General features: G+C 42.6%; 2 protein-coding genes and 2 long non-coding RNA genes across 4 annotated transcripts; all 4 read left to right on the top strand.

Moving 5' to 3' along the window:
* The first annotated feature begins 12,366 nt into the window (after positions 1 to 12,366).
* On the top strand, positions 12,367 to 30,883 carry LOC134437036 (C-type lectin domain family 4 member M-like). Its single transcript, XM_063186464.1, has 12 exons — positions 12,367 to 12,412; positions 12,745 to 12,936; positions 14,106 to 14,132; positions 15,089 to 15,172; positions 15,566 to 15,649; positions 19,693 to 19,776; positions 19,974 to 20,057; positions 21,563 to 21,646; positions 22,574 to 22,642; positions 28,245 to 28,393; positions 28,768 to 28,883; positions 29,792 to 30,883. Exons 2-12 carry the CDS (start codon positions 12,831 to 12,833, stop codon positions 29,946 to 29,948), a joined length of 1,044 nt encoding a protein of 347 aa, XP_063042534.1. The 5' UTR covers positions 12,367 to 12,412; positions 12,745 to 12,830; the 3' UTR covers positions 29,949 to 30,883.
* Positions 30,884 to 34,487: 3,604 nt separating this feature from the next.
* LOC134437268 (uncharacterized) lies at positions 34,488 to 36,516 on the top strand. Its single transcript, XR_010032376.1, has 3 exons — positions 34,488 to 34,714; positions 34,992 to 35,075; positions 36,439 to 36,516. It is a non-coding gene; the product is annotated as an uncharacterized LOC134437268 (long non-coding RNA).
* A 2,017-nt stretch (positions 36,517 to 38,533) lies between these two features.
* Positions 38,534 to 41,645, top strand: LOC134437857 (uncharacterized). The gene is made up of 4 exons (XR_010032495.1): positions 38,534 to 38,731; positions 39,004 to 39,087; positions 39,591 to 39,632; positions 41,583 to 41,645. It is a non-coding gene; the product is annotated as an uncharacterized LOC134437857 (long non-coding RNA).
* A 468-nt stretch (positions 41,646 to 42,113) lies between these two features.
* On the top strand, positions 42,114 to 59,605 carry LOC134437741 (CD209 antigen-like protein E). Its single transcript, XM_063187265.1, has 3 exons — positions 42,114 to 42,257; positions 45,427 to 45,530; positions 58,938 to 59,605. The coding sequence occupies exons 1-3, from the start codon at positions 42,180 to 42,182 to the stop codon at positions 59,074 to 59,076; spliced, it is 321 nt and encodes a 106-aa protein (XP_063043335.1). The 5' UTR covers positions 42,114 to 42,179; the 3' UTR covers positions 59,077 to 59,605.
* Positions 59,606 to 72,089: the final 12,484 nt, after the last annotated feature.

Here is a 72,089-nt window from a genome sequence, read left to right as displayed (position 1 = left end):
TAGGCCCAGGACAACTGACCCCTTTGTCCCCAACTGTTGGCTTTCCTACCGTCATCCCTGGGTCTATGTAGGCTACTGTATAGTCAGAGTCTGTGTCATCTGTCACCTCTGTAACACATAGGCCTATATTACTAGAAAAATGCAATGTTTGTGCCCATAATTAATGATCAAATAAATTGATTATTTGCGTTGGTAGGCTACTGGAAATAATTTGCTTGACAAATGATCTACCGTCCATTACATGCATGGTAATAGAGCAGACAAACTTATCTGGCAAACATCACACATATCAATATTAACCACACTCAGCGCTTTGAATTTACAACAAAATGTCGATAGTTTCCCTTACCTGCTAAAATGAAGTGTGCAGAGTGGACTTTGGATCCGTTCGAAACAGGGAAGGCAGCTGTCCTTCCAGTGAACTAACTGGACATCGAGTCATGAAGTGTGGATCGAAACGAAAAATTGCTTTATTTCCTCCCTCGGCAGTTGACTGCATTTGTGGGCGTAACGGGGATATTTGAGGTCAGCATCAGATGCTGAATTCGCTGCCTTGGTACCCAACATGCTGTGCGCCACCTCCCTCTCAACAGGAAACCTGAAAAACAAACATGGCTACTACCCAAGCTAATACCTTATCATACTCTTTATTCTGACACTTATGTATGTAGATATTGACAATCGAATGGATAAACCAACATTGTAGTATCTAAATATGCTGTCGCTAGATCTATTTATAGCCTATTTTACGATTCCGCCGTCTGACGATCATTCACCGTTCAAATAGCATGCGTAAGCTAAGCGCTACCGTGATGAACGTAACTCCCGCCATAGAATCGCCGTAACATCAAATGCGCAAGGCAGCGCACTCGTTAGTGCCGTTCGTAACGGCTGCCTCATCAGCTAACTTCACCTATCTGATCAGTGACCTGTTTATGTAGGAGGAGAGTCATCGAGTCACTGCCTCCCGTTTCGAATTGAGCCTTTGCCTTCCTGTCCTCTCCCTCTTCTGGTTTCAGTGCATGAGGAGGGGCCAAGAGTGTTTTGTAGTTCCATCAAACATGAAGATTCATCAGAGAAAGGGAGAGAGATACACACACGTTTTATATATGAGGAGAATTACCTTGAATTCTGTGCTTGCCATAGGCCCAATAATATGTCAGAAAACACAGTACCGTACAGTAAATACCATAGAAAGAAATAGCAGAAGCACTCTTAGATTCTACAAAAATATGAAGGGCCTCCAATAAATCATCACAAAAGTGTTTCAATGTCTTATTTTAGTTCAATCTCGGACTGCCGCGCTATCTTTCTGTTTTGGGTGTTGACCAGAGTATGTACATTATCCATGAATCTTTTCAAACATATAACAATTGAAATAGCTTCATCAGTTAATTCATGTACACTCAGTGACTATTTCATAATGTTCAAAATTCATACAAACATGACATGAAAAAGATGGATACCTGTAAGTGATGTATATAGTACAATGTAACTTAACTTGTCTCTCCTGAGGCCGTGGCTAGCTAGTTAGCTCACAAGAATGGCTTGATGATAATAATGAAATTTATGAAAATGAAAACATTACATGGGCTACTTGAACAACAAAGTATTAGCGGAGAGCAACGACAGAGTAATAATTGCTCTCAAAAACTATTGACGCCGCTTGATGAATTAAGTTTGAAGTTAGTCAAGCTTCGTGCTAGCCTTATGCTACTTAGTTATGCTTCGAAAATTAGCTGCTGCTGTCAAACTTGGATTAAGTTTGTACAGTCTCTATTGCCATCAGTAACTCTGATGTTAGACTATATGCTGTGAAAACGACGTGTGGATGTAATTTATGTCGATGTAGGGACACTTTGCCTCGGTTACTAAGTTATTACTGCTGCTATGGTCCTTGTCCTGCGATTGACATCTGACTAAAACTATAGCTCGGATTATGAAATTTACCAGCGGCTAATGTTATGGTCCTTTTTGCAATTGACATTCAACTAAACATAAACATCCTACGCTTGCCATCAGTAACTCAAGATGCTATAGAGCTCTTCAGCGTTGACGTCAACTTGTATGCGGCGTTTGGACTACCGGTTCCATGGCGATTTTTTACATTGCAAAACGCCATAGAGATTCAGGTTTGGCAAAAATATAAGTTGCACGGCAACAACGAACATTAGCGTGTCCCCGCATCCCTTTCTCATTAGTGGAACGGATCGTATCATCATGTTGGTGTATTCACATGTTAAATCATGACGATTATAATTCAATATTGCTAACCCCTTTCTGATCATTAAAACTTCCGAACTACATACTTTCCTTTCGCACGTACATGCCGTTAGATACAGGCGCCGCTTCTGTAGTCGCCAAAAGCTTCCGGGTTTAGCATATGGACGCAACATCGTATTTATGTCGAAGTTTGACACAAAATGATCAACCATGTCATACCTACAGCCTATTTTTAACACCCTCGACAGTTTGCGGGGGTTCGCTAAGCGCGTGCTTGCACTCGGAGCTTATTTGAAATTTACCCCTATTCATTCCCAATGGAGGCCGGAAGCCGATAGGAACCAGGACGACCTTAAATGCTAACATGAAAGACTACAATCTACTACATGCTTCCGCTTCCGCTGAAGAACTCTATAGAGCTTGAAAGTCCCGCCCCTTAGTTCCGCATTTCACGGGACCTAAGCTGACAATCTAACAACATGGTAGGGAGTAAATATCTTCCGATCTCAGTCATTAAATGCGCTGGGCTACAAATATGCTGTTTAAGAGGCTAGATAAAGATTATTCATGCAGAAGTATCAATGTTTTGTTCCGAGGCCGTCTGCATGAAAAATGTGAAGAAACACAGCTTTCTAAAAATTGTAGGGGCTCGAACGAAAAATTAAACAAAAATATCGGAAACAACATATGTGGAGCTCGTGGGACAACTCGAAGGGGATCGAAATATCATTTTAATGTCCAATTAAAAATGTCCACAGCAGGACATAACTTGTGTCCTGTCAAATCGTATTTGCCATGTGTAACTCAGATGCTGAAGAAACACAACAAAAAACCTTTGTGAAGAATTTAGAAGTTAGGTATGAAAATTTTGGATGTATTGGATTTGGATGTAGGCTATCAGATGTAGCCTATCATGAACATTTGGTTGTGTTAACTTGTGTGTATATGGCAAATTTTTTAATGAAGTTTGATTCATGCATGTTGTAGCGAAGGGGAGTAGAGTTGCCCAGCTGGGACTTGAACCCAGACCTTCTGGAGTAGTAAACTGGGGCTCTGACCGCTACACCAAAGAGCCTAGGTCTTTGGCATGTTAGTCAGAACACACCCAGAACCCTAGTGATGGTCACTCCATCACACATGTGCTTGTGAAATAACATATGTCTGGTCAAGAATACCAGATAGCTTATTGGTAGCTTTTGTAAGTAAATTTGTGCCTACAATTTATTCCATTAATAACGTAGTTATTGCCATTTTCCTTTTAGAGCCACTTTGATGAAGCACAGTATGAGAGTGACGGAGCTGATGGCCTGAGGCGACTCCAAATGCAGCCCCAACAAAGTTTATCTTCACACCACCAAGTTGCCCTGAGAGACCCACCAAGCGCAGTAAGGACAGAAGATGAAGTGTGTCTGGTGCCATTCCTATTGTTCTACAGAAAGCCATGCATCTCCTCAAGTTCAAATAGGACCGGTAATTACGTTCAAGGGCAAGTAAGAACTGATTGAGGTTAGTCCATTTGAAAATGAGGTATCTCCATGAGGACTGGAGTGAAAAATGCAGCTGAAAAGTTGATGTAAGATGCACATAACATGCACATGCACAATTTCTTGAATTATATTAATTCTTGCTTTATTTTATATATAGGTATTTATTTCCACTAAAAGTGGCAATGCTTTAGGCCAGCGCTATTCAAGTGGAGGCTCTGGGGCCGGATGCTGCCCTTGGATGACAAGGTTCTGGCACCCCATTAGGTCATAACAAAATGAAATCAATTATGTTTGCTATATGTGGCCGTGCATAATTTGCAATCACTAACACTTCAGGTTGGGGATATCTCTACTATGCATCCACATGAGATTGAAATCTTTTACATTACATTACCATTTAGCAGAAGGCTTTTTGTCAAAGTGACTTACAAGGAGCAATTTAAACAAGAACAGGGTAATAATAAGGTACAGTGTGCAGTTGCATCACTGATAACATTGTCCTACACACAGTAAAGAAGAGGACGATCCATTAAAAAGTAGCAGAAAGTAAACAAAGACATCAAGGTGCAGTGTGCAGTTGCAACACTGACCGCATTGTCCAACACAAGGTAACATAAGCAGCAAACAAATCTGTTCTAAAACAGTGTCATAAACACCATTGACACCATTATTATTCTATTTGGTAATGTTTACTCATGTTTACAACACATGCAACACCACCTTCAGCCATATCTAGATGTCCCTGTGACCTGACACATGTGAGGTGCACTTCCAGAACACTTCGCGTTAGGATAAGTAACATAGAAGCAACATCAGGTGCTGTGATGAGCGCAACCCAGTGGCGGCGCATTTTTTAAAAAGTCGGGCATAACCTATGCTTTTTTCAGTGTTGCTGACATTTATCATTTACTTCAGCTATTTTGTTTTGTCCAGCACCTGTTCCACTGATGTGCGCGCATTCTCTGCTTCCATGACTGGTATTATACCATCAAATATTTCTCACTCTCTGTGAAGTCAGAAATCAATATTGAACTGATAGTCTAATTCAAATGTCTAGTTAGCTTGCATACATCTTTCCACATGTGCCCTTTTCTTTTCATTCTTTTTCAGATATTCAAGTTGACCATGACCAGTTTGATCTGATGGACAAGGCATGCACTGATAAGGCTGTAAGTGGGGAGGCAGTGAGGTGGTCAGCAGGGAGACAGCGGGCAGGGAGAATGTCAGCGAGGAGGCTACAATCTTGGACAAACAGGACCCTTCATCTCACCACTAACCATGGTAAGTAATCAATAAAACAACATCCCATGAATTGATTGATCCCTAACTCAAATGCCTGATTTTGCACCTGGAAGGCGTTTTAACAATTTACATCTCACAGCACAGAGACAGTCATGCCTTACAGAACTTGCCATATGCATGCCACTTCACCTGCACTGTCTTCCTCAACCCCTCTAACAATCCATTTCTGATATTATCTGACATCAACATAAAATTGTATGTCACATTTTAAAGACATGCATACAGGTGTTCAAAGTCATACATTTTACAACATACAACATACATTGCATAATTCTCACATGAACACAGAGTTTGATGACATTGTTAACAAGTAATGGGAGGTAGATATAGACAGAGATTATCTTATCCAGTCTCTGTATAGCCTATAGCATATTTTCAGATGTGTGTTCATTGGAGGACTTCATACATTTAAAGCGGCCCTTTGAATGAAAAAGGTTCCTCACCCCTGGTATAGAGTACATTGTGCAGTACCACTTTTGTTTTTTTTTTGTTTTTTTGCAATTTTCTACTAATGCCTGCTTCCATTTTTTGCTTCACAGTCATCAAGAATTTACTCCATTCAGTTGGATGGCGTTGACGTTTGCTTGTGGCTCTACTCATCACATTTTCAGGCCAACTCAACTGTTGGTCCCTGTCCTGTGAGGAGGTGATGCAGTGGGTCACTGCTTCAGATGTGGATTGGCACCTTCTCTTCAGCCCTCTCCACTGCGAGTAATGCAGAGGGTCATCAAGGCCCTAGGTCAGGGGTTCCAAAACTTTACCCTGACAAGTAGTAGTGTGTAAATGGGGCTATTTCAAAGAGACTAGAAGTCGTGACAAGTAGGAATGTTGTTAGGCTTGTTTTTTGTTTATTTTGGTTTAGTTAAGTTCATTTATTAATTTTACCCGCTGCAGTCCCCCTAGTACCCCCTTGCTGCCCCCACTTTGAAAATCACAGATGATTCACTCGGTACTCTGATGTGAATGCCACCACCTCCGCCTGTCCAGCCACCATCACTAGTTGGTCCTCGTCTTGTGATGAGGGGTAGGCTATCACCCTCCCCCCTTCCTCTCTAATGTACCCCCTCTAATGGAATTATTCATAGCAGGTGGGGCCTGCGGAAAAGAGATTCACCAGTGCCTACTTCAGTGTTGTCAATGATATCTTGCATCAGCAGAAGAGTTGGTAGAGCACTACTAGTATCCCTGAAAACCAACTGGTGCTCTTGGAAGGGGTTTAATGTAAAAAAAAAAAAAGACAGGAGGGAAAAAATCATTGATCCAGGCACTTCAGTTAATTAATGTGGTTAAAAAAAAACTAATTTTATTTAACGGGCAAATACATTAAAACGCGCAACGGCTCTGCGACCTTCATCAGAGTGTCATCAGTCACTATCTTGCATCTCCATCATGTCGTTTGAGAACTAAAACTGAGCTGTCTGGCCAGAAAGGACAACTGGTTGCTGTTCCACAATATACTGTACATATGTATTAGACTGTCTCCGACCAGAAGTTCGCCATGTTTTCTCACTGAAACAAAGAGCACGGGGTCTTGGCGCCATCGTGTGGCCAACGAGCATGCGTGGAACGACTAACCTGGTTCTAATGTTGCAGTGCCAGACTATGGGCCTATTAATTCATATCTGGTTTGCCAGGCAGGCTATACACACTGATTTCATCTTAACATTTAATGTACAATATGGACATGCTGTGGAACAGCAACCCCACCCTCGCCTCTTTGTATATCTTTACACCAAAGCTTACCATATTATTAAAAGGCATGTAATAGTAGAATAATAACTTCACCAATGACCTGCAGAAGCTGCAGAGTACAGCCACATTTACAGTAATACAATGTATTGCAAAAGACTGTGGATACAATTATTAAATAACTTGGTAGACAACACACTCCATCAGTAGTTAAACGCTCATTTGTAAATATGGCTTCCAAACATTGTACTCCTAATTTTTTTGTGTGGTGACCTATAACCTTAGTACAATAATGACACTCTCTGGTAAAAAAGTGGTATGACAATACTTTACAATCATAGCTGAGAAGGCAAGAAATTGTGGCTCAACAGGGCAAAATTGTTTGAACTTCTCATTTTAAGTCAACCAAGTTGATATAACTATGAACATAGTGTTAATAATTCATCTCTATGCTACATATATTGTGTATTATAATATATTACATTGTTAGCCTATAATGTCTTCATATGCCATTGATTTAGCAGTATATATCTTGGTGTGTGAGAAGTAAGTACGGTCCGTGAGTAAGTGTACTTGGAGTGTGAGAAGTAAGTACTTGTTGAGTTGCCAAAATATTAATTTTAAAACACATTGGAAGAGACCTGTGGGGTAATTAGGTTATCTCACCTCACCTGTCTCATGCCTTATCAGAGATTTAATTCTTTCTGCTTATTCATCATTACAGAATTATCGTAACTCCTCTGCTTACTCCATTACGTGTTACCTGTTTCATCCTGTTTGATCTCTGCTCAAATCATTTGAACACTAAGGCCAGCTACCCACGCTCCGCCCTCGCAGTGACGCAACACCTTCGGATTTGAACGTCATGATAATCAGGCTAAAGGCCAGCTGCCAAGTAGAGACATTTCTGGGGTCAGTTTGGGTCCCAAGCAAAAATTCAATGAAATCAATGTTCAAAACAAAATGCCATTACTGTAGTTTGAAGTATGAGCTGCTCTTGGCCATCTACAGCTTGGAGTCAGGACTTGGATCCAGGCTTGCTGGTTTACCAAACTGGGTCTCTCTGACCCAGCCGCTTGGTACCCCAACAGGCCTAGGTATGAGTCCTAGCCGCTGAGTTTCTATCTCAATTTGTCGCTCTGTGTTTTTCCATTTTTGTTAATTCTAGAATTGGTTGTAACACTTTACGAAAAATAAATGAAGCTATAGTTATTTGTGTAAGAACTATTGTGAGAGTCGTGATGTTTTGGCTTTTACACAGGTAAACTGGAGCACTCCACTGTAGAAGTTGCAGGGATTATCAAAGCAGAACGATGTGCAAATCTGCAGTTCTTGTGCTAATTTTGCATAGTGCAAAAAAGAGGAAGTTTCCAGGAAAGGCTAGATCAGGTGTGACCCTCAATCACACCACATTTGAGGCATCATTTCACTGAAAACAAATACCAGAAGATGTCTGCCAGTGATGTGTACTCCAATGTGAACCTAAAAGCAAAGAAAAAGAGCAAGCCTGCATTGACTGGAGGTGAGTAGCCCTAGACTATGTGAGGTGAATGTGTGTTCAAAGTGTGTCATGCATGGATGCGGCATCTACACAGTAAAATTTGCAGTGTTAATTCAACACTGCCCTGATAATTTAGTGTCCCACTGGATTTAGTGTTAATTCAACTCTTTGAGTGTTTAATTAACACTTAGAGTGTTATATTTAGCAGTACTTTAGTGTGTGTAGGGCTTAACAGTGTTCAACACTCAAAGCGTTCAAACTTAACACTTAAATCAAGTGGGGCCATATTTGCTCAGAATAGTGTAACATTTACTGTGTACTTCTAAAGGTAGCTTTATTATTACCATGCCAAAACAATGGTCTGCTATGTTCAATGGAGATGGCAAGAGTTCTAATGCCAGTATGGTGCTTTTCTTTCCAAAAGAGGATGACAGTGACTATGTTGACTACTCCTTGATTGACTTCACCACATCAGGAAACAACCGACCAAGGTCAAAGGGTAAGTTTGGACTCTGCAAATGCTGCTGCTACTACTACTACTGCTACTACTACTACTACTACTACTACTACTATACTAACAGTAACAACAATAACAATAATAATGATGAAATGTGAATAATAATGACAGCAACACCAACAATAATACATAGTTGTTGATTATGTCTTTGATGTTTATGATTGTCAATGTCAATGTTCATTTCATTGTCAGCATGCGGTGGCACTGGTTATTGCTAGTCTGGTGTTGGTGTGTTTTGTGTTTGCTGGTCCAAGTGACAGTGATTGTTGACAGGACTAGTAAACGGTACTATAGTTTATTTCATAAGGATATCCAAGTCCTACATTGCTCACAAAATAATTCACTAACACAAGTTTGGGTTTCTCGTCAGGTTCTACCTACTGTACAGTATGAGGTGTACTGTGTATGTGTGTGTGTGTGTGTGTGTGTGTGTGTGTGTGTGTGTGTGTGTGTGTGTGTGTGTGTGTGTGTGTGTGTGTGTGTGTGTGTGTGTGTGTGTGTGTGTGTGCGTGTGTATGAGAGAGAGAGAGAGAGAGAGAGAGAGAGAGAGAGAGAGAGAGAGAGAGAGAGAGAGAGAGAGAGAGAGAGAGAGAGAGAGAGAGAGAGAGAGAGAGAGAGAGAGAGAGAGAGAGCATATGTGAGAGCATATGTGAGAGCATATGTGAGAGCATATATGAGAGAGAGTGCTTTTGTGTTGGTTCTCAAGAGTGTGCTATACTTTTACTGTGATGTACAATTATTTGAATAAGGTATTTGTGTATTTATGTAAGCTGTCAGACACCTTCATTTTGTGATTAATAAAAGTACTCTACTATACAAATGAGTGCCATATTGTGACCACTATACAAAAGCCACCTTTACCAGTTGATATAAACAGCCATGTAGTGGGAGTAAACTATACTATAGCAACAAAAACACAAATGTGGAGCGGCTCAGAGGACCAAGACACCAGGGCTCTTTGATGTGTTAAAAATGGGACTGTAGCATTTTGGTACAGGTTCTATCGACGGTGGTGAGGCAACACCCTGTTTGCTGAATACATGTCAACTGTCATAATATCATTTCTACAACAGAGTTTTGTTTTTAATAATATGTTTATAAGGCAAACCATCAAAGTAATACAGCCAGATATATCACAATTATACCATCGTTTTTTTTTCATTTTACAAACAACTTAACCTATACCCCCAACACACCCACCCAGCCTCCCCCCCAACTCACCCATGTAATGAAAGTAACTTAAAACATTATATGAGAAGGACAAGGCGGCCTGTTCATTACTACAACAGAGTTTTAATCTGTTAACATTGCCTCTGTTTTCATCTGCTAAAAACTGTTAAAACATGATCTCTGTTAGAAATGTGCTGGTACCAACCACATCGGTAATGACCAAGTCTTAATAAATTACTAAAAGGTGGATACGGTGGGAAAGTTGAACAATGTGTATAAAGAGAGGCTATGTACGTAAGAGATTAAGGGGTGATTACAATTTTACCATTACCATTGTAACAACAAGCTTACTGGCTTCATAGAGTTTCTCCATGAAAAAGGTAATTACAAACCTGTTCTACCCCAATTTACTCAGCCTGCAGTAGTGAAGCTGTCACATACTCTGCGGTGAGGGTCCCCCAACCGGGGCCCAGCAAGCAACAAGAGAGAAAACATGGTGAGAGGAGCATAATTTCTTCATTACAGTACATTTACAGGTTAACAGATGTTTTAGTAGTCATTTTAGGCAGGAACACAGTCCTTGCTGCAATGTGGGGTTTGATGTCTTGCTCAAGGCCCCTTCAAACATACCGTATGTTAAGGAGGCCACCCAGTCTTCTTTTACTGAGATGGGATTGGAATCTGCCAACTTCTCAAGACCAACTTCCGTAGCCTCTTAGTGCAGATGGGGTCGCCGGCGGGCCTATTCACTATTTGCTAAGAATACTCACTACATCATAACAACATTGCAATGACATTACAGAGAGCCTTCAGTAACATATTAAGACATAGCTATTATAATTTTGGTGACAGTAAGGTTATAACATAGGCTCTGCGCTAAGGGGTTAAAAATACTGTAGGCCACAGCCTAAATAGACGTTGACATTTTATCTGACATTTTATTGACACTTTTTCCTTTTCTTTCCCAAATAGATGGTGACAGTGATGACAGTGACTACTCTTTGTTTGACTTCACTCCATCAGCCAATGATCAGGGAACGGCTAAGGGTGAGACTGAGAGCTTGTTATCATTTTAGACATGTTTATGTGTTGAGGAAAACTATTCGGCCATCTTGTTTCGATCTAGCACCGGTTCTGAAAGCCGGTCTAGAAAACTCTCGGCCATTATGACACAGCACTCTACAGCACACAGAACAGAAGAACAAAATTGCATTTATACCTCACCCATGCAACGGGAAAGCCCCAAACAGTGCGCCAAGGGAGCAGTATAGCTGCTTCAATCTTTGAGGATGATGGGGGAGAGCACTGGTTAATTACTCCCCTGACCAATCTGTGACCTTTGGACTACAAGCCCAACACGCTAATGTTGATCAAAATATGTCAGTTGCCCAAATAACTGGCTTTGTAAAGTTCCTGGGCCCAGAGTCGGTCAAAGTCGGTGTAGTCAAATCAAGAAAATGTTTTGCGATCCCAGATGCGCCAAATTGTTTTAATTATAACAGACCACCATATATATAATAAGTAGAATAACATTTCATAACATTTGTATTACACACCTCTGACTGTCATTGTAATTTGTGTACCTTATCAGCTGCCAGCAGTAAAACAGTGACATACTCCAGAATTAAGACCCCCAAACCAGACACCAGTCAACAGCCTGAGAACAGAAATGGTGAGTGACGGACGGTTGTTCAAAAAAGATCCTATTAGTTTCGCACAGCTCAGTTATTTGTTGGATCTCAAATGGTGCACTTTTGCACTTCAGGGTTCATGTTCTGGTGTGCATGGCATATTAATTAGAACAGTGGTTCTTAACCTGGGGTGCGCCAGAGATTCCAGGGGGTGCACAGAATTTTGTTTGTGTAGAGGTTGTGACCAAAATTATACTTGCAAACATTATAATTAGGCCAAATTAAGTCCAAATTAAACAAGTTTTGGTTCTCATTTAAAGTCATTCAGGTATTGATTCATGTCTCAAGCGAGAATCATTGTAATTAATCACTCATTTATCATTTTGTAGTGCATATACACATGTACTGTAGAAGTTTGGGATGGGGGTACGCAGCTAGTCTTCGGCACAGGTAAGGGGGTGCGCTAAGAAAAAAAGGTTAAGAACCACTGAATTAGAATTACGCATTAAACCATAGTGCCCAAAGTGCACAAGTGCACCCATCTGAGACACAGCAATTGTCTCAGCAGCCTGGCTGGTGTCATGCTTGTAAATATTTTTAGACGTCACTTTTACTTTTCCTTGCAAATGCAAAACCGTTGTTAGGGAACAGAACACAACGATTAATTCATTCATTCAAATGTTGAATATTAATTCAACTTTTAGGATACTCAGGGACCATACACACTCTAGAAGATGTTAAATTGACTCTCATGTACTGTACGTATACGGTGTGACGTGTAAAAATATTTTCCCACATGACCAGTTGGTAATTTCACTAATTACTTTCTAATTTCTTCAAGGGGCAAACAGTGACGATACAGTCTACTACAAGATCACCCTGCCACAGAGAGGTTTGCTTTCTTGAGTGGTTTGCACACTCCTTGCAGTTAGTTTTCCTGGTACCAAGTGCAGCAGTGTTATATCTTTGTTCTTTGTTTTTGAACCTTACATTTATGTTCCCATTATGTTATTTTCAGATGAGAACATGATGTGGACATGTATCATAGTGTCACTTTAAATAGGCTACTATTTATTCTATGTCAGTGTAGAGTGCCATTCATTCAGCTGTGTGTGTGTGTGTGTGTGCATGTGCGTGTGTGTGTGCGTGTGTGTGTGTGTGTGTGTGTGCATGTGCGTGTGTGTGTGCGTGTGTGTGTGTGTGCGTGCTTGACCTATGCAATAGAAGCAGCACAGGTCGACGAGTTTGCGCCACAGCAAAGTGTGCATACGCCTGTGGCCTTCACGTCCCAGAGGGAGTTTGCCGCGCCGATGAGCCCAGTGAGGGAAATCAAACAAAGACTCTTCCTGTCGGCCAAATTCCTGATCTCTCTCAATCTGCTCTTTTTGCTATTTGTCATCATTCTGGGAATACTCTGTAAGTTCCGACAACTGGCAGCTGACTACTAAATTTACACTGTTGATTACACAACGTATCTACTGTCATATCATCATCATCTACTGTCTATATCATATCGATCCATCTATCTATCCATCTATCTATCTATCTATCTATCTATCTATCTATCTATCTATCTATCTATCTATCTATCTATCTATCTATCTATCTATCTATCTATCTATCTATCTATCTATCTATCTATCTATCTATCTATCTATCTATCTAGCGTTTGGTATTTTAGGACAGTCGTTTTCAAAGTGGGGGGCGGGGACCCCTGGGGGGCTGCGGCACAAAGAACTGTATTAGTAATCTTTTGCATCTTTTACAGTTTTTCTCAATTGGTTTTGTACATTTCTCACAACAGAATAATCATTCTCAAAACTTCTTGTTCAATTGTGACTTCCTGCTGTTACCTGTGCACATGGTAAAATACATTTCTCGTAGTTTTCAGCATTTAGCAAATGCTTTCATCACCATGCAAATGGTTGTGTACAATTCTCAGTGTTTTTGTACATTATCAATTGATTTTGTCGTGTTCTGCAAGATGCATTGTTATGATAATCCATGAAAGATCTCACTCCCCAACACATTTACACAGTGACATAACATTTTGATGGCTCTGACACGTTCACAGACACAAAAACCTGGTTTTGAGAGATTGGCCAAGGGTTTTGAGCAAGAGATTGGGTTTTGCAGGTCATCCATGGTGTTTTGCCACTTGTTAAATCTTTTTTTTTAAATGAATGTGATGTTTTGCAAAATGCGAGTAAGATTCGAGAAATGTACAAAACTAATTGAGAAATACTGTAACATTGCAACTATTATCGCTGTTGTTTTCTATATCCCAGTGGGGCACTGACTCACAGACATAGAATATGTTTGCGAAATAGGGAGCACAGAAATAAAATGTGGTACAACTCATGGAAGGGGGCCTTGGCTCTAACTGCCGGTAGCCTATAGAGGGCCTTGTCATGGTAAAGTTTGGGAACCCCTGTTTTAGGACGTGGTTGTGATGGTACACTGTTCTATGAAGAACATACGTATGGATAAAATACAGAGGGACAGTGCAATAATGGAGAGTATACGATGTGATATTAATATCATTTTATTTTCCATTTACTTCCTTTTTCACATATTTTTATCAGTTTCATCAGAGAAGAAGGCACATCAAGGTAAGAGCCCAGTAACGTATCACTCACATCATTGTTTTTCTTTTCTTTTCTAAAAACACATACATTTAAAACATGCACTGTACAACATGATCAGTGCTTTCAGTGTGAGTCTTAAATACCTTTATTTTACTAAGATACAATGGGGAGATACGAATATCTTCAGTCTACACACAAGACTCTTAATGATGAACTGTCCCACAGCCATGCGAGTCAATCAGGCCAGTCTGCTTTTATTTTTTTGATCAAATTTGTGCCCTTTTACTGTAAACACAATGATGACTCAATATACAAGGAAGATACAAACACTAGCCTAACAAACATCAGAGGATCTGGAGTGGGCAAATTGTAAAAACCCTACTACATGTTTGCTTCCGCCAGTTCAGTGAACCTGCCAATGCTTATGACTTTACCCCTTCAACCACGTAATGTAGTAAGTAGCTAAATAGTGAAGTCACCTGTGTGTTACTGTAACACTGTGGATATTTTCAAAAACGGATATACGTTCACACATTTTGATGCAGTTTACAAAAAAAACAAATCACCATTGTGACAGCTGCATATTAAAAAAACTGGTTTTAAAAATATCCATTTAGGGAGCTTAAATTCTGTTTACAGTGTGTAGGCTAAATAAAAGACCCAAGCGTATTTACCCAGTTGGCATCTCTGGATCCGTCCATGAAATTGCTTGTTTTCCTCTCTGAATGCTCCACCCGCTGTATGTAATGGCTAATTAATACGCCTAATGACTGGCAGTGATTGGCACTGCACGACCACGGGTGGAGCGTTCAGAGGGGAAATCATGCAGTTTTATGGGCGGGCCAGATGTGCCGCCTGGGTCAATGCATTTACAAAAATGTCCATTGATGTGTAAACAGGGTCTTGATTTTTCAGTCCAGTTTATCTGCCCCTGTGCCTCCACTGTACCCATTACCTTTACAATCTCCCCCTCTACACAGTGACCAGTCAGAGTCTGAGAGACCTTAACATCAGCTATGTGAAGGTACAAGGGGAAAAGACATCTTTGGAGAAAGACCTGAATGGTAAGAGAGAGCATGAATAGTCAAATAAGCAAAATAAAATGAAGTCAAAACCCCTATGAAAACATTACAAAAATCTGTTTTAAAATAGTTTGTTATATGCTGCTAGGCCTATTTGTTGTATATTCCCCAAGTAAATCTTAGTCAAAAGCCACTGAGGCCTAAATGTTCCTATCAAAGTACATGTTAAACGCAAACATGAGAAATGTATAGAAATACACCCTCTTTTTGTACACTCATCATCACACATGCACTTACTTAGAAGCCTTTCTTTCTGAACCCCTGCATATGCTGCACTTTGACACTTTCAATATTCTACACAATTTACTGCCCCCTGACTATCCAATATAAATGCTAAGAGGGTGTTATCACATTTTCACTTCTCCTTTTCAACAGTGTCCCGTGGGGAAGCGAAAGCACTTACTACCAAATATAACTCACTCAGTCAAGAGAAGACATCCCTTCAAGCTGAACTGAAAAGTGAGTGTTAAGTTTGGATTTCAAGGCTGTTGGTACTGAACAGTGTGTGTGTGTGTGTGTGTGTGTGTGTGTGTGTGTGTGTGTGTGTGTGTGTGTGTGTGTGTGTGTGTGTGTGTGTGTGTGTGTGTGTGTGTGTGTGTGTGTGTGTGTGTGTGTGTGTGTGTGCGCGTGCGTGCGTGCGTGTGTGTGTGTGTGTGTGTGTGTTCAATTCTGGCCTGCATTTGCCAACCCCTCCCCGTCTCTCTCCCCATTCGCTTCCAGTCTACCTCTTCTACTGTCCTGTCCCCAATAAAGTAAAAAGGTTTTTTTAAAAACGACAAAAAAACATTTCGGCTTCTCTGTGCATGTTTGTATGTGCGTGTGTTCATGGATGTATGCATCTGTGTGTGTTTTGATGTTTGTGAGCACACTAGTAAATGACAACAGACTGCATCAATTATCATGGAGGCATAGTGGCTACAGGAGCTGCCACCTAGTGGGTAAAGAAAGAATCAGTTGTTTTCTTCTGGGGCCGGGTCACCATTTTTTATGACTTCTGGGGTCCGTATCTCGAAAGCGTCTTTGCTAACGACGGTAGCAACGTCCTTCGTAAGAGCGACTCAACTCTCTCTCGACAGCGACGCTCACCATTAAATCCAAGGGAACGGTAAGACGGTCTTAAGACGGTCTTAAGACAGTTAGCAACGACAATAATCGAGAAACGGACCCCTGGCTTTGAACCTTGTTGTCCTTGTCAGCCAAGTAGATGGTGGGCCCAGTCTCATATCTTGTCAGTTCGTTGGTGTTAACGAGTGGCAACTTTATTTTTGCTTATATAACCCCCTGACAACCCATTAATCAATATTCTGGCTGTTGCCATCCTCAAAACTTGCACATTGATTTATAAAAATGACAACAAAAACTAGCCGACCGAGTGACGTCACGTCAATGCAAAGTCAACGAGGCAGAATACAGCTAGCGCGTGCATGCTACCCGGAACCGTCAGATTTCATGGCAAAAAGTGACAAGTTGGGGGGTAAGTGGGCTCACTTGTTGTGTACATGCAAAAAAAAAAAATTTTCCTCAAACTTTCAGGAGTGCTCTTTTTCGCTGTTAGTGTTCGACTGTCTGACCATCATTGGGCAACGAGAGATAAATGTCAAAAAGAGGACAGCTCTGTTCCCTCCAAGCAATAGAGCAATGAGGTGACGGGGGTAGATCAATTCGCCAAAAAACTATGTGTCAGTAAAGAAATGCAAGCTGTGTTATTTTTTCCAGTAACAGGAAAATGGTCAGGAATGAAATGCCTACGTTGTTTCAATGATTAGGTGAATTATCTGCCTATGAAAAAAGCCCGATATGCGGATAAATATTCCCTTTTCAACTTTGAGGGGCGGAGACTTCCCATTGACTGTGCATTATGTGACGTCACCCCCAGTCTTTTTTATTTTCGTTATTTTTTAAGATCAACGTGCAACTTTTCAGCGTGGCAACAGCCAGAATATTGCTTTACATATTGTCAGGAGGTCATATTAGAAAAATCAAGTTGCCACTCGAGAGTGAGAACGAAACTCATTTTCTAAAGGAGCTACGAAATCTAGCCCACCGTCTAAAGTATTTGCTTACCTGAAGAGAGGTGTAGACACCATTTTATGTAATGGCTACTAGAGGCGAAGGGTCATGACCGTGTGCAAAAGGACATAGCACAGGAAACACAGTTGTCATTCTTACCCAGTAGCCTCTGAATGCTGCATGGACATGTTTAACCCCTTAGGGGGTTGTGTCTGTTATAACATTATTGCCAAGCCTTTTTATGGTCCAGCCTCAATCCGTTACGTAACACTGGGCGCAATGTTATGTTAATGTCACAATGTAGTTGAGTGGGGGGTTTTTTCAGCAAAAAGTGAATGGGCCCAGGACAATTTACCTGTTTGCCCATTTTCGATTATTTAGAAAATGATCCACTTGTTTTTGTTGTGTTTACAAAAAAAGAAAAAGTAGTTCCCCTTGTGCTGTTACCTTGTCGTGGTGGGGAACCTTGCGTGTCTCAGTGACCCGGATAGCTATACCGACGGGGGCTCTGCCCCCAGCAGGTCCAACCAAGTCGGGCAGGTATTCCAGGTAGAGTCCAGACAAAAAACAGCACCTGGCCCTCCAACAACCCCACCCCATAAAAAGACATTACTGTTACGGAAACTTCTACGAATTATACCACTACGGACCTCACCGTTTTAAGCCTTATGTCCCACCAGGGACGAAGAGGATTAAGTAAGTAGCACAAAAAAAGAAACCATAATAAAACGAAGAAGCACACAAAGACAAGAACCCTCCAACATAAGATATTTACAAAAAACCATCCCACTTGCCACATCTTCACGGTCCTCTAATGGGCACAATCCCTGACTGTGCGACCCTTGGCTGTGCCAGTTTCCCACAGAAATTCACGCTGCGTAAATGCAAACCGACAAAACAATGAGTAAAGTATGACATTGGCGCATGGAGAAACTATAGGCCTACATTTCAGCCATTTATGTTTTGAGAAATTACATAAGATTTTACCCATGACATGTATAGTAGTACGGCCTACATTGTCATTTATATTTAAAAAAATGCAGTACAGTGAATAATTTCTGTTTGCAACACACTTCTCATTCGTACACCATGCAGGCGTCTATGCAATGAAAAAACAAGAAAACAAAATAGGAGCACAGATAAGAATTTAGGAGCACTGTGAAATTATTAACGCACAGACAAAAAGGGTCTAAGAGAGTAGGCTATGCCTTTTTCCACACACACATAGGCGTACACATTGAGAGGTGCTGGTCACAGGGTCAGTTTTTTAAAAATTCCTCCCTGTAAAAGGGCTGAACAACATATTACACATTTATGTCTATATTCACATTCGTTCATTACACATTCATTTCTATATGCAGCCCGATGTCTCCTCTGCTGTGTCAATGACAGACTGTGACAAGGCCTGTCGCCTAACTCATTATCATACAACTGTAAAACAAAGCCTGGGGACTGTCAGTAAACTCATCCCAACTGTCCCTTCTCTGAAGTTTTTTTTATTGCTCCCAAACCCAAGTTAACTACAACAACTTGACTAGGCTTTTGATCCCTCTGTCTTTCAAGCACTCATTGTTTCCTCTATAGCAGGTGTGACGGAGGTCATCTTGCACCTGTTCACCCCCCTCGGGGATTGAACGTGCGACCTCGTCAACTACAACGGTCCGGCAATGGGAAAAACAGTACGATACCGCTGGGCCAAGAGACTAGTCTCTCGGCCCAACGGCACGAGACTGTATGAGGCTATCGGAGGGAGGTTTACCAACGTTCCACGCCAACTCTGTGCTAGTTAGCCTCCGTTACACAGGCATCACCAACGCGGTGCCCGTGGGCACCAGGTAGCCCTCCAGGAGCTTCTGAGGTGCCCACCAAGGATGTTAATAAACAGTCACGACTACAAGATTTTAGTCACAGTTAATGCTTTTCTTAATTTAAATATGAGATTAATTCTTTATAGCCTGTGAAGAATATTTCCTTATAACTTATAAGCAAATTTTCATTCAACTTAGTGTGATTTGGGAATGATGGCAAGACATCAGTAGAGGATTTTGAACAAAAGTAGCCCTCGGGTAGCTCTCAGTAGCCCTCGGGTAGCCCTTGGTAGCCCTCTGACCCAGAAAGGTAGGGGACCCCTGCTCTATAGGATGTATTTACTCCAGGAGGAAAATGCGAAGGAAATCGTTTTTCAAATAGTTTTTCAAAAAACGGAAATCGTTTAAAAAAAATAAAAATAAATGTTTATTTATTTATTAACATTTTCGTAAACTATGGCGGCCATATTTAAACTATGGCGGTGCAACATAGTTTCCTCAATGTATGGGAAACACTACTGTGCTCAACCTCTGATTGTTGGAAACTGTAGGTCAAAAAATGAGCTCACATGGTTGCCTGCTTAGCGCCTTGCCCCTCCTCACAATACGAATGTATGTAAACGTAAAACCTATGTATACAGCACGCCACAACACCCCTGTATGACCCTGTTGATTTTTTGGCAGGTGTGTGGTCCAGCTGGCGAGTTGAAATAACTAAAACCGAACGGCTTACCAGGGAAAAAAATAGCAAAGTTGAAGAACTTGACAGTGAGAAAAGTTTTGTTTTCTATCTATCTATCTATCTATCTATCTATCTATCTATCTATCTATCTATCTATCTATCTATCTATCTATCTATCTATCTATCTATCTATCTCTATCTATCTCTATCTATGCCAGCCTGCAATGTCTCCATGATGAGATGTAATATGGTCTGTTTTGAATTTGTTTGATGTTTTTTTAAGGAAAACGGACAGAACTTATTAAGCGAGATGAAACAATAACACAGTTAAGGCAGAGTAACACAAAGATAAGCCAGGACCTTGAAGGTAAGTGTCATTACTGATTCTGTCATTAGCTGTCTCTATTTACGTTGCCATAAAACAATGTGTACTATGGCTGGATTGTATTATAGTGCAGGCATGAAAACGGGTCAGGGGTGAAAAAGGTGAGAAAGGTGCAGCATGGCGCGGTGGCACGTAGAGGCGCGTGTGCTGCAGCGGTGTGCGCGCATGTGTGGTGTGCAGTGGCGTTTTGGGGGGATAGTGGTGTATACAGTCATACTAGGGGGGTCTGGGGGCATGGTATCCCATGGGAGAAAATTTAGCTAAAACCGTCTTTAAATGATGAATTTTGAGCATACTGTAGCGACCCAGGGACAGTGAACATAAGAAGAACTGCCAACCATCTTCGTTACTTCATGATTGTCATGCTGTCATGTCTGATGAGGGGGGCAGGCAGATAGATAGATTGACCGTGTTACACTAAATATAAATCGGTAGATTTTTAATATGCAATTTAGATGTAGGGCCTAGGCTACCAAGGATTACAAAAAGCATGATTCCTATAACAATTTGTCCCGTATCAAACGATTGACTAAGTTAGGCTTCGCTCTTTCTCCCTCTCCCTCTCTCTCGTGCGTGCTATAAGAAGTCGCAGCATATGATTCGAAGCATGATGTAAGATGCCTCGCGTAGCCTACATGCGCTTCTTCCCCGTAACACCTACTAGATACTTTCACCATTTTGTAGCGCACAGACCCGTTAAAATAGCCGTCAGGAAAACGTGCCGTAGGCCTACCCAAGCTTTCATTAACAGAGCTCTTTTGAGAATAAATACTTTTTCAAGTGGGCAGGGCAAATGCGGTTTCAAATTATTAGGAAAAACAGCTTAACCACTGTGGCTAACTACATCCACTCACTTCTCATCGAAATGCTTGCGTCCTGATGTTCTCATAACAAGAATCATGATGAATAGCTTCCTCTCTGGGAAACGTGTAGAGTATTTGTGACAGATCGTCTGGACATTTTTTTTATAATCAGAGATGTCCTATAACTATAAAGAAAGAAATTTGATGCAACCACGCCAGCCTCGCAGACCAAAGCGGCACCTGTTTTAAATTGCGCTTTCAAAGAGTATGAAGGGCGGGACTTAGATTGAGCTCGTTCACGTTATTGGCTGTGCAGACAGCAACAAATGCTGTGATTGGTCAAACGTCATTGTCAGTTGTGGAATCTTTCCTGAAACTGTATGAAGTTTTCGCGGTAGAGCGCTACACAATGATACAGTAATTTGGCGCTACACTTTTCTCCTCGCTCGACACCCCCCCCCCCCCCTAAAATTTTCTCCTCGGATCTACACAATTCACAGAAATGACCCATTTTGATTTCAAAACGGCGAATTTCGCGGAAAGGTGAGGGATTTTCATGCCTGATAGTGGGGTTTTTTTGTCGAGGATATTACAGAATTTCCAGTAATAGTTTGAACATCTCTATTCTAATGGCAAACAAAGAAATATGCCTGTTATTTATAACCATCTCTCTTTGATGAACAGAAACCAATAAGAACCTCAATGAACAGAAACGGAATAATACACTCTGGTCACATCTCAAGGAAAGCATTGAAAAAGAGATGAAAGGTAAGTGCATTTGAGTGTTGTCTCTCTGAGTGTTATCTGGTCAAATTGTCATGCTTTTCCAGAGGTGGACACTGACAAGTTAGGGTTAGGGATGGCTTTTGGTCCAGGCACAAACATTCTCTGGTGATCACAAGTACGCTTTCTTCAATCACCAGTTAGGGTTAGGCAGTTTGACATTGATCTCACATACAAAAACCCATAAGCTGAGGAAATGTTTGACAATTTCATGTGCAGAGTTTTGTTTGGCCTTCGCAAATGTGATGAACGGAGATTAGTCTGGTGGAGATTAGTCCGACATTCCCTTATTCATAGTAGAGACAGACCAATATAGGATGGTCAGTGTAATACAATAGTCCTATGCACGGTCATGGTTGTTGTGATATCGTGATAGTATTGACTGTTTTTGAAGGCCGATAGGAGCTGCCATGAGTAATACAGATAAAAGAAAACCATATGGACCTGACATTGCCAATGCCCTTCTAAGGAAAGGTAGTCATTACAACTTCAGGAAAACACTTCTGCATGGCTTCATGCTTGTAGAGTCGGCCTAGATACAGTATATGTGCATCTTTAAAAGTCGACCTGATATTGTGCAGATGTTGGCCAGTAGTATATTGTGTTATTGTGCGATATTGTGAAATGTACAAGCCCTTGTGGGCGTCATGTGTATTTATGTCAGCTACTTTCCCCCCAGGATCAATAAAGTTACTCTACTCTACTCTACTCTACCGATAAAAAAAAAAAAATCAAGTTGGTCAGTCTATCTATAGGCTACTTTCAAGTTACAGGTCCCTCTTGCTCATACATGTGCTGATGTAGTACAGCATGTCAAAAGCAAAAAAAACTGAAGATGCTCGATAGAATTAGACAGAAGTGTCCTCAACATACTACAGAACCACTCCTCACAGTGTAAATATTTTTCCACAGAATATAAAGACAAACAACCGTCCCAAATCAGAGATCAAGAAAAAACATTTTTGGACAGTCTACTACAAGGTATGTCATTTAACAAGCCGCTTTTACTGCATATGCATGTAGTGTCTGAAGTGGAATGCATGTGTCAAATCAAGTCAATCTGTTGTGTAAGGAATAATGGACGACGAGGTGTCCCGATATCAAGGGAAATAATGGACGAGGCGGTCTATCGGAGACGTGCGTAGAACATTGGGGCGACTTCACAACCAAATGCGATAGAATGAATGACAGGGTTTTACACTGACGACCAAATGCGATAGAATTACATAACGACTGGCTATTGGCTTGACGACTACATGCGATAGAATTAACGACGGGGTCTTGGCCATAGCAACCTGCAGTTTAGAATTAGTAATGGCAGTTCGCCAGAAAGTTAGGAAAAGAAACAACTTAGACGCACGCACGCCCGCATGACATCGTAGGTGTCCTGCTCTCGTGGAATAATGGACACCTGCTCAGCCGATCAGAAGACGTTCCGTCTGCTCACCGGGTGATAAAGGGAGAAGAGCAGGGCAGAGCAGATGTTCCACAGATAACTTAGAAATTGATGTTGGTAACATTTGTTCATTAAAAAATTACCCACTACCTTTAACTATTTTTAAAAAATATATATTTTACCTTTATTTAACCAGGGAAATAAAATCACATTGAGAATAAAATTCTCTTTTACAAGTGAGCCCTGGCCAAGGCGGCAGCACACATTACATTTACATTTACAGACAGGACACAGACAAAACAGAACAGATTAATATGGATGAAGAGATAAAATTACACAATAAAAACCATAAAATAATAAACATAAAACAAGATGATTAAAAGGAGATTACTAGATTAAAAGCAAGTGTAGACAGATTTAAAAGTGTAATTAAGACATGCTTTAAACTCAGCTAGACATAAAAACTGCAAGCTTAAGAGAATTCTGAAGCTCATTCCAGTGAGTTGGGGCACAATGAATAAAAGCTACCACTACCTCTAAAACAACACTAAGTATTGATTGTGCTTTGGAAATGTATACTATTCCCAAACATGAATAGGTGGATCTTCTCCATGTGTATTTAAATGTTCATGAAAATGTTCAAAGTAGTGAATGGACAACATACATTTTGGAAATAAACTACTATAAGTACACACTCAGTGGTGTAGTCTACTTTTTTATGGTGGGTATACTGTATATTTGAGCATTTTTTGAAGTGGGTATACTGTATATATTTGTGCTATTCAAAACAATGGATCAATACATTTTAAGTGGGTATACTGATATCCCTGAAATATAGAAGTGGGTTCTACGTAGACTACACCACTGTACGCACTGGAGTTTTAACTAAGGCTAGGGTTGTCGATGAGGCTCTTGGAATAAGTGTTGTAGTAGAGCGGCTACAAGGCCAATTTGGCTTGAATCGTGCAAATTATGATACAAGCATGAAACTTGGCAGGTATGTGCTTAAGACCAATACAATCAAATCTACCTGATTGGCCACTTGAAATGGCGGCCATTTTCCAAGATGGCCGTCAAAAATGGCTCCAGAAATAGGTTTATTGCTTAGAATTGACCTAGAAATTTATGATCAACGCATGAAAATCAACATGTATGTGTTTAAGACATATACGATCAAATCTACCTGATTGGCCACTTGAAATGGCAGCCATTTTCCAAGATGGCTGCCAAAAAAGACCCCAATAATGGATTTATTGCATAGAATTGACCTAGAAAATTATGATACAAGCATGAAATTCAACATGTATGTGCTCAAGACCAATATGATCAAATCTACCTGATAGGCCACTTGAAATGGCGGCCATTTTCCAAGATGGCTGCCAAAAAGACACCAGAAATTGATTTATTGCATAGAATTGACCTAGAAAATTATGATACAAGCATGAAATTCAGCATGTATGTGCTTAAGATCAATACGATCAAATCTACCAGATTGGCCACTTGAAATGGTGGCCATTTTCCAAGATGGCCGCCAAAAGGACCCCAGACATTGATTTATTGCATAGAATTGACCTAGCAAATTATGATACAAGCATGAAATTCAACATGTATGTGCTTAAGACCAGTGCAATCAAATTTACCCAATTACTCACTTGAAATGGCGGCCATTTTCTAAGATGGCTGCCAAAAAACTAAAAGACCCTAGAAAATAATTTATTGCACAGAATTGTCCAAGCAATTTATGATGAAACTCGGCTTGTATGCGATTAAGACCAATAGGCCTACAATCAAGTCTACTTTATTTGCTACTTAAAATGCTGGCCATTTTCCAAGATGGCGGTCAAAAAGACTCTAGAAATTTGCAAATGTCATATGTGCATATTGCAAATTTGGTGGAAATAATTGTTCACTCTCCTTAAATATGTTAGCATGGATGATGAAGTGATACAGATATTAAAAATATTCTGCAATGACACATAAGCCACTCACAGTATGACACACAAATAGCATGGTGATGACATGCTAATGCCAGTTCTTAATTTAATATCAATGGAGGCAGTGCATCCCCCCCCAAACAAAAAAACACACACACACACCCCAAAGGTTATGAGGTGCTGTGCTAATAATACGATGACACTGCGGTAATAATATGTCAATAACGGCAATTTGTGGTTCTCTCGATATTGCTGTTAAACAAAAGGTACACCAAAAACAAGCATTGTCATGAATTTAGTTTATTTGCTCTTGAACATTAACATGTTTGATTTAGCTATCACATAATGGCTTTGGCTTGTCAGCCTGGAACATTCAAAGATAAGAGCCTCCTCCCAGAGGCTGTGGAACGTTCTGTGGAATGCGACTTCTCTAGTCAGTTGCGCCCTCTACCCGAGGGTGAGAAGGCTGATCGTGTCAAGACCACCAGGATCCTCGCCTCTCCTAATAGGACGCATTACACGTATCTCCCTTGGGTCGGTCACCCCTTACTGTGTGTGTCTCATTCGCTCAGCAGGAGCGCGAGTGTCAATTGTGCTGCCTGGAGTGCTGTCCCTGGATAGGGCGACCGTGGTTAGCTAGACCATACTTCTCCAATGAAGTATCTCAGGCCCCTGCTCGACCAGGATGCATGATCGAGGGGAAGTGTATCTTTGATGTCCCCCTTGGACTTCAGGAACCATAGTGTGTGCCCTCAAACGGGTATCTATCGGGGCTGGCTTGGCCAGCTTGCTGTGGTGGTGGTTGCTACTAGGTTCTCCGTCCGCAACTTGGACCTACGGCCCTGATAGAGAATGGTCTTTTCTGCCAGCACGGTTGCACCTTCAGATGTTGTGTACTGAACATGCTGGAAATTCCCCCTTGTGCCAAGACCTGGTTTGCTATTGGGGAATACCACTTGGTATTGGGGGCCTCGCTACACCTCTGTGGGCTCCACCTGCACATCGGTTACACCCAGACGGGTAGTTTCCGTGCCCTGGGTTCCCTCCACTGCGTGCTCTCCGTGGTATTGGATGTCCGGACGCTGCCTTTGTGCGCCTGGTGCCTAGCCTCTCTTCTTCAGGTTCGGAACTAAGACCCTGGGCCCTTGGGCGGCTGTTGCGTCTCGGGCTGCGCGTTGGGTGAGCATGATGCTTATCACTGCTGATGGACGCTGCCTCTTCGCCTTCAACAGCTCTGGGCATCGGCAGGAGAATGGTCTGTGCCCCGGCCAAGCTTTTGTTTGCGCATTCTAGGTAAAGGCAACTCAATCGGGAGTTTTTCAATACCCATAGTGGGATGTCGAGTAACTCTGGTTCTCTGAGGGAGATGAACGAGACATCTCACTAGATTGCTACACTCACCCACAAGCTCAAAGGTTAGTTGCCTCAGATTGAAGCTCAGAGCCCAGCACACCTGGGATTTGTCCCCGAGGGGGCGGGATCCCCAGCTGTGCAGCTCATTGGCATGACGGCAAGATTGAAATCAAGTTTTGGCAAATGGTCGCGGGCGTTACCCATAGTGAGATGTCTGGTTCATATGCCTCAGAGAGCCGGGGTTACCCTTGGTAGCCTATATTTATGTGCCATTTTGCTTGATTGTGTTTCCTTCTATGATGAAATCATTGGAAATTCAAACAGTGAATGTTAACATTGATTTGGGCCACATCTGCTAGATTAATTGCAATTAATGAAGTTCTAGTGTCTTCTTTGATGGCCATCTTTAAAAATGGCTACCATACATTCTCAAGTTGCAAATGAGTGGATTTGATTATAGGCCTATTGCTCTTAAGCACAAACACACAAAATTACATACTTGTATCATCATTTTTTTCTCACCTTTGGGCTAAATTCAGCCTTTTTGTGGCCATATTATAAAATGGCTTCCATTTCAAGTGGCGAGTCAGGAAGATTTGATTGTATTTTTTTTTTTGCACATTCATGCCAAAATTGATGCTTGTATAATAACTTGCTTGATCAATCCTGTGCAACAAATCCATTTCTATGGTATTTTTGGCGGCCATCTTGGAAAATCGCCGTCATTTAAACTGGAAAATTACTTAGAATGTATTGTGTTGGTCTTAAGCACATAACTGCCAAATTTCTTGGTTGTGCTTGAATCATAATTTCCTTTCTCAATTCTGTGCAACAAATCCATTTTTAGATTTTTTCATGGTGGCCATTTTGGAAAATGGCCACCATTGCAAATGGCAAATCAGACAGATTTGATCGTATTGGTCTTAAGCACATACATGTTGAATTTCATGCTTGTATCATACTTTTGTAGGTCAATTTTATGCAATAAATCACTTTCTGGGGTCTTTTTTGGCGGCCATCTTGGAAAATGGCCACCATTTCAAGTGGCCAATCAGGTAGATTTGACCGTATTGGTCTTAAGCACATATATGTTGAATTTCATACTTGTATCATAATTTACAAGGTCAATTACATGCAATAAATCAATTTCTGGTGTCTTTTTTGGCGGCCATCTTGGAAAATGGCCGCCATTTCAAGTGGCCGATCAGGTAGATCTGATCATATTGTTCTTGAGCACATACATGTTGAATTTCATGCTTGTATCATCATTTTCTAGGTCAATTCTATGCAATAAATCCATTTCTGGGGTCTTTTTTGGCGGCCATCTTGGAAAATGGCCGCCATTTCAAGTGGCCAATCGGGTAGATTTGATCGTATGGGTCTTGAGCACATACTTGCCGAATTTCACGCTTGTATCATAATTTGCACGATTTTTCCTGTAGCCGCTCTACTATTGGGGGGGTTAGCAAGATTGAAGTAAGAAACATAATTTCAATTTCTCTAAGAAATTGACAATAAAGTTGACTTGACTTGACTTGATTGTCTGTGAAAAGATTTCTTCTTCCACAGTTCTACATTTCCCACCAATGAGTCTGGAGGTCCCCCTTGTGGTATAGTTTGTATCTGACACTATTTATGCTCAACCATCTGTTAGCTTGTGTCCATCATTTTTCAAATCAATTGTGTGCGTGTTCAATTCAGTCATTCTGAATACTGAACTGATAACAGCGATATGTAGTCTAAGATCAGTTGTGTGTTATTTAAAACAGTTCCGTTTCTGATATTTAGTGTGTGAGTGCTTTATTGATTTTGAAGGGAACTGAACAGCAGGATGACCATTCATCATTTCTCACATTTCCATGTATCTACATAACTTACTTTCAGTCTTTTTTAACCACAGTTTTAGAGACCGGCTGTGACTTTACTTGGGAACTTGCTGGAGGGAAATGTTTCTTCTTCTCATCTGAGAAACACACCTGGGAACAGAGCAGAGACGATTGTCAAGCAAAGAAAGGAGAGCTGGCCTTCACACCAACGGAGACGGAATGGGTATGACAATTTCACAGATAAGCAGAGATATAGAGAACACTAGGCCTACTATTAATAAATAGATATTTTAAAATATTTAAATATCTATTTATTTATTCATTTACATAATTAAGACAAAAAGACATCCCAGGGTTGTAATATTTGTAATAACAGTTTCAACTGACAAAATCAACTGAGGCACATCTGCAGTCACACAAACTAATCACTTAAAATGAAGGCATAAAAATATAGACTACAATTAAGCAATAAGTGATTAATTATACATTCATTAATAATTCATGTGGCAGGAACTGTAGATTCCAATGACAGCTATGGCTATTTCTCTGTTATAACTACAATGTCGACTACTATGAACAAGGATGCTCTTGCTTTAGGAAATCTTGAAGAAAGCCATTCCAGGAAACAGCAAAGACTTCTACTGGATTGGTCTGACTGATTCAGACACAGAGGGAAGCTGGCGTTGGGTGGACAACAAAACCATTACAATAAAGTAAAGATTTTCCATCATATTATATAAGAAAACAATATTGTCAATTCATGCATGTAGCCTACAGTAAATGTATACATGTCTTCACTTATTGTATTAATTTATGTAATTTTACGATATGCTACGTCATGTTAGATAATGCAGATATGCATGTTAGATGTGTAGGCCTACTTCCTTCAGAGTACACATACAGTAGGCTACTTGCTTCAGAACGATCAGAGTCCAACAGACTTGTATGGGCCAGATGGCCAAAGGTGTCTCTGATTAATATTTCCCATCATTGTTGAAATGTACCACAACCTCAATATGGAAGTTTGGAAGATCACCCTTCGCGGCTCTGTCAATATTCCACTGTACAAAGCAAAAGCAGCATAAAATTTGCATGGCAACGCTTTCATGCAGGAAAATTGCACGCGTATCCTGCAGCAAGCATGTCCCCGGCCTTAAAGGATCATTTCAGCCAATTTCGACATGTAGTTGTAAGGCTCACACTACCCTGGACTTGTCAGTACCTGAGAATTTTATTCTGGGATCTTGGTCATTGTAATGGGGGGCAGTTTGTTTACATAAAAAAACAGCTTGATTTATTCCCAAAAACATCCAAAAGGCTATGTAATGCAACATCAGCAGACAACTAGCAAATAGCGATACCTTTTGGGATAATATTTGGAGTAGGTAGGCCTAGTATGTTAAGAAGGTTTTTTAATGTAAACAAAGTCTGCCCCCATTAGAATAGCTCAGATCTCGGAAAGGACTGGGCCGAAAAAAAGCAGCATCACCGGGTACTGACAGGTAAAGGGTTGGGCAATACAACAGCCCACTGAAATTGCCAGAAGTGCACCTTTTGAACATACAATATAATTATGTTACATTTATTAATGTAAATTGTTATCATGTATTTTTTTATTCAGCCACTGGTTAAATAATGACCCTGATAACTGGACAAACAACGACACAAAACCAGAAGGAGAGAACTGTGCCAAAATGAATGCAGTGGAGGGAGGTTGGATGGACGCATTTTGTGATGAACAGATCCCATACATTTGTCAGACGATGGCTGCTGTGTAATGTAATGTCACATCTTCCTATCAATCTTTAAAGATCCATCGTGTGTGCACTGAATAAATTGTCAAGTTTATTGTCTCAAAAGTATATTTTAGGTGTCCATGACATTTATGTGCTATTTGACTTTGTCCAGGTATGGTTTGTCTTTATTGGTATTCTTGAGTGAAAGAGACCCATTCTTCAACAAATAATCTATAGGCCTAATGTAAACGGTATTTGAGGAAGCAGTTTGGTAAGCTTTTTGGTGTTTGTGTTGTCAGTTCAGACACCTGTCCTTCTATGAAGATTTTACCACCACCAATACCGATAGGTCGATAGGCCTGCTTTAGGGACATTTGTACAGTATCTTGGGGTTGGTTTGTTTGTCACAATACCATATGTACCACTTCTGCCTGTGGTAAGACTGTGGGTGAAACAGTGGTTGGCTCTGTGGACTGTGCTATCAGCTGCACTCAATTCTGACTCTCAACAGCCGTTCGGTTCAAAAGTACCAGCTTGCTAAATGTACAGCCTCCATTGCAGTTTTGAGTAGGAAAAGAGTCTCTTTACAGATATCCCTCAGGCTGCTGTACAACGTTAACTAGTATCTAATCAGAAAACAAAACATATGTATCAGATGGACATTTCATGACTGTTAAAATCACTGGTACATTGATACACTGATTTCAGCATTCTTGTAAAAACTAGTAATACTTATCTTAAAAGCACTGACTTGCAGTAGTTTGCAAAACTAATAGTACAAGCACAGTGCTTTGCAATCCGTTTAAATTTGTAGCACACACTTTGCTTAGCCCCAGCTGGTTGTGTGATGTACATACTGTAGGTCCACCGTCTTGAAGGATATTATGTTTTCTGAAGCTTTAGATGAATGTTTTTTCCACCTGTGTTTTATGTATTTTGTTTACCTGTACTGCCAATCTTCTGATTAAAGACTTTTGTGACTGAATTCATCTGCATTCAAGTTTAGTCTTTATGCAAATCTAACACAACTTGAAACCTGAGCATTAGGGTTTAGAAATAATGTCATAAATAAAAAATGTGTGTGTGAGCAGTTGAAAAAATGGTAAGATATTATAATTAGGGGTGGGCAAACATGAAAATCTTTAATCGCATTAACTCAATGACTTTCTGTGATTAATCGCGATTAATCGCATAGCGTGCGGAACCCAAATATAATAATAATAAATCATAAATAAAATAAATAATAAATAAAATAAAAATATTTTTTAAATTAATCAAATAAAATAATTAATAATAATTTGCATATGTACTGTGTAGATAACCTATGTAGGTCTAATATAATATTCCACAATGGAAATGTAGTTCTATTTGCCAACCTATCAGTCTAAATGTAGTAGGCTATATGCCTATCCAATGTAGGCCTACTAATGAAACAAATTATTGCATACAATATTACACTAGGGCTATTTAAGATTGTACGCTACTGAAACTGATATATTAGAAATCATAAACTGAAATTAGGATGGTCTACATGGGCCTACAAGAAAAAAAGAAAAAAAACTTGTCACTTAAAAAAACTATATGTTAAAACAGCTTGCCATAGGCGTGCGTCTGTGAGATACAGTATATCACGAAAGTGAATACACCCCTCACAGTTTTGCAGATGTTTGAGTATATCTTTTCATAGGAAAGCATTACAGAAATGTAACTTTGACACAATGATTAGTGACCTTTTAACAACATATTTAACCGCTTAAATTTCTTGTTCACTCAGAAAAAAACAAAATACAGCCATTAATGTTTGAACATGTACTCACAAAAGTGAGTACACCCCAGATTAAAATCCGGTAGAGAAGGGGCTATGTTGGCTCGAATCGTCTCGAAATGAAACGAAATGAAAAGGGATGACAAGGGAGGTCATCAGTGTGCGTTTCAACCTTTCTTTGCATTGAACTTTTAAATTTTGAGTCTGCATCTGGCTTAAATAGATTGGTGTGAGATTTGAATGCAATCCTATGGAGAATATCATGATCTGCTTCAGTAGTCACAGTGCATGTTGACATGCATGTTTCTTTTAGGTGTATTTCAGATTGCCAATGTTGACAGCATTCATGCATCCCCAAACCATGTCAGTCCCACTACCATGCTTGGCTTTTGAGAGGATACAGCTTTTTTGTACAACTCACTTGTTTACCACCACACATGCTTGACACCATCTAAAGCAAATTTGTTTATCTTGGTCTCAAGAGAGATGAACAGACCAAGGATATGGATCACTGGAATCATGTTGTGTGATCTGAAGAGACCAAGATAAACAAATTTGCTTTAGATGGTGTCAAGCATGTGTGGTGGTAATCAAGTGAGTTTTACCAAAAGGTGTATCCTCTCATAAGCCAAGCATGGTAGTGGGACTGACATGGTTTGGGGATGCATGAATGCTGTCAACATTGGCAATCTGAAATACACCTAAAAGAAACATGCATGTCAACATGCACTGTGACTACTGAAGCAGATCATGATATTCTCCATAGGATTGCATTCAAATCTCACACCAATCTATTTAAGCCAGATGCAGACTCAAAATTTTAAAGTTCAATGCAAAGAAAGGTTGAAACGCACACTGATGACCTCCCTTGTCATCCCTTTTCATTTCGAGACGATTCGAGCCAACATAGCCCCTTCTCTACCGGATTTTAATCTGGGGTGTACTCACTTTTGTGAGTACATGTTCAAACATTAATGGCTGTATTTTGTTTTTTTCTGAGTGAACAAGAAATTTAAGCGGTTAAATATGTTGTTAAAAGGTCACTAATCATTGTGTCAAAGTTACATTTCTGTAATGCTTTCCTATGAAAAGATATACTCAAAAATCAGCAAAACTGTGAGGGGTGTATTCACTTTCGTGATATACTGTATGTCCCGCCTTCTCTCACTGTCAAAGACTCCCACCTTCTCTCTTATCTGTCGCTATTTTTAAGGTGTTTCAGCGACTAGAAACTAATTGACTGTCTGTTGGCATTGACCGCAATTACATTTTTCAAAACAATAACGTTGACGCATGACTAACACTGTCTTAAATGCTGACGAAGTTGCTGATGTCGCGAAATCATAGCCTACCATGTTGATACAGCCTACTATGCATGCGCAGCGCCATGTAGATACCAAAACGTTGCGTGAGGAATGTAATATCACGCGGTTCGCTTTTTGATCAGGGCTTTAGTAAGTCCGCGTGGCGTTATTGACAGCTGATAGACAGCCAGCACAACAGTACCCTTTTCATGCTGATCGTACAATAGACTAACCTTGCGAGCTGCAAAGGCGAGCCACATGCTGCTCGAGAGTTGCGCAAGGAGGACCAGAACTGTGTACCGAAAATGTCCATTCAGAAGTTGACGTCCTTCTGTAGGCTATGCCTGTTTTGTTTTGACTACTTTTCTAGACATTCTTCCTCTCTGTCAGCAGTCACTGGAAGCAGCAACAAGCGCGCTGACGCTTTCAAAATAAAAGCCACGAACGACGGTCATAAAAGGCACAACAACAAAAAACCACGAAAAAAACCCTGCTGCGTTATAGCGTTAACAAAATTGTCGGGCGATATTGACCTCAATAGTTAACGCACCGTTAACGCGTTAACGTTGCCCAGCCCTGATTATAATGTGAAAAAAGAACAGCCCTGGTACTCAGTCTCACTCCACACTATGTTGCAGACACCCCTGCCACCAGCTATTAGAACATCAGAAATCAAAATGGTTGGCCTTACCGTTGCTCTAACAGCAGGGCACTGGGCTGTTCCGCTGGTGGCTCGGGTCCTTTGCTGGCCCTTCCCTATCTCTCTCTCCCCACTCACTTCCTGTACCTCTCTTGACTGTCTTCTCAAATAGAGGCATGAAAGAGCAAGAAAAAAGAAGAAGAAGAAACCAAACTGGTTGGTTTTTTCGTGGACCTGTAGGCACCAGTTTTGTCTGTCTGGGGCCTGACTCTGAAGGTCATGATCCATCTGGATGTGATGCAACCATTACATCGCAACACCAAATAGCATCGCTGTTTTCCTCAAAGATGCATTGATGACAGTAGAGGCCTTCATGATATATGAAACTGCTGGAGATGTATAGGGCATGTGCAATGCAATCCTGTTGCCCTCAGCTGTGGCTGGTTTGACGCTGTGGTTTGTTTTGTAAGCCTGGTCTGAAACCCACTACCTGTTGCAAGATACGTAGCTTTCATTGAAAACAGAAGTGTTTGCTTGTGGGCATTTTGAACCAATAATTGTGACATTGTGAACTGAACACCATATCACTTTACACTATTTCAAAGCCTCTCACACATGCACCACCCTATCACTCCTGTGTGTGTGTGTGTGTGTGTGTGTGTGTGTGTGTGTGTGTGTGTGTGTGTGTGTGTGTGTGTGTGTGTGTGTGTGTGTGTGTGTGTGTGTGCGTGCGTGTGTGCACGCATGTGCGTGCGTTGAATTGAAGGTTGTGTCGTAACAGTCATCTGTTTAAGTCTAAACAAATCTAAACGGGAAGTGGGGAAGATAAGGTTATCCGTCTTTCTTCTCAAGAACGACGTGAAGAGGGGAAGTCCTCGTGGTAACAGTGTGATGTGAACTGTGTGGTACTGTACTGCACTTGTCACTGTTCATGGAGTCCGAACAGCTGGATTAGTACTGTACATAGACCGTCGTTTTTTGGAGCAGAGGGGCTTGCCTGTGAACTGACCTACTGACCGACTCATAGAACAATTAAAACATTACCAAGAGTCTTACGTTAATCCACCCAACTGGGGGGGAAAGCTCAGAGGGTACCCAGGTGAGTTTTGCCTTAAATCTACACTTGCATGTAAATTGTTCTTTAAATAGAAATTTGCATTACTTTCATTTGTCATTTGTAATTGGTAATCTCCCCAAATGTTGCTCTGCATTTCCTGACAATGGGGAAACTTGCAGTTTTTTCTCTGCAGGGGAAGGGGCGAAATCGGGTTAAAGATGCACTGTGTAATATTTTTAGCTGTTCATTTCCGGAGTTCCAGAGCATTTTTCATACACCCATATGTCCTAAACCTGTCATTACATTTCCTCTCTTACAGCTATGGCACAGTGTGATGACGTCACCTATTCTGAACTGGAACTCAACCAATCAAGTGGCAGAATGAAGCAGGAAAGGAAAAAAGGTCAGTGTGGACTAGAAAAAAAACATCAAACTGTTCTGGCAAGAGGACAGAAGCCACAGGAAAGGAACGGAGATAATGGTTTGACTTGCACCCGATGTCAGTCATGGGTAGTTATAGGTTATAGGTCATGGGCAGTAATGGGTAAGCGGTTAAGGCGTCAGACTATCCAAAAGGTTGTCGGTTCGACTCCTGACCCGCTAGGTTGGTTAGGGGAGTAGGCTAATTTACCAGTGTTCACCCCCATCCTCTTCCTTGACTGAGGTACTCTAAGCATGGTAACATCCCGCCGCACTGCTCCCTTGCACGGGTGAGGCATAAAGCAATTCTGTGTGACCTGTGTGAAGTTGGCACTCCATATGTTGAAAATATGGATTAAAATGGATTGTTTGTGCACGATTGTGCAGGCAAAATGAGCGTTTGTGCACAAACCGTCTTTAAGATATAACTTTGTGACCTTAACCGCACAAATAGACCAGGCGCGATGCGATTCAAACGACAGAGTGCAGTAGCAAGCGATACGAGCAATTGAAGAGACTAGAGTATGTCCGTACAGGCAGAAGGCAAAGCATTCAAGCATTCCCATTGGCTGTGGTCACTGACCTCTATACAGTCATTGGCTGTCGCGGCTTGTCACCGAACCACGTCATAGAAAGTTGAAAGGATTTCAACTTCAAACTGTTGTGCTCGTCGCGCAAATCGCTCTAGTCTCCAGAATCGCTTTTGTCGCGCTACTCAATACAAAGTCAATTACTTCTGTCGCTCGCCTCGCTCTTGTCGCGGTAGGTGTATTTCTGCGGTAATTGACCTTAGGTTACTCAGCACCCCACATCCAAATGACTCGAAAATTGTTGGAATCATTTGTGCTTCATTTGTGCATGATGGTGCAGGCAAAATTAATGTTTGTGCGCAAACCATTTTTATATAATGTAACTTTTAATTTTTTGGAAGTAGTTGACTCAGCACTCGTTAACATCCAAATTACGTAAAGATGCTTGGAGTGGTTTGTGCTTCGTTTGTGCATGCGTGTGTGGGTAAAATTAATGTTTGTGCACAAACCATTTGTATGTTACTTTGTTTCTTTTGCTATTTTATTTATGTTATTTAAATCTTAAAAGTTAAATATCTTAGAGACGGTTTGTGCACAAACGCTCATTTTGCCTGCACAATCGTACACAAACAATGCACAAACGAATCAACTTGTACATATTTGCAACATGGGTGCCACCTTCACACAGGTAATTGTGTGCTGTGGAGTGCTGTGTCACAATGACAATGGTAGGTGGATATCCCCAGGTGGGCTTTCACTTTTTTCCACTTCACTTCCATATGTCCTCAGCCTATCATCACATTTCCTCTCTTACAGCTATGGCACAGTGTGATGACGTCACCTATTCTGAACTGGAACTCCACCCATCGAGAGGCAGAAAGAAGCAGGGAAGGAAAAAAGGTCAGTGTGGACTAGAAAAAACCCAACAAACTGGCTTGAGTACACAGTAAATTTTATAGTGTTAAAATAACACTTAAAGAGTTAAAATGAACACTGTTCTAGTGTCTATTTGGTCCTGCTCCAGATCAGTGTTAAACACTGGTGTTAGATTTATAGTGTTAAGCCAACACTATAAAGAGTAAAGCAGTTTCGGGGAGCATACAATGGCGCAGACAAACTCCATCACCTCGAGGAGGCGGGGGCTCTCTTGAGTACTTCTAACTCCACACAATTAAACAACTTCATTTGTCACTGACACTGGAGAGCATCTCACTCCATTATGGTGTTGGAATTACTCCAATAGTGTTAATAAGCCTTAACACTGCAAAATGAACACTGGCAAATTTACTGTGTACATAAAAGTCCAGTTACAATATGTAGTCCCCTGTTCGTTCAGCACAGATTCCACACATGGTTTAAATTTTGATTCCAAAGGTGATAGGGTTGCAGTGGGCGATGTCATCTCCATCTAATACATTTAATTTTGCGTAACATCATGTCTGGATTTATGAAACAATAAAACAGGGTAGCTGTGGCCAAATGGTTTAAGAGTTGTTCTTAAGATCAGAGGGTTGCAGGTTCAAATCACACCCTTACCTCCCCCTATACCCGCATCCATAGACGAAGTGCCCTTCAGCAAGGCACCTAACCCCATTGTCCATTGCATGGGAGACATTTCAGTATAATACAGAGTTGTTTGGACATTTTGCCTTTATTGATGGATCATGAATAACTCAATTCAAGCAAGTGTGTTGGATTTAATCGATGGTAGTAGTAGACAAAATATCCCACACACCAGGACTCGACCCACCGGGAAAATGCCTTGTATGCCTGATTACCAATCCAGCCCTACCCTACACTTGTATTTTTATTTCTCACAACATTTCTGCTGTTCACCTGGGCGTAGTGGTAAGCTGGACAGGTTATTACAAGGCATTTTCACAATGCAGACAACTGGCCTACTATGCCTTGGCCTCTTTTTTTTGACCATGTTGAGTCTGGCTTTTACTTTCTGAACCTGGGATGGCCACCTCTACAGCGGACCATCTCTATATTGGCAGACCCGCCACTACAAATGTACAAGTACAAGGTTAAAGTTGCTGTTTCATTGGTAGCCTCATAATGCACAACTTCATCCAGGGGGATACTGAAAAGACTTAACTACCGTACTGCACTAGTACGTCATTACAGAGCCTTTAATAATACATTAAGATTTTGTTATTGTTATATTCATTGCCATTCATTTGATATTTTGTTTACACCTCAGAAACTGAAGAGGTCATCTACTCAATCGTCAAGAACACTGGTAAGTTAATCACTGCAGTGAGAAACACACACACGCACGCACGCACGCGCACACACACGCATGCACGCACGCACACACACACACACACACACACACACACACACACACACACACACACACACACACACACACACACACACACACAAAAGAGCCCCCCCCCCAGTCCCAGGAATGCCAAAAAAGCCCGGTCTGGATAGGGTTTAAGTAAAACCAAATTGAAGCGGCTTCGACAAAGGTAATGTAATGTAATTTTAAAAGGTAATAACATAACTTCTCTGCCACGTGAGTGTGGGGTCTCCACAGTTTTTCTAGTAGGCCTATAACCAAAGCACAGTACGTTTTGCAGCTTAAAATTTCTATTTCTGGAAATTCAAAATGGCAGACCATGGAGAAGATCCCCCTTTTCATGTATGAAAAGTGCAATTTTCCCAGTCATAATAAATACTTAGAATTTGGTGGTGGTGGTAAACATTAATGAAAAGGGTAACATTTGTGAATGGCATGAATTCGGGAAATAAACTACAAAAAATATTACACGGTGTACCTTTAAATACAGATTTGTATTTTGGCTTGATTTTCTCAGCATTGTGTAAGATCTGTGTGCGTATCGGGTGTTGTGATCAGTAGGCTATTAAGGATGTCAATTCTCCACCACAGGAGGATCTGAGTCAGGGGTCTCCGCACCCCAAGGTCAACCCAAACCTAAAGACCCATCACTAATGTCAAGGTCAAGGTCAATTTCAAGGTCATCAGACCCAATAACAAGGTCAAAGGTCAAGACTGGCTCAGGGACCTGTGGCAGATCCACCTTGCTGCTGGTGTTTCTCCTGCTGCTTCTCTGTGCGATATTGATCGGAGTAATATGTGAGTATGACGAGCACACTCCTTCAGCTACAAAGGCAATCACCATAGATTTTTTTTTAATTGAAATATGTTTATTTTTATTGTTTATTTGGTATGCTTGAAAATGGTTGTGGCTAATATTGTATTTTTTAGACTGATCACAGTACCTAATGTATCAATTTATACAATATACTGTATAAAAATAATCATTAGGGAATTCATACTCCATAATGATGACCTTGTGAAAGCAGAATCACATTGTGTTAAGGACACTTTTGTTCTGTCTTCCACAGTATTCCACAGTCTTCTAAAAAAGATGAGACACCATCAAACAAGACAAGAGCGACTGGAAATTCAACTGAGAAGACAACAAAATGGTCCAAAATTCTCTCACTTTTTAAAATTAACTTCCTCCAGAATACAGTTATGTGAAAATATACAAAGGCTACCGTTGTCAATATGATAGACATAGTAATTGTAGTGGCCAATTAGTGTGAATGGACTTATGTACAACTATGATCCCAAAATTCATTGAGTTGTTGCAGTGTCAGCTTATGTTGCATTACCGTAGAGATGATGTGTTTATGAGTAGGTACTGACAAGTTAAGGGTAGCGTGAGCAATACAACTGCATGTTGAAATTTGCAGGAATTCTCCTTTAACCCCCCCAATCTGTTTGACCCATTGACACCTGCTGTCCCTGTATTCAGAGTAAAATGTTAATGTGATATCAACAAAGTAAAACAACAAACACAATACAGCCAAGCTATGCATCACATGCTCTGCACACATGTACATGTACTGTACATGCACATGATGTACTGTATCCTCATAAATGCAGCACACTTGTGGATATTTGATGATCACTATTTCCTTACCAGACACACAGATGGAAATTGAACAATTGCAGGCAAACCTCTCAGGTAAGAAATCTGTTTGTGGATACTGACATGTCATTTGGCATTTTGTTTTTTCATTTGGACATGTTTTTTGTAGATCTTCCTTAGCTGTTATTTCATATTTAACACAGTTTTTTTTTAAATGCAATGTTAATTCATCACGTCGATTTAACATCTTCTAAAGTATATTTGGTCCCAGAGCACTCATTTGCATGTTTTGCAACATGATCTCCAGCGTTTCCGTGATTCTGGACACGGATGTTAAGGACACCAAATCCGTGTCCAGGAGCACGGATTTTGCCAAAATTCCGTGCTCCTGGACATGGAATTGTTTTCTGTGATGGACACACGGAAGTGCTCTCTCTATACTCGCACAGCACTATGTTTCCAGTTTCAGTGTTGTCTAGTTTAAGCGGTGTATTTTTTGGGGGGGGGGTTACCTCAAATTCTTTAGCGCCACCAACAGGAAAACGCTAACTTCCGAACTATACATCCAATTTTCAAGAATCCTTGGACTGAGACGAATCCATAGGGTGCCTATGACGTCTTTTTCTGCCAGGATAGTTTTCCCGCCATTTTGAATTTTGTAAAAATCATTAAAAATGGCGTCCCTCCCACCATTTTTGGCGAATTGTCCCGAAATTTTAACCAGGTGATCTTCAGACTGAGATACCGTACATTTGCCCTAAAAGTTACAGAACGATTGATCCAATCATCCTCGAACCGGAGCCAATTGAAGTTGGCGGCGAAGTGAAGACGCCAAACAGGAAGTGAGCTCATATCTCGGCAACGCCTTGTCGTATCACAACAAAAATGGATACACATGGTCTTCACTATAGCCAGAGGCTACATACCCATTTTCGTCCGAATCGGCCTGTCGGGGGTGCCACAATTAGTAAAAAAAATTTTGGCCCATATAAACCCCCTTTACACTGTATAGTCAGTGGGCCAAGACCCTAAAAATAAACTTTTGATGGCAATTTGTTGTTAAAAATTTGCAACCATGCCAGAAGTTATAAGCATGGACTAAGGCTTTCAGAAGCACTCAGTTGCCAAGATGGAACTTGACCTTAAAGGTCAAATTTGAGGTCAAAACAAAGTTGCCTCATATATTGGCAACGCCTATTCTTATCACAACCAAACTTGGTACACATGATCTCTCCTGTCCTTAAAGGACAAATATGTGGGTGCACAGCAGTCACAAGGGGGCGCAATAATAGGCAAATATGTGTTGTTTTTAGCCGTTCTCTGGCGGTGTGTCTTTTGGGAAATGTGTGGCAGCATGTATGTGTGTTGCGTATGCAAGAAGGGCAACAAATGCATGAGGGGCAAAACATACATGACGGGCAGCGGATGCATGAGGGGCAAGCATACTCCAGCATTTTCTGTGAGGAAATGCAATCTAGTTTTTCTCTCAAAAAAAAAACATTTCTTACTGACAGGTTAGGGTTAGGGATTGTTTTGGTCTGTGCACAGCTAGTATTCTTTCATTCATTATATGAATTTGATACCCAAATATCAACCAATTGGAAAAGGTATTTCTCAAAAATATGTCTTTAATTACAGGTTAACGTTAGGGAATGTTTTCGTCAGGGCACAACTTAAATTGCTATAGCATTATTTTGTTTAGGATTAGCATTTGGTATGTATTTTCTCATGATAGAGTTAACACAGTGCTGTGGGAGTATAGAAAGGACTTCCGTGTGTCCATCACGGAAAACAATTCCTTGTCCAGAAGCATGGAATTTTGGCAAAATCTGTGCTCCTGGACACGGATTTCGTGTCCTTAAAATCCGTGTCCAGGAGCACAGAATTTTGGAGATCATCCTGTTTTTTGCATGCAGTCCTCTACAAGAACGTTTGTTTTTGACAAACATCTCATTAAACTCAATTTCACAAAATTCAATATCAATCAAATAATTAGACAGATCCATCATGTGTTTGGATGCATGATTCTAACTGACTCTTTATCAGATGCACAGAGGGCAAAAGCAGAACTGGAGATGAAAATTCATGAGTTGCAAACAAAGTTATCGGGTGAGAAATATCATGATGGGCAATGTCACTGTGTAGTGAGTTTGTTGAATAAGTCTTGTTGAAGAGTCTTTTTTGAGACATTGAGTCAATCTAATTTGGGACAGTGTACATGATAGTTGAACATGTTACACTGCTTGCTGGACATCAGTCAATTCAAAAAGTGCTACATGTAGTCTTTACTGGTGATAGAAATGTTATTTTTTATGTATATAAGAAAGTTACATACTCTATATGGCTCCATGACTGGAGAAGATTTAAACAAAGCAGGTTATATTACTAAATACTCCACACTGTATAGGCCTACTACTAGACATGTGACATTTCAGTCACTTTGATTCATTGAAAATCCAGAATGAACTGAAAATTAGATGTTTTAAAACATTAACATTTCATATTTTACAACACACATTTTGTAGAGTGACATTTCTTCTAAATCATATTTTTTTCATTTGTCCCCATAAAGCAAATAGAGAGCGCTGTGCACCTGACTGGAAGTACTTCAGTGGGAAGTGCTACTTCTTCTCCAATGATAAGATGAACTGGAATGATAGCAGAGATGACTGTGTGACTAGGGGAGGATACCTGGTGATCGTAAACAACGAAGCTGAACTGGTACGATGTTTTGTTATTTAGACGTGAAGAGAATAGAATCATACAGTTCCTAATCCTAACACACATATTCTTTTTTTTTCATTTTGATTTCCTTTTGTGTGTGTGTGTGTGTGTGTGTGTGTGTGTGTGTGTGTGTGTGTGTGCGTGCGCGTGCGTGTGTGTGTGTGTAAGATCAGTGACTTTTACTCAAGATACAATAATATTTCTGGCTTTAGGAATTTATAATGACTCATGCAGACCGCCACTTTGTTGGTTTAACAGACATTGTTGAAGAGAACCATTTTGTTTGGATGGATGGTACGCGCATGACAGACCAAAAGTTAGTACGATCCAGACACACTTTCTTTATTTTGTCAAGTTATGTCAACTCTGCGGTTTAAGTTCCCATCCTTACCCAGATTGTTATGCTCAGATGCTTTGAAAGCCAAACGATGAGTTTGAGATTTGTCTGTTGAAAATCTTTTGTCTGCATAGAAAAAGAGTTCAGAGCCAAGGACAGCTTCCTTAATCCAATCATTTGTTTCTCATCGCTATGTGCATACGTAGCTACAAGCCTACCTACGATGGAAATTAGACAAAGTCAACGTCAATGTACACCTTCACTCATTTTTTTCACTGGATGGTCTGGCAAAATGCTTGCCTGGCTCTCGCCAGACCCTTGTGTTTTTCTGTTTGGCTTTGTGAGCAAACACAAAGGTCTGGACGACCTTCAGATTCACCCTGAGAACCGCCACCAATCAGCATCGCAGGATTTTCAAAGATGCCGAAGTTTAAACATAGTGGAGAAGGGGGAAAATATGTGAACTATGACAGTTTTTTCAAACAGCAATGACCACTTGCATGGACTCCACTCAACAAAGTGTAGTACAAGGGGTTGGTTGACCAGGGTAGATACGCGTATACGTTTTATACCGTTTAAAGAACTTTTGTATAGCTCATCATTTCATTCATCATCATTAATCAACGCAATATAACTCTTGCAGGTTGTGGGGGCCCGGACAGCCGGATAACAAGTACGAAGAGGACTGTGGCAATCTTTATGTGAAAAAACTGAATGATGTTAACTGTGCTAATCCTAACAAGCGAATCTGTGAGAGTATCAGTTGTAGAGTTTAGGGAAAAGTGTTGAGAGTTGAAAAGGGTATGTGAAATCATATATATTGTGATGGACAGTGGTGACAAGAAGAGGTTTTTTTGTAAACATGTTTTAGGAAAAAGATATTTATAAATATCTGTACATCGTATGTACATGTTATCTGCATGATCTCACAGCATTGTTCCTTGGGGTTGGGGGTGTGGGTGTTGTCTTAGGCCCAGGGAGATGGGGAGATTTCAGAATTTGATCCCCATTGTATGTGGGTCTGCTTGGGGTGGTTGGGAATGTAGAGTGTAGATATGGTGACCATGCAATATGTATGGACCAAACTTTGAGCTTCTACGGTACAATGCATTCACTAAATCATGGGCAATTAAATTGTTGGTCATTGTCCAGTTTTCTTTAATCAATAAAAAAAATCGAAGTGCAAATTTAGACTTTGTTCATTATTCCTGCTGCATACACAAATTAACAAACTAGCACAATGGCTACTTTTCATCTGTAGTCCCTAACACAAACACACTGACACTAAGACAAATCATACCGACCCTAAAGCTGGGCTTACGCTGTGCGACTTTTGCCCCGATTTGGCACTCGCACGACTTTTTGAGAGTCGGGCCGATTTCTTGCTCAATCGCAGGTCAATCGTGAGTCTCGCATCGTGCAGTGTACATGGGGTAACGACAAGCGATTTCGCCTCACGATCGTGCAATCGCATGGTCGCAAGAAAATCAAAACGGTTTGAAATTCTGGTCGTGGCTCGTGCGTAAATCGCACAGTTAAAGCAGTGCTACGACACGATTTGACACTTCACATGCACAAATTAATAGGGCCGTGCGATTCGCTGTTGAGCGCGACCTCATCTCCACCTCAGGTGCGCATGTTCCCTCCTCTGCAGACCGGGGAAACATGCCTGTCGCGTCGTACGGTGGAAGCATTTCGCTCGCATCCGACTGTCGGCTCGTGTAGTGTGAGGACGTGAGTCGTGAGCTGTGAACTTTTAAACAGTGAAATTCCATTGTGCAGTTTGAGCAGAAGCTTAAGACCCACGAGTGAAAATATCGCACAGTGTATGCCCGGCTTAAGGTAAGGTAAGGTGACATTATTCATACCCAAAGGTAGATTTGGTTGCAGGTAAAAGTAGCAAAAGCTCACTCAAACAACACAGTGCTGACATCAGTCAAAAGCTTGCACAGACAACACAATACTAATGACAAAGGACAGTAACAAACCAAAACCACGGCAACAGAAAACAACATGACAAGCAGACAAGTGCTCCAAAAACAATGATATAGAGAAGAGTAAATAAGCAAATAAATACAAAACCCTCATAGAAAACAAACTAAAAAATAAAATAAATACAAAATAGTCAGAAGCACACACTGCGCTGTCCTTTTTTCAGTGATTACTTTAGTTACAACCAACACACCTGTTTGATTAATGAAGTGCGCAAAGACACTCTATTGCAAATGAAATACAGTAACTGCAACATTAGCACGATGGGTGAATGTGTGGGTGCCAAAAACTGCCAAAAACAAGGCCATGCATTTATTTTCATTGTATTTTGGTGGTAAAAGGTATCGGTATCGGCAAATACACACATTAATGTACTCATACTTGTATCGGTTTTCAAAAAAGTGGTATCGGTGCATCCCTAGTGGGTGGGTAAGAGTATCTGAAATTTGCCAGTTCTCTGACTGATTTTGTTATGAGATTAACATTTCTTGGAGTCAGGACTGGGCTGGTAAACTGTGAGTCAATGCTGCACTGGTATTCCGTGTGTGTGAGAGGCTGGACCAAGGGGCAACACTCCAGTTGAAATAATGAAGCCAGTGCTTTTCCCTATCATGGCGAGGGCTGTCTATGTTGGTTGGCCTTCAGATCATTTTGTCCTGAGCCCGGCCAAAGCTGTCAGTAGCTCTGACTGAACACACCTGCCTGGCTTCTTCCCTGGTCTGTTTACAGTAGGCCTATATGGGTTTAGAGCAGAGAATTTCTATTGTGTGTGCTGTATGTTCATAATGACAAATGGGAATCATTCAGAAATACTGACAACAATATTTCTGTCTTTAGGAATTTGTCGCGAAGTATGGAGACAACCACTTTATTGGTTTAAATGATATTGCTCAAGAAGACCTTTTTGTTTGGGTGGACGGCACACTTGTGGCAGACCAAAGGTTAGTATGATCCAGACACATACAGTACATGTGCAGTATTATTAATCACCTAACCAGCTCATTCAATCAGCTACTCATAATTAGCTTGATTATCATCGACTTTCAAATCTCTTCGAGACTTGATCTGACCAAGAGCAGAACAATTAACATTTCCCAAATGGCATGGTTGACCCGCCTCCCTTGGTTGGCTAATGGTTATTTGCTTCCCAACAAAGTGGGAGGAGTTCCCAATTTTATGGGAGCTCAGAAAGTACTTGGATCGCTGTTGACCTGGGCTGAGTTTCCCAAAAACTCTGAAGTAGTACTTAAGCCTAAGTAGTACTTAAGTATGAGGGGCCGTCTAGGCAATATCATATCACAAAAAGTTAATGCATAAAATAGTGGTATTGGACTACATGCAATGTTTTGTTCTGGTACATGCAAATAAAATGTTTGCATGTGTGAGGTAAAATAATGTCGTTATAAACTTTTAGTGATGATGTGAAACCTATATCTGGTATATTGCCTAGGTGGCCCCTCATACTTAAGTACTACTTAGGCTTAAGTACTACTTAAGAGTTTTTGGGAAACTCAGCCCTGACTAGTAGCAACGCTGAAGATATTGCGTCACTAGAAGGGCACTGCCTGGCTAACTCATAATACCTGGCCATGGCATATGCAATCATTATGACTATAAGTGTAATGCAATGGATGCCAACTAGGGCCGTCAAAAGTAATCGATGCGGCAAAGGATCGCGATCCACGGCATGGACGATTCCGCATCGATTCGGCCACAAGCCGGATCGATTCGGTGTATTAATAAATTTAAAATAATCATGAAACAAAACAAACAAATGAAAAAAACACGAAAACTTCCCAAGTAGCCTATGTTCAACACCAGAAGGGGATGGGTCTGGAGGTCTGAGTACCCGCACCTCCCATTTTGCCTCCCCTCCCTCCCTGTCTTTTCGTTCAATTCCGGTTGCGTGTGCATCACTACATCCAAAGGGTTGGTGCTGCCCACTCTCTCTCTCTTTCTCTCTCTCTTTCTCTCTCTCCACATGAATTTCATCAACCTCTAACCTATTCCGTGTCTCGTTCTCCGTTCTCCCAATAATCAACGTCTTTGAAAGCCTGACATTAAATCGGCATTGCGCGTCATACATTTTTGAAACAAATAGGCTAGGGACAGCACCGCTCGTGCTTATAAATCGACGTGGCTCAATGACCATATTCATAGACCGTGCTCTCCACATTAATTTCACCTAGGCCTACCTCTAACCTATTCCCTGTCTCGTTCTCCGTTCTCAATAATCAACGTCTTTGAAAGCGTGACATTAAATCGGCATTGCGCGTCATACACGTTTGAAACAAATAGGCTATGGGGACAGCACCGCTCGTTCTTATAAATCGACGTGGATCAATGACCACATTCATAGACCGTGCCGTAGCCTACATCTGCATGACATGAACCTATGATTGATGATGCAAAAAAGCTTTGCAGAGCACTTTTGTGTTCCCACCAATGTCAAAATCAAAGTTTCGCCCTTGGTGCCCATGCTTTTCAATGATGGATGACATGTTTAATTTTCCCCGTTGTGGACGAATGGGATAGCCTAACACAGCTTGGTTTCATTTTTCGAGTCGATAACACATGGAATAATTCGCAGGCGTTTCAATGCCACCTGGTTACTTTTCTGGTAACATCCATCTTAGGTCGAGAAACTGGCACCAAATATCTGGTTTGCAAATTAAGATACCGACCTCCAGAAGAGACACTGAATAATAATACAAAGTAGACCCATGCGTTTACAAAATATCTATAGGCCTATATTGTCCTTAATTTCCCTCGGGATTAATAAATGATAGCCTAAAACATGTGGTGCTGTTCATCACACGGTTCAGTTAAAGCTCCCCGCGCTCGTGTTTGCATTAGAACTAATGTAACCTCTAGCGCAGCTTTGCCGGTAGGAGGGGGGCGAGACTAACGAATGGCTGAAGTCAGGTCAGGTGTCGAGGTGTCTATAATGGTCGCGACGTGAAGGCATGCGGCAGTCTAATATTTGTTTGCATGGATCTACGTTGATTATATCAAACAAGCTTCGTTGAAATAAGACAACTTAAGGTAAGACAACGGTTAAGCGCCAAGGTAGGCTTTGTGGGGTTTTTTTGTATTATGCGTTGTTCCCCCATGAATCCTTTTTAACGCAGTGGTGCAGCAACCAACTTTGGCAAATCACATTGAACTAACAAGCTCGTGAAATGCACTTATGTGGTGGTTAGCCCTGCGCAGTGGCTATTCAGCAGATAGGGTAGGCTGCATATTGGGCCAGTGTGTAGGCTATATCGCCTACAGTAGGTTTCCGATTTCAGGACATAGTCAAGTAGGGCCCAAGTTATTTGACAACTGTTCAGTTCCTCCCTCCCAACCCCTAAACATTTTACCTAGCTGCTCCCAAAAAATTGCCCCTTTCGTGGCATGCAGCATCTAAAGTTTGACCATCCTTCATCACATTAATTGAATAGCCAATATGCACGCAGTGATGCCCGCCGTTTCCACATGTCTCCCCAAGTTTCACCTTGGCAAAGCGGAACCATCTAGCCTATCGACGAGAAGGCTGGCAGTTTAAAAATGAATCTGTTTCGGACAAGGATGGGGCCGCGCGTCTTGGTCGTGACAGTTATCTTGGATATGGAGGAGGTATAGAATGTGTTAGTAATCTATGGGGGGAGTTGCCTGGTTAACACCAGACCTAATCACAAGTGAGAGTGTCTTTCAGATTGAAACGATTGTGTAGAACTAAAGGCAGTATGGGAGTTCCCAGGCTATGGGGGGAGGGCATTGAAGTCGATTTGGATAAGGTGGTTGACAAACGAATTACTGTTGGCTGCGGTTGCGGTTGCGCCCACACAGTCGCCTCTTTCTTTTTCTTTAATTGCACATTACAATAATATTAATGTTTGAGCACAGACCTGGTGGGGTGCGAATGTTGTGAACAATAACAGACAATTAGGCTAGACGTTTGTAACATCAAACATAGCGTATGGGTAGAGGACCTCGACATAACCCTGTCACAAACTTGGGCTCCGTCCCTGCGCATCGCAATGCATCGTTGAATTGGATCGGATCGGATCGAATCGAATCGTTACCCTCCGGATCGTAATTGGATTGAATCGTGAGAGCATTAACGATCCACACCACTAATGCCAACTAACAGAGTTCGGCAGTACCCTGTTAGCAAACCTCCCTCCCGAAACCTCATACAGATATGGTAGCGCTAAGCTGTCTGCCTAACCGTAAACCTATACCTGTGCCTCCCATGCCAAACTGGAAGGTTGCTAGTTCAAGCCCTGAGTGGTGGACTGTGCAGGATGACCTATGCATGCCTATGTAACCAAGTGGTAAGGACAGGAGAGTTTTAAACTCTAAATTTCACAGTTTTTCTTACTAAATAGACTACGCCACCCTGGGATAAGAATGGGAACTACAGCCCAGGGACTGTATGAAAACCTTAGATTTGACCCCCACACAAGTTCTGTTGCATTAACGAGGAAACGTGGATTCCGTAACAAAATAATCTCTTTATTAACAATTTCACATATAAATATAAAAATCCGGACAGTTTAAAATATTTCCCACCACAATGCACACACACACTCACTCACACTCACATACACACTCACACAAATCGGTACAAAAGGGAGGGTTCTCAAATACAGGGCAGGTGCACCCAAGAGGGGGGAATTATACTAAGCCCCCTGTATAGGCCTTGGATAAGTACACACAAACACTCGTGCCCATGCACACACTAAGTGAAGGTGAATTATTGCACTCACACACAGGTAACACTGCACTGCACTGCAATTCACTGCACACCACGTGACCGGACCCACCACCAGGGGGGAAGAGGACCTCCCTCTGGGATTACCTGCGCCTGTTAACAGAAAAGAAAAGGGTAAATAAGGGGGTAATCAAGGGCCTGCCACTTGCCCAGCAAGTAAAGACAAACAAAATGAAATAGACTGAACTGCAGGGCCCACCAGCAAAATCTAACTCGCCACAGAAAGAGGTTGCTACAGGCGAGAGCAGGATTGATGAGAATTAGTAACAACAAGCAGGCCGGGGGCATTGGTTTAGGCTATAAGCCGTGCACACTCAGTAGTTACAGAAACAAAACAAAATAATTCGAATTGAAGTTCCCAACTCAAGTCAAAAGAAAATAAACAAACAGAAGAAAGAAACATCCCTCAGAGAAAATGTACAAAATAAACAAATGAATCGTGCTCTCACCACGACATAACAGGACACTCACTCACACAGACTACATTCACGCACACACTGAACTCGGCCACATGCGCCACCTGCGCAAGTTAATTTATGCTGGGCTGCTGAATGCTTTCGGAGTGATAGCCCTCGGATGACCGGACACTGCGACGCGTCAGTCCGAAGCACGTATCGAGGGGGGACAAAACAGCAGCAATTCAGAGCGAACCGGGAGTCTGCAGCTACACCCAGGCGCCTACAAATACAGAGGATAATGCGATGTAACTGGGCTATTGTACCAATTTTACAACGTGATGAAAAGTTGAAGCGGTATACTCACGTTCCACAACAGCAGAGGAGGAGAGGAGGAAGACAATAAAGGCTGACGAGTCAGAGGAAACTCAAACCCACGCTACAACAAAATACATCATCGGTTTGACTCGAGTCAAACAAATCAAAACTTTAGCGAACGTGTGGCGTCATTTGGGTGGCCTACCTGAGCCAGAAGGAGAGAGCTCTCGGAGCTTTGGTAGATGAACAGGGTAGCCAACAAACAGCTGATGGCACCGGTAGATACACTTGTACGAGGCGGAGAGCGTGTCACGCCAAGTTGAATTTGGCAACAGATCGGAGTGCAAAGAGTAGACCAGAATGCACGTTTGGATGGACAAAGGAAAGCACGTTGACCGACAGCTATTCCTCCTAGCTTGCGAAAAGCCGGCGTCTCAGCTGGAGTGAAATCAGCTGATAGGTCGGTGTGACGTGATGACGCACGCACCGCAAATGAAAAAGGAACGTCAAAGCCCACTTTGCTACAATCTACCCCTGGGATTTGCATCGACGTCCCGGCGATGAAACACTTCCCTGCGTAAATGCTATGACTCCTTCAAACGGCGCCTCCTGCTGGACATGGAAGATGGTGAGGGTTAGAGTGCTGACCTGCGGTTGCTCGAGCAGTTCTTCGTACTCCACTGGTACAGTCGTTGGATTGGGTGGGTAATAGCGATTCATCCTCCAGAGAAGGACCTCCAAGGGGCCCCTTGGAAGAGGTGACCATGGGTTCGTCACTGCCTTGGTCCAAGGGGGGACCACCCTGATTGTGAGACGGAGAACATGGAAGTGCTAGCGAGTCCGTCCCTGACTCAGCAGGCGACAGTTGGAGCTGGTCGCGGTCACATGGTTGGGAAGGCCCACTGGGACTAACAGTAGCAGGAGGTGGTAACAAAGAAACTGTCGCCGGTGCGGGAGGTAAAGCCAGAGGATTTCTACTAGGCCCAGGAGCCATCAACAACCCAATGTCCTCCATAGAATCCTCCTGGGGGGCCCTCCCAGTCGGAGTAGGGAGCGGTGGATCGCTCACAGGTTCGGGACCACGATGAGGTTTCAGCATAGTGCGGTGCACATGTTTGGACCGATCCAGGGCATCAATTGGGGCAACAGTATAAACCACTCCCCCTGGCTGCGGGGCCTTAAGTACCTTATGCAACACCGTATGCCATAAATCCTGAATTTTGTGACGACCACGGGAACTATGGTCCCGGACGTAAACAAGTTGTCCCTCCTTCAGCGGCAACTCCCGCACACGTTGGGCATGAAGCTGGTGGCGATATTCAGCTGCAGTGGCCAAATGGTCCCGTGCCTTGCTAAAGGCAAGATTGAGTCGCCGTTGATGTTCCACTATCCAGTCATTCACGGTGCCTGGTGAAGGGTTGGCCACTCTACCCAGCATAAAGTCCACAGGCAGTTTGGGATCTTGACCGAACATAAGGAAGTATGGAGACTCCCCGGTGGACTGGTGTGGGGTCGTGTTATAACAGAACACCATCTGGGGTAGTGCAGTAGTCCAATCGCTTTTCTGGGCCGCCGGCAAAGTCCGCAGTAAATTGTGCAGCGTGCGATTGAACCTCTCGCACTGGCCGTTACCGGCCGGGTGGTAGGGGGTCGTACGAGACTTTGTGATGTCATACATCTGGCAGAGCTGCTGTACTAACGCACTTTCGAAGTTGCGGCCCTGGTCGGAATGAACGCGACTGGGGACCCCAAGTTTGTAAAACCATTCATTGACCAGGACTTGGGCCACGGTGGCGGCGCGTTGGTCTCGGGTAGGGATGGCCAGGGTGTATTTGCTGAAAACATCAGTCATCACTAAAACATTCTCAATGCCACCACGAGTAGGCTCCAAGATGGTGAAATCTAGGGCCACAATTTCATTGGGGCGGGAAGCCAGCAGATGCCCCATGACGCTATGAGCCACCGGCTGAGTGTCCTTACTACCTTGGCAGCGCTCACAGTCCTGACACCACTCCTTAATATCAGTGAACATTCCCGGCCAATAGCACCTTTTCTGCACTAACCGGCTGGTCCTGTCAATGCCTTGATGGCCATGATTCTGATGGAGTTGAGTCATTACCACTGAATGCAGAGAGGGAGGTAGAACTAGTTGAAGAACTTCCTCTCCATCATCTGGATGAAAGATCCGGCGGTGTAACACACCATCCTTTTTCACCAAACGATCCCATTGGCGCAACAACACCAGTGCCTTAGGCGACAGTCGACTCCGCTCGTCCTTATCAGGGCGTCGCTTCTTCTCCCAGAAGTTCAAAATCGGCCGGATAACAGGATCAGCCCTCTGAAGTTCCTGCCAATCAGAAGTGGAGTGACTTGGGAGGATCGAGATTGACGATTGGGCTGCCACCACGGGGCCCTGACCTACTTCCACTTCTTGTAAGGGGATGGGGAGGGGTGTCCCACGTGCTCCCTCTGGTCCAATGCTCGACTCCTCAAGCCGTGATAGCGAGTCACAGTTCCTGTTTATGCGTCCTGGCCGATATTTCAGTTCGTAATCGAAGGCGGCTAGCTGAGCGGCCCACCGTTGCTCTGTGGCCCCGAGCTTAGCCATGGACAGGTGACGGAGAGGATTGTTGTCCGTGAATACAGTACACTTCTGACCAAGAAGGTATTCACAGAACTTCTCCGTCATAGCCCACTTGAGCGCTACGAACTCAAGCTTCATAGAGCTATAATTTGACATGTTTCACTCGGTGGGCCTCAATCCACGACTCGCATAGGCAATGGGCCGAACCTGACCGTCATGCTTCTGGGAAAGAACCGCGCCTAAGCCAACGTGACTAGCATCAATCTCCAATATAAATGGCAATGAAAAGTCGGCATAAGCAAGCACAGGTGCCTGTGTCAGCTTACTTTTCAGGCCTTCAAAACCAGCTTCACATTCCGCTGTCCACACCGATGACAAGCTCCGACCAGAGGCCTTCCGTGACTTGGTGCCCGCCAGCTCCGCTACTACCTTATGCAAAGGGGCAGCCAACTTGGCAAACCCCTCAACGAAACGCCGGTAATAGCTTGCAAAGCCCAAAAATGAACGGAGCTCAGAAACATGGGTTGGGCGATGCCAGTTAGCCACCACGTCAACCTTCTTGGGGTCAGTGGAGACACATGTGTCCGAAATAACATGACCGAGATATCCTACCTCCCTCTGGAAAAATGCACACTTCTCTAGCTTCGCTTTTAATCCCTCCTGCTGCAACCATTCAAGCACCACTGTTAGCCGCTGCAGATGCTGGTCGACAGAAGAAGAAAACACCACCACGTCGTCAAGGTACAGCAAGAGTGACTGGCATTGCTGATCCCCAAAGACCCTCTGCATGAGCCTTTGAAAAGTGCTCGGCGCATTGCAGAGTCCGAAAGGCATTCTGTTCCATTCAAACAGGCCAAATGGAGTACAGAAAGCTGTTTTTGCCTTGTCGTGCTCTGCAACAGGGACCTGGTTGTAACCGCTGGCAAGATCTAACGTTGAAAACCACCGAGCACCAGAAAGTACGTCCAAAGTCTCTTCAATGCGTGGGAGTGGAAACGCGTCTTTGCGGGTTTTACTGTTCAACTGGCGGTAATCCACGCACAGTCGGGGGCTTCCATCTTTTTTTCGAACCAGGACGATGGGGGATGCGTACGGGCTGCAGCTGTCACGGATGATTTGGGCCTCCAGTAACTGCTGGATGTGTGATTTAACAACGTCATATTCCGAGGGAGGTAGTCGACGGTACCGTTGTCGAACTGGGACATGGTCAAGCAAAGGAATCTCATGGGAGATGAGGCTAGTACACCCGAGGTCTCCGTCATGGGCAGCAAACACAGAGCGGTGTTCGGATAGGAGGGAGCGGACCTTGATCTGTTCCTGGTCACTCAAAGCGGATAAGTCCAGAGCCTCAATCTTAGATAGAATAGGATCCACCATGTCCTGTGCCTGGACAGATGTGCAGGTAGCCCTAACTTCTGCAATGCCTGGTGGCATGGAAGTGACATTAACGTCGGCTAAACTGCCCAAAGCAGTCCGGGGATACAACAGGACATCATTAGCGCCGACATTGACCACAGGACTATACGCAGTACCCTGGGACACAGAAACTAATGCAGGAGAGGCCAACAATCCTCCTGGCAAACCAGTGGACAGCGGCTCAAAGAGTGAAGATGGGCCAAGACCAGAAGTAGAACATGTGGCAGCAACAAATTGAAGTGTACCCCCCTTGATGCGATGCGCCCTCCTACCCCGCAGACGAACGGTCCGGTCGATTGTCATGGAATCGGTTACATGTGCTTGATGGCATTACTGCAGAGCTTCAACAACGGGGCTTGGGACCTGGGCTGACGAAAGAGATTCAACTGAGAATGCGATGTTCCCTCCAAATAACTCGTGGTAGCACTTGCTGATGATATTCAGCCCCAGTACACCAGGGACCTCCAACATGGGCCCGCCAGGGGGGTCACTCACTACCAACACCCCACAACCCGGGATGACCTTGTCACACAGTGTTACATCTAACTCCAGGTAGCCAAGGTATGGGATCGCCAACCCATTGGCAGCTCGTAGCTGCAGCCACTGGCACTGCTGGAGGCGGTCCTGCCCCCAGGGCTCAAAATGCTGTCGAAAGAAAGACTCTGTAATAGTGGACACCATGGAACCGGTGTCCAATAAGCACAACACGTTTACACCTCCCATGTCTACCTGTATGTTCGGGCATGATGACAATAAATGCGACAAGACCCCCACATTGCCCTTTACCTTCGTTGAGCCCTTAGAAGCCCCCTCCGAACTGCGACTCAACAGGTCGGTGGGTGCTCGTTTCCCTGCACCTGAGCGGATGAGGAAGGACCGGAGTGTGACATGGAAGAGGTGGAGGCTGCCCGGGAACGGGGTGGGCGACCCGGGCCATTGCAGTCACGTGCAAAATGTCCTTGTTGATGGCACCGCCTGCAGATCAGGGGGCCATTGTAAGAAGGCCTAGCAGGGGCCTTAGCTTCCTGGAGGAGGCTAATGCTACGGCTAAGAAGGTCCAACTGTTCTTGCTGGCGCTTTAGAATCTCCTTCACATCATCCCATTCAGGGGTTGGTGCTGGCCTATTAGCTACCGGACGGGAGTCACCCTGGACACCGTACACCAAGCCATACGCGGAGGGTACAGACTGACTTCTGGCCCTCATGGCCACTGGCATGCCTTCACGCTCCCACCTAATTGCCTCCCCTCGAACAGTAAGTAATGTAGCATCCGGGGTGCCTCGAACTAACTGCTTCAAGTCCCTACGCAACGCTCCATCCATAACGTATTCTATAAATTGGTCTCTCAACAGAACATCTGCATTTGGTACTGCATTGGGTGCAACCTGCTTGATCTTCCCCATTAAGCTCATCAACGCCAAAGAAAATTCCAGCAAGCTCTCTCCCTCCTGTTGTTTTCTTGAAAAGAAAGCTTCCTGTAGTGCCACATGTGACTGTGCGCAGCCATACAGCTCACGCAGAATTTCCAAAATCTTATCAGGGTCTTTCCTCTCTCCTGCAGGCCTGTATTGTATCTCCTCCTTTGCCTCTCCCTCGAGATGGTCGAATAAAAAGTACGCCTGGTCGGCTGGAGCTAGATGACGGGCCCTCATGCACGCCTGCACTTCTTCCTTCCACTCATCGTACCCCATACCGCTCTTTCCCGAAAACGTAGGGCACTTTTTATCGCGAGGAATAAATACAAATCTTTCGGCTGACATGCTCGTGGGCTGAGATGCAGATGCTGAACCTGACCCACTATTCTGCTGTTGCTGCCAGCGATTTTTCTCAGCCTGAAGCTGTGCAATCTGGTCTCGCAGCTGCTGCATCTCATCCACGCCTGCCGCATTACTGTCGCGATCCATATTACTGACACTTACCGGGGCTTCACTGGCGACCAACGAATCACTTCTCTCCTCCAACAAGTATCTCTCTTGGACTGCTGCTGTTTTGTCCCACGGCCACTGAGCTCAATCACACAAACACACATACATTCAAACACCAACTGGGATGGAAAACAAAATTATTAAACAGGGAACAAAAACAAAAACAAAAAAAGGAATCCACGTTTTTTTTTTTAATGTAATCCTGCCGACTACGCCAAAATGTAACCAAGTGGTAAGGACAGGAGAGTTTTAAACTCTAAATTTCACAGTTTTTCTTACTAAATAGACTACGCCACCCTGGGATAAGAATGGGAACTACAGCCCAGGGACTGTATGAAAACCTTAGATTTGACCCCCACACAAGTTCTGTTGCATTAACGAGGAAACATGGATTCTGTAACAAAATAATCTCTTTATTAACAATTTCACATATAAATATAAAAATCCGGACAGTTTAAAATATTTCCCACCACAATGCACACACACACTCACACTCACATACACACTCACACAAATCGGTACAAAAGGGAGGGTTCTCAAATACAGGGCAGGTGCACCCAAGAGGGGGGAATTATACTAAGCCCCCTGTATAGGCCTTGGATAAGTACACACAAACACTCGTGCCCATGCACACACTAAGTGAAGGTGAATTATTGCACTCACACACAGGTAACACTGCACTGCACTGCAATTCACTGCACACCACGTGACCGGACCCACCACCAGGGGGGAAGAGGACCTCCCTCTGGGATTACCTGCGCCTGTTAACAGAAAAGAAAAGGGTAAATAAGGGGGTAATCAAGGGCCTGCCACTTGCCCAGCAAGTGAAGACAAACAAAATGAAATAGACTGAACTGCAGGGCCCACCAGCAAAATCGCCACAGAAAGAGGTTGCTACAGGCGAGAGCAGGATTGATGAGAATTAGTAACAACAAGCAGGCCGGGGGCATTGGTTTAGGCTATAAGCCGTGCACACTCAGTAGTTACAGAAACAAAACAAAATAATTCGAATTGAAGTTCCCAACTCAAGTCAAAAGAAAATAAACAAACAGAAGAAAGAAACATCCCTCAGAGAAAATGTACAAAATAAACAAATGAGTCGTGCTCTCACCACGACATAACAGGACACTCACTCACACAGACTACATTCACGCACACACTGAACTCGGCCACATGCGCCACCTGCGCAAGTTAATTTATGCTGGGCTGCTGAATGCTTTCGGAGTGATAGCCCTCGGATGACCGGACACTGCGACGCGTCAGTCCGAAGCACGTATCGAGGGGGGACAAAACAGAAGCAATTCAGAGCGAACCGGGAGTCTGCAGCTACACCCAGGCGCCTACAAATACAGAGGATAATGCGATGTAACTGGGCTATTGTACCAATTTTACAACGTGATGAAAAGTTGAAGCGGTATACTCACGTTCCACAACAGCAGAGGAGGAGAGGAGGAAGACAATAAAGGCCGACGAGTCAGAGGAAACTCAAACCCACGCTACAACAAAATACATCATCGGTTAGACTCGAGTCAAACAAATCAAAACTTTAGCGAACGTGTGGCGTCATTTGGGTGGCCTACCTGAGCCAGAAGGAGAGAGCTCTCGGAGCTTTGGTAGATGAACAGGGTAGCCAACAAACAGCTGATGGCACCGGTAGATACACTTGTACGAGGCGGAGAGCGTGTCACGCCAAGTTGAATTTGGCAACAGATCGGAGTGCAAAGAGTAGACCAGAATGCACGTTTGGATGGACAAAGGAAAGCACGTTGACCGACAGCTATTCCTCCTAGCTTGCGAAAAGCCGGCGTCTCAGCTGGAGTGAAATCAGCTGTGAGATCAGCTGATAGGTCGGTGTGACGTGATGACGCACGCACCGCAAATGAAAAAGGAACGTCAAAGCCCACTTTGCTACACCTACACACTAGAGCTGTACGATACACCCAACTCACGATTCGATTCGTATCATGATATTTGACCCATGGTTCGATACAGCCTGCGATTGTTTAATATATTTTGTAATTAATTGTTTTTGATTTTTTTACTATTTGTTTTAAAAGTAATTTTTAAAATGTCAAGCATGTGTGGTGGACCCTTTTTATTTTTACTTACAGTCTTTTTATGCACATATATGTGAGTAATATGCTTGCATATACGTACAGCCTGCTGTTTTATGGACTGAAGGGTTGCATAACTTTGAAAGGGCGTTTCTTGGTTCTGCCTATTTCCATTGTGAGGCAAGTTCATCACTCTGTGTATCACGATTCCTCGGTGTGATACAGTATCGTTACAGCCATACCACACTGCATTTCAAATGTAGCATACAAAGCCAACATCATTCTAATAAGTTTATGCATTGAATAGTCTGAAAAGATGCTGCCTAATACAACTACTCAATAGGGCAGCACGATTATGGAAAAAATAATAATCACGATTATTTGGGTCAAAATCATAATCACGATTATTAATCACAATATTGATTTTTGCTGAATGTTTTAAAAGATTCTTACAAAATGAAATATAACCAAGAATTAACTATATACGGGATGAGCAAAATAAATGAATTGTACTAATTATGTAAAAGGCAATAGCATAAAAATTAGGTGAATAGATTTCTGGCTAGAAACACCAGCCTGTCAGTATGTTCTGGTTTCAAGGACGCTCTCGTAGGTAGGTCACTATTGCCACGATTAAATCCCAATTGAAATGACGATTTCGATATCACGATTATATCACGATTTTTGATTATTTTCGATTAATTGTGCAGCCCTACTTCTCAATGTCAATGGAACTGTGACATTGAGACATAGAATGCGAGTATTGGTTGGATTGGCCAACTATTCTCTGAAAAGCACAATTATAACTCTGTAAAAAAATGAATGATTACTGTTGTAATGTTGTTCTGTTATTGATTTCACATTGACTTTGAATCACTATAATCCCTTAATCAGGTTGTGGCTAAAAGGTGAGCCAAATAACGGTGGGAAACAAGGAGAGGATTGCGGCAATCTTTATAAGAAGAAACTCAACGACGCAAGCTGTGCTCAACATTCCAAGCGAATCTGTGAGAGCAAAGGTTGTGGAGTCTAAGTGAAGTTGTAGAGTTTTAGATGTAATAAGATCAGTAGCAGCAATACGTATTTTATGCCATTTAAAAGTGTTGAAGTGTCACCGCCTCGGCCATAGCTCAAACGGCTAAGGCCCAAGGTTCCATTGCAGTTCCAGCCCGAGGTCATTTGCCAATTGTCCCCCAGTTCTCTCTCCCACTCATTGCCTGTCCCACTCTTCACTGTGCTGCCCTAAATACCCCCCCCCCCAAGTGTTGAAATGAACATGTATTGTGAGGGACACTGGTGATGGATGGTTTTGTTTCTGTAAACATACCGTTACTAATATGAATCCATAAATATACATATGATGGGATCTATAATACTTCTGTGTAATCTGCAATATGTACTTGATTTTGGTGAGACATGGTTGACATAGTAACATATTTGTTTGATATGAGTGATGTACATTTTAAAAGGACAACAAAATGTTGCAATTGATTGTGATGGATGAATTAAAAAAAAAAAAATTGTAAACATGTTTTACTACAAATAAATCTATAAATGTAAATCTAAGAAGGACTTGCGAGTTACCGGTAATATCTCACAGCATTGCTACTTTGAGGCCTTTGTCATGGGTTCGTGTCTGGAACTACAGTACTTCATGGGTTAGCATTAAACTACAAAGTTTCTTCAGTAGTATCTACTTTCTTCGAGGTGAAACACGTGTGTTTCTTTAAACCCTCCGATTCCTGTAGTAAACCAAAAATTGTTTGGCTACTTTCAGAGGTCCTCACTTCTACTTCTATTTCTACGGAGGAAACAGCTGAGTCATGAGGTCCGCAAAAACATCGTTGACATCCTATAAAAAGGGCTATTCATGCTTATCTCGTGTTGCTTCCATGTTCACACACTTTAGTGAGGAGAAAGTACGTCAGAAGTAGAAGTAGAAGTGAGGACTTCTGAAAGTAGCCAAACTACTTTTGGTGTATGGGAATCAGAGGGTTTCAAGAAACACACAGCAACCCTGCCATCAGGGCTTGAAGCAAAAATCCTTCCAGAGTGGGAGTTTTGAAGACGGCCTGGGTTGCGTCTCCATCTGAATGGCAAAAAAGCCAAAACCTGTTCATGTCCTATACACCTTCAGGCTAGCCTCGCGAGCCATCCTACGTACTTCCACCAAAGGATTGGCTCCACTAATACAAAATTAAATGGTAGTAGGCCTTTTAAGGGATGGTCAGGACACTTCTCCAGAATTTTTTCATCTTCAGGCCTCGACTGATGATTAAATGTTTTCTCATTTTCACTCGCAATCGTCCTTGTGTAAAAGGCATTGTAAAAATGATGATTGATGAGACACTAGGCCAGTGTTTCCCAACCAGGGGTACGTGTACCACTAGGGGTACGTGAGCACAGTGCAGGGGGTACTTGGAAAAATGAAATTTTAGCAAATGCATGGAGCAGTCACACTGGTATAGAGAAAGCCATATAGAATACGAGTTAGGGGCAGTGTTGGGAGTAACGCGTTACAAAAGTAACTAATTACTGTAATGCATTACCTTTTTGAGTAACGCAGTAATGTAACGGATTACAGGGGAAAAATCGGTAATATGTCTTCGTTACAATGCAAGTAACTTGCACATTACAACGCATTTTTTTTACCAACATTTTGTGTGGGTATTTTGTTTTCTATATACAATGTTCGCGGATCACCGCGAGATCAGCTAGGCCTATTGCATCTGATAGGCTACGTCCCCGCAGAGATTTTAAAGTTCCACGCAGAACATTGCTTCCTCTTTCACGCTCCGTCTCTCGAAATGGCAGGCGGACAAAGGATGACCGATCCAGAAGATCCAGCTTGCTCGTTTTCAAGATGGGTATATGCCCACTACTTTGACTTCATTGAAAATAAGGACGCCAAGAAAATTTCAGTTAAATGCACTGTGCTTGAAACCCAAACCGCTTTCCACGTCGAAAAACAGTAGCCTACAAACAATTTGAAGAGGTGTCATAGCACCACCACAATAGTCAGGAAAGGAGGGGGTGCATCCCATTCGCACGAGACAGGGACACGGCAGGGTATCTGTTATGTCGGTCTCTTCACCAGTGTTTCTTTTGGCTCCCTCTAATGTTTGTCTGTTGTAAATAGCAGGCAGACTTGATTGGTGGTCGTCCCCATCAACCGGATGGGCCACACCTGATTTGCTGATTGGGTACACCTGCGGCAGCCCTTCAAAAGGACTGCCTCGAGCCGGCTGGGGGGAGACTTCATTTTCCTGACCCGTTTTTGTCTGACGCTCTTGCCGTCCTGTTGCTAAGACATTGAAGCCTTTTTGTCTTTTCTTTTGGATTTTGAGCTTTGATGCTCCGTCGCATTCTTTGTATAACCCCTAGACTTTCGTAATTAAAACCCTTTTTGAGCTTTCGTTTTGTGTCTGTCCCCTTATGTTACTTGTTTTGTAACATATTGGGCGCTCGCCGGGATATTGTCTCCCTTCCCTCTCGCATTTTTGCGCTTTTTACCAACGGGTTTCATTATTTTTTCTATTGGCTGTGCTGCTGTTTTTCGTGGTGAGTAGCCGTTTTTTGGGCTTGGGTTGTCTTTTCTTTTTACTTCGTTTTTGTGGATAACCCAGGAGGGGGCTCCCTGTAGCCTCGAGCTGGGTAGGCCACTGAAGATCCGGAGTCAGTCAGGCTTTTGTTTTCAGTTTTTCAGCCTAGTCAGTGTAGGTGCAACCCCTGCCTGTTTCCTCGCCCGCCACTTGTCCTCCAACGCAGTGCGCCAATCAATTTTTGATTCACTCTTGTTTCAATTTTAGTGAGTCCTGTCTTTTTTGAGAAGTCTGTCTGTCTGTCTGTTTGTTTTATGTGGTCCTGTATGCACATGTGTGCCCGCCTCTAGTCGACCACTTGCTGCCACTTAGTGTAGCCTGTTCCGTAGCTCCGTTTCAACAAGCCTATTGGCCTTGATCCGCTGCTACTCGTGAGGAACATTCGTTTCTTTACTGTGTGCCTGTTCTTTGCCGGTTTTCTTATAGCCTACGCACGCTCGTGATACAGCTATCCCGTCATTGATCAGCTGTCCATTAATCATGGCCGCCATCAAAGGTTTTGTTGAATCCCCGTCACGCACTAAACTGCATCGATTTAGCAAACCCGAATTGTTGGAATTGGCCAAATAGTACAACATCGCGTTAGACACTGAGGAGCAGAAGACCAAAGATAGTATTAAAAGGAAACTCTTCGACGTCTTCGCCGAAACTGGGGTATTGCCACCTCGTACGCCATCCAAAGGCACGTTGCCAACTTCTCCATCCGCTCCGCATAGTCCCTCTGAGACTATCCGTCTGCGAGAGTTAGACCTCGAGCAGCGACGTTTAGAGTTAGAAATAGGACTTGCAAAACAGCGACTAGAGTTGGATCGTGACCGCCTAAAAATAGAAGCGGAAAAATGTAAGAACAAAACTGTCTTTGACGTGGCGAAGAATATCAAATTGGTGCCCCCCTTCTCTGAGACTGACGTTGAGCGGTATTTTCCGCACTTTGAGAGGGTTGCAACTAACTTTGCGTGGCCAGAAGATCAGTGGGCCTCTCTCCTCCAGTGTGTTTTGACTGGGAAAGCCCAGGAAATCTACTCCTCTCTCCCAGTTGCGAATAGTGTCATCTACGTCGATGTAAAAGATGCCATCCTGCGTGGTTACCAGTTAACCCCCGAGGCGTATCGCCAGACATTCCGTAAGCTCCGACAAAAAGCGGATCAGACATACAGTATGTTGAGTTTGGCCGTAAGAAGGAAACTTCATTCGATCGTTGGTGTGCTGTAATTAAAGCAGATGACCGAGCAAAACTATGCGAGTTAATTCTTCTGGAGGAATTCATTAGCTGTTTGCCTCCTCAAATTGCGACACATGTCAGCAAGCAAAAACCTAAGACCATGTCTGATGCTGCAGTCTTAGCTGATGAATACCAGTTAATCCATGAAGACAGCCTCCGTAGGTCTCGTTCTCCAACCCCAGCATCACCTGTTGATCAGAAGAGCAATGGCACCAAGCCAGCGCTTGATCCTGATCAACCGGGTTGCTCATACTGCCTAAAATCCGGTCACGTGATTAAAGAGTGTTTCAAATTGAAAAAGAAACAGGCTCGTGATGCAGCTAAAAAAGTCGCTTTGGCTCACTCAATTTCACCTTTACTGAATAACAATGAAGGGTTGTACGATCCCTTCCTGCAAACTGGGACTGTGTCTGTGCCAGGTGCTGGTTCTGCACCAGTGCGCATCCTGCGTGACACTGGTGCAAACCAATCCATTCTCGTCCAAGGAGTCGTACCCTTGTCATCACACACTGCAACAGGCAGTTGCGTTCGCGTGCGTGGTGTTGGCAAGGGGGTCTCTGTGATGCCGTTACACCGCATTTCGTTGCGTTCTGCTTTTGCCAGTGGTGAGGTGGTTGTTGCCATCTGTGCGTCCTTGCCCATACCAGGCGTAACACTGATCTTGGGTAATGACATAGGTCTCGCTAACGTGCTTCGTTCAGGGTCACCACAAGAGGTTGTGGCAGAGCCTCCTGTACTGATTGCCCCCGTTAGTTGTGCGCGTGCGTGCCAAAACATCGATCCCGTCCGTGTGCAAGTAAAGACTGTTAAGTCTCAGATGTTGCCAGATGCTCAAGTAGCCACCACAGTCATGGCAAGGACTGGAGTTTGCACGACGTTTAGTCCTAGACTGCACCTAACGCCGCGGCACAAACCTTCCTGCACAAGTTGGTCAGACATGATGCGCGCCCGACCTGTTCCCCTGCTGTCACTGACACAGCAGTTTTGCAGACGAAAGTGCCACCCGCGTCTGGCAACCTCCAAATTCCGCCACTCCAACGAGGAGTTAGATGCTGTTAAGCAGCCTGTTAATGACGTGCCGTCGAGGAAACCTAAGCCTCCCGACCGTCCTGGGAATTCTGAGTCGGTAGTACCACGAGTTGAGGACCCGACAAGTCTCAAACGCGGATACCGGCTCCTGTCCTCATTTATGTGTTCAATTTTATGCGCTGCCATGTCTGACCGTTACCTGTTTAAAAGGCTGCCATGGTAGTTGTTGCGAGCCATTTCCGTTTGCTTGGTGTCGCCAAATCCTTTGACAGTTGTCAGCTTGATTTAAACGTTATTTAAACGCACTCAAATCCATTTGAAATGTCATAAGATGACTGATTTAGTTTTATGTATGGAATTGTTCATCTGCACTAACCTTTGTTCTGCCATTTCAGTTAATGTTGGATACAGAAATGCTGAAGTTCCAGCCTGTTGGGGGTTGAGTAGGCCTAGTTTATACATTTATTGCCTTTTCTGGCTATTTTCTTTTATGGAGACTATAGTCACCATTTTAGGATGGGGGTGTTACGTCTGTCTCTTCACCAGTGTTTCTTTTGGCTCCCTCTAATGTTTGTCTGTTGTAAATAGCAGGCAGACTTGATTGGTGGTCGTCCCCATCAACCGGATGGGCCACACCTGATTTGCTGATTGGGTACACCTGCGGCAGCCCTTCAAAAGGACTGCCTCGAGCCGGCTGGGGGGAGACTTCATTTTCCTGACCCGTTTTTGTCTGACGCTCTTGCCGTCCTGTTGCTAAGACATTGAAGCCTTTTTGTCTTTTCTTTTAGATTTTGAGCTTTGATGCTCCGTCGCATTCTTTGTATAACCCCTAGACTTTCGTAATTAAAACCCTTTTTGAGCTTTCGTTTTGTGTCTGTCCCCTTATGTTACTTGTTTTGTAACAGTATCCGACAGGGGAGATGAGTACGTTGCATCCCCCTCACTTTTGATCAACTAACACCACTAAAATTTAAATAAATCCATTTGAAATAAAATATTATATGTTCGCCTGTCAAAGTAGGGAAATTGAAAATGCTTGCTGTCGTTGCATCACTCTGTAGCCTATCACTGTAAATTCCAGCGCAATAGTTGCATGAATAGAACTAGCTGTTTATGTTTCAGCCAAGTGCAACGGAGCCTGTGCTGCATGCGTCCGTATTAGATTTTTTTAAAAACCCGCGCTTGTGTGCATGGTAAGGTGTGGTAAAAAGAGAAAGCATTAATCATTGTATTGGTGAATCAATTGTATGTGGGTAAGACACAATTCCTGAAAATGTTGGTTTTCAGTCTGCAGGCTTCCAAAACGACTTGTGGATGGATGGCAGGTGAAAGTCATGCCACCTCATAGATTTGGGCTGTAGATTGCCAAATCCTTATTTCCAGTCATTTTGGCTAAAGTAACTAAAAGTAATGCAAAAGTAGTGTAATGCCTTACTTAAAAAAAAAAAAAAAGTAATGTTGTAATGTAATGCATTACTTTTAAATGACAGTAACATGTAATAAGTAGTGCATTACAGTTTTTGAGTAACTTTCCCAACAGTGGTTAGGGGGTACAGTACTCTTAAGGTCAGATTAGACTTCAGCAACTGCGAGCGTGAAAAGTCGCGTGGGAGTGGCCACGAACCAATTTTGTATTCATGCATCTGCGAGCTCTGCGAGGTCCGAGGTCTCGTTGCCAGCCACATTTGAAATTGCGCGATTAGGCTACTTTCACTACATTGTAAGCACTGCGGTCATTATTAAGCAATGTTGCTTTCTATCCCGGTTAGCTAGGTATTTTCACACAAATTGCAAAGGCAATGCAGTGGTATCATTATTTGACATACCCAGTCTGTTTTCACGAGCAGAAAATGCAAGCATGTAAAGACAGTTGATTCTGCCGATGTGTGTTTACATTCGGTGGAGGAACGGTAGTAAAACCGCAGGCATTGTGCCACGAGTGTTCAACTGATGCATTGTTTGTTACTTAGCTTAGCTTCGTGTATTTACACACATTTACACACAAGGCATTAATAAAGTTTTTAACAGAATACAGCTCTGCTCTCGCAAACTACTAGCATTGCGCTGCCACAAGAACAGAACAAGGAAGTAGCGAGACGACCAATCATAGTGCCTTTTTGTCTGCGTACTCCGCGTCCGTCCGACGGATAGTTAGAATTTTTTCGAGGCGCTAGACGACGGGCGCAGAGCCTCTGAGAGGGGGGCGTGGACTCGCATAGACAGAAAACGGACGGACGCAGATTCTATGCGAGCGAAGCATAAATCTAGCTTTAGGGCGTACATGAGACAAATAAGGTTGGGAAACACTGCACGAGGCTACTTTTGCGTCTTCTGTTTTGATCCTCACCATAAACGTAGACTGAGTAGAGGCTCTGGACCAAGGTCTGCTAATATTGCAGGTCTGCACATTTGTTGGAATGTAATGCATGCACGGAAAAAAATAAATAAATTATAAAATTGGTTTATCTTGGTATCTTCAGACCACAGAACATGGTTCCAGTGATCCATATCCTTGGTCTGTTCATCTCTTGAGACCAAGATAAATACATTTGCTTTAGATGGTGTCAAGTATGTGTGGTGGTAAACAAGTGAATTTTACAAAAAAGTGAATCCTCTCAATAGCTAAGCATGTGTAGTGGAGCGCTGCTCCTTTAAGGGAAAGTCTGACGCTGCGGCACACGTCACCACGCCGCTCGTAGAGGCTTATGGGAAGTCTCTTCATAAATACTGCCAGGGCTAGTATTCGGTAAGCCTGCAAAGTCCCCCTTTGCGCGTTTCATCGCCACCGGCGAATGCTGTGGTGGCTTCTCCCCTCGTCGTCGAGAGGAGTGCGGTGTCCAGTTCAGATCTAGGAGATGTGGACCATTTCTTGTCCTCGTTGTGATTCCAACTTGGCGTCTCTTACTTGGCTAGAGTGATCTCTTGCTTCTCCACTGGCAAGGACTTCGGTGGACAATGCCAACGGTTACCTTGCGCTTTTCCCGTCTCCTGCACGCCGCGTGTGGTCGCTACCGGCGCCTCGGCCGTGTACCTCTGTATTGGCACTCCGACTGTGAGAATTGCGCATCGGTGCACCCTCATCTTCGGGTTGTATCTGTGTGGCCGTGGTCAGACACACCACGCGTTTAGGTGCACGAGCGGCAACTTTTAGCCCCGGTTGTGTGGTGCCTCTGGACGCCGGGAACCCGTATCTCGGCTGCTGCTCCGGCCTCGGGAAATTGGACATTCGTGTGTGTGTGTGCGTTGGCGCGCTTTAGTTCAGTGTGTGTGTGTGTGTGTGTGTGTGTGTGTGGGCGCTCGGCTCGGTGTGAGCTGGTGTGTGAGCCATTCCACAGTGTGTGTGCGTGTGCGTATGTTGGTGCGTGTGAGTGTGTGTGTGGGTAGTGACGAGTGAGTGTGGGGATACCTAGGGGACTGCACTGAGCTGAGCCTCTGGGGTTGGTTTACCTCATGTTTTGATTTTCGTTTTCTTTCGTTTGCTGTGCCTAATTTCCTTTTTTTCATTATTTCATTCAATTATCTAATTTCTTATTTTACTGCATGTGCTTACTGGATTTTGATTTATTTTGCATGGTTTGCTGTGATTTCTTGTTGTTTCTGTTTGCCGTGGATTATTTCTGTTTGTTGTGAACTTATTTCTTTACTTTTTCTTTTGTTAACCCTGAGGTGTGCCATTCGCCCTATTGTGTTAGCCGTGCCAGCCCCTAGTGGCAAAGTCTGACAACCTGAGTGTGGGTTCTAAGGCCTTAGGCCTACCAGGTGTGTTGTCTATTGTGAATTAGTGAACATACTTTGGGGCAGGTGTTTAGAGATCCGCGGGTGTGGTGGCAGCACACCCACCCCTGCACTTTACTGTGAACGTGAACATACTTTGGGGCAAGTGTTTATCGATCTGCGGGTGATTGCGACAGCACACCCACCCCACTGCACTTTGTGAATTGTGAGTACCTTTTTATATTTTATTACAAAGAGTGAGAAAAATATATTTTTATAACGCAAAGAATAATAAAGATTTGAATTATTAATTGTCACCACTGTCTCTGCCTCCATTGTGCACGAACCTGTGTTTGCCTGGTAATCTATTGTGCGGGTACATTGTGTGTTGGTCCGGGGTATCTGTAACTACCCCTAATTCATTTCCTCCGGGGGCTCCACCCCCGGGGGTGGCGTAGTCGAACTACTTCCTGTAATGGTCTCGCCCACTACACATGGCAGTGGGACTGACATGGTTTGGGGATGCATGAATGCTGTCAACATTAGCAATCTAAATTACACCTTAAAGAAACATGCATGTCAACATGCACTGTGACTACTGAAGCAGAGCATGATATCTCTACTGGATTGCATTCAAATCTCACACCAGTCTATTTAAGCCGGGTGCACACTCAAAATGTAAAAGTTCAATTCAAAGAAAGGTTGAAACGCACACAGATGACCTCCCTTTTAATCCCTTTTCATTCTCCCAGATTTTAATCTGGGGTGTACTCACTTTTGTGGGTACATGTTCAAACATTAATGGCTGTATTTTGGTTTTCTCTGAGTGAAGAAATTTAAGCGGTTAAATATGTTGTTAAAAGGTGACTAATCATTGTGTCAAAGTGAAATTTCTTTAATGCTTTCCTATGAAAAGATATACTCACAAATCTGCAAAAACTGTGAGGGGTGTACTCACGTGCTATACTGTACTTGTTGATATTTGGAATTGGACAGTATTTATTATGTTACTCAATTTAAGACATTTTACGCTGACTAAAGCATCTCAGTCTACAACAGTTTAACTAACCACAGAAATATAGAAAGAGCGTCTTTGCACTGAAAAGACTGGTTCCTGTTTACCTCTTTGCTCTTTTCTTCAGCACCCACTGTCAGAGGTGCATCTTGTCACCAGGCTAGGCAGGCAGCAGCTTGGGGCCCCCAAGCCTATAAATGGTGAATAATAGCTAAGACTTCAAACTACAGTAGTGTCAATTTGTTGTGAATGTTTATTCTTTTGAATACTCGCCTTGGGCCCTAGCTTACCCTAGAATCGCCTCTGCCACTGCGCAACATCAACCAAAACCATTTCCATGTTCACATCAGATTAAGTTTCTAAGAACAAGTTGCAGTTGCAGATTAAGTATTTCTACCCAACTTCCTCTTCAGAGAAAAAAAGACACACCTACTGCAGGTTTTTTTTAAATCTTCACGTACAGCAACAGTGTGCCATAATAGCACTGGCATTAACAGTGTTGACGGCTTCCAGAAAACATGAGACAAGAGGATTTAACATATGCCAATGCCAACATCATAATGGCCACCTCTAACGATCACAAAACCGGTGAGTTTATGGAATAATATGTCTCACATTGTCTACAGTGCTCTAAATTATTTTTTTTCCATCACCTGACAAAATGGCTAGTAGACACATTTTTTTACAAGCCATTACAAAACACATACTCACCAATGGGTCAAAGTGGTAAGTAGGTTACAGTAAGTTGGAATTTTCTACCAACCCAACTGATATTTCACCAGCATTTGGCTGGTTGGCTGGTGTTAATTTAGAGCCCCGATTGTCTATGTCAGTGTTTCCCAACCAGGGGTACGTGTACCACCAGGGGTACGCGAGGACACCTCAGGGGGTACGTGGAGAAATGTAATAATGACAAATACATGGAGTGTAGCCACTTTGGGATAGCAGAATAGTTATAGAGCATGTGTGAGGGGGGTACTCTTCATATGACAACATGGCTTAGGGGTACACAGGACAGAAAAGGTTGGGAAACACTGGTCTATGTACATGTAGCACTAGCATTAACAGTGTTGACGGCTTCCAGAAAACAGGAGACAAGAGGATTCAACATATGCCAATGCCAACATCATAATGGCCACCTCTAACGATCACAAAACCGGTGAGTTTATGGAATAATATGTCTCGCATTGTCTACAGTGCTCTAAATGATCACCAGACAAAATGGCTAGTAGACACATTTTTTTACAAGCCATTACAAAACACATACTCACCAATGGGTCAAAGTGGTAAGTAGGTTACAGTAAGTTGGAAGTTTCTACCAACCCAACTGATATTTCACCAGCATTTGGCTGGTGTTAATTTAGAGCCCCGATTGTCTATGTACAGTACATGTGTAGGCTACAAGACTACACTGCAATAGAAAGAAGGCCTTCACATTTTTGTGTAGCCACCCTCTAATTTGTGGACTAGTCTCTAAGAAAATACAACAAAAAACAACCCCTGGAAATAGTCACTGTGTGGAAACATTTCCTTTTTGTACAACAGATAAACAACTTTTATAATAATAATTTTATAATAATCCTGCACCCATCTTTTAAAGTATGGCAAGGGGATGTGAAGATATATTAGTTCTTCTGCAGTATGTCATTTATATCCATTTTTCATTTCTCTCTTTTTTTTAGCATGATGGCAACTGGATAGGCTAATGTCATTTTATTTTCCTATCAAACTCAAACAAAATTATGGTGGTTTGACTGCTGAGAAGCAAAAGGACAAATTATTTTTGAATATTTGTTCAAAATGGAGCTATGGTATTTTAGAAAAGAGCGAGGCTATTCATGAAGAATTTTCTGTTCACAGTAAACTGGTATAAAACACCAATGGGACATTTGAAGATTGTTCTGTAGTGAACTGGAAAAAAAGAAACTCTGAGTAACTGTGGCTGCACTGACCACAGCCTGAAAAATATTTCGCAACCACTTCTCAACTATGTCTTCATCTCTTGCCTAACTTGAAAACAAATGGGAGGAATGTAGCTGAAACATGTTTACATATTTTTATTTCTATTTTTAAAGTGTAATGAAGGTGAATAACTTATATTTTTTATGAAAGATGGAAGAGGAAAACATCATTGTACCTGACAACTTCTCCCATAATTGTACGCTCAGGCAAGACTGGCTTTCCAAAGTCCATGTTGGTGGTCCTGGTCATCCTGGGTCTTCTAGTGGTGATATCCATCCCTTTAAGACTGTACTGTGAGTATTTCTAGTGGTGATATCCATCCCTTTAAGACTGTACTGTGAGTATGTTCAGTTGATATGTCAGATACTTCTACAGCACTGGCTCTTAACAGTGGGGCAGCCACAGATTGCAGGGAGTGTGCAGAATTACTGCATGTCTGTACTGTATACTGTATTACTGTGCAAGGATTATTTATAAGAGATACCACAAGAAGTGTTTGCATCGTATAATCTTATTATAGCTTATTATTTTATCTAGGCCCCTATCTTACTTTTTTTTCATCTTATTGTATCTACAGACTCAGTGCTGCAGCTGAATTCATTGGAGACTAAGCTCTCAGGTAACTGCTACCCATTGCCTTGTCACTAACCAGACATCAGGGGTGTCAAAAGTAAAAACAGAAACACAGTTTCCTTCCAACGCAGGTAACTTATTTGAGGAACCAATAGTAGGCCTTGTACACGTCCTGTAAGCAGTTTTGGGCAAGTTACTCAAACACTGTAATGCATTACTGATTACATGTTACTGTCTTTTCAAAATAATCCCTACACTATATTACTATATTTAAAATGCAAGACATTACACTACTTTTGCATTACTTTCGTTACTTTTGCCAAAAGAACTGTAGGCCTAAATATATATCTGGAAATGTATTACAGTGTAAATCAAGCTCATGAGTCATGACTTGTTCACCTCCCATTCAGGAGGTGTTTTTGGCAGCATGCAGACTAAAAAGTACCAGGTTCAGGAATAGCTTCTTTCTGACCCACCACACTGAATACCACTAAAATCCAGGTCATTGTAATGCAATTGTAACTAACGTTATTTAGCATGGTAACTAAGTAAATATTACAGCTTTTCCCTGTAATGTCTCACATTACAGCAAAAAGCAATGCATTACAGTAATTCATTAGTTTTTTAATGCATTACTGCCCAACATTACCTGAGTCACTTATACAAACAGCAATTAGACAGTAATTGTTGGCTAACGTGTGAACCCTATTCTTAAGTGTTGCCCCAAACATAGGCTACATTTCCTTTCACAGTAATGTTAAGCTACTGACAAACAAATAAAAACGTTTATACATGGTTCACAGAGCTGACCAAGAGGTTGGAAGAACAGAAGAGTCGGTGCAACATCACATCTTCAGAAAACATACTGTATACTGACTTGAAGGGTGAGCCTGAACACATATTTTTATGGGGGAGGTCAAATCTGGCCT

This window comes from Engraulis encrasicolus, chromosome 21 (assembly GCF_034702125.1).
Source record: "Engraulis encrasicolus isolate BLACKSEA-1 chromosome 21, IST_EnEncr_1.0, whole genome shotgun sequence".
Classification (NCBI taxonomy): domain Eukaryota; kingdom Metazoa; phylum Chordata; class Actinopteri; order Clupeiformes; family Engraulidae; genus Engraulis; species Engraulis encrasicolus.
Note: the sequence above shows the minus strand (reverse complement) of the source record. Positions and strands in the feature narration are given on the sequence as shown.

What these genes read in the sequence shown, in the direction of transcription:
- LOC134437036 (XM_063186464.1), top strand. Translation starts at nt 12,831, where the DNA reads ATGAGCCCAGTGAGGGAAATCAAACAAAGACTCTTCCTGTCGGCCAAA. An exon ending in CATCATTCTGGGAATACTCT is followed by an intron (nt 12,937 to 14,105) that starts GTAAGTTCCGAC and finishes TATTTTTATCAG; the next exon opens with TTTCATCAGAGAAGAAGGCA. An exon ending in TTTGGACAGTCTACTACAAG is followed by an intron (nt 22,643 to 28,244) that starts GTATGTCATTTA and finishes TTTTAACCACAG; the next exon opens with TTTTAGAGACCGGCTGTGAC.
- LOC134437741 (XM_063187265.1), top strand. Translation starts at nt 42,180, where the DNA reads ATGAACTGGAATGATAGCAGAGATGACTGTGTGACTAGGGGAGGATAC. An exon ending in TAAACAACGAAGCTGAACTG is followed by an intron (nt 42,258 to 45,426) that starts GTACGATGTTTT and finishes TTCTGTCTTTAG; the next exon opens with GAATTTGTCGCGAAGTATGG. An exon ending in ACACTTGTGGCAGACCAAAG is followed by an intron (nt 45,531 to 58,937) that starts GTTAGTATGATC and finishes TCCCTTAATCAG; the next exon opens with GTTGTGGCTAAAAGGTGAGC.